A 65,902-nucleotide genomic window follows, 5' to 3' on the forward strand; every position below is an offset into this window, starting at 1 on the left:
TGAAGATTACAGAAATTACTAAAGAGAATTGGTCAAACTTTATTCTTTAGTGAATTACTGCTGTGTATTTTGAATACCTCGTTGGTTGTTGGTTTCTAACCCCTTCAGTGTGCTTGAGAGTGCTATAACATAATGATGGTACAGGGTATATGCTGTATAAATTAAGCTGCAATATAAGCATATGTTATATGCCTATGGTTCTTTTGAAGTGTGGTAAATATAATTAAGTTTCTCTATAATTATTTTTTAAGCTTTAAAAGTTTTCCAAGTTTAGACTGAGACATCATTCTTAAATTCCCCCAAATTTTTCTAAATAATAAAAAGTATATATATGCCCTAACCCCTGGCTACAGGGGTATTTTTTTATGTCTATGGCGTAGTGGGATATGGTATTGAGAGGTGGTGACGTTATGTTATAGCATAATTATTTTTTAAATAATAAAAAGTATAATTATGCCCTAACCCTCTATTATTTTTTTAAAATTCGTCTTTTAAAAAGTAATTGCCAATAACTTTATTTGGTTATCATGGTCGTGCACTCGCGCATTCATTTGACTGGATGAATTTGTTGTACTATTTATCTTAAATGTGAGGTACTAGCCGGTATTTCTTTGATAATATATACTCTAGGTTTTGGGCTTAGGGTTTGTTGCAATTGGATGATTATTTACAATGACTTTGGTATATATTGCTGCAAGACCCTTCCGAATCAGACGTCAACATATACGTATATGACCTTTCCATCATCACAGGCACACATATCAGACATATGTCTGTTGGTCGAACTTCAGGGTATTGAAGTGTCTAAGTGGCACTTTTAGTGCTGGATGTTCGGTGAAATACTTAAGTAACATGGTTCTATGATTCTGTTGTATATTTAAGATATTTCAAAGGATTAATTATTCTTGATATATATGAATAACAAAATGAACAATGGATAACTTAATTATAAGAGAGAGTTTTCCGAATAGTTTTCCTTTTATGATAAGCATATAAGGGGTAGATTAATGTGGAGTACAAATCCCATATTCATCAACGGATGGATTTTAAACCAATATAAATTAGGGATTCAAACACCATTGTGTAAGAGGGAGAATCCCTTCATACTTGTAAACAGCTGGTTTATTAAAGTTTTCTAACAGAGAAGTAAATGGAAACAGTATACGACAAAACAACTAAGAAAAGAAAAATATTATAATAAGCCAAGCTAATATTTATCATGCTGCAGAGGAGTTCGGAAGGCAACAAAGATAATTATCATGCATGCAGAGGAGTACATTAGGCGCAGTGAAAACGTACGTATATGATTAATCACTATAATAGGGAGTTAGTGAAGAAGGAGGGCCAGTGACGGTGGGACTGAAAAACTAAGAGAAATAATCTTCTATAAGGTTTGATAGGTGGTCATTCAATCTCTTGTCATTATTAGGATACGTAATATGTAAACCTAAAAAAATAATTGAGAAAAAATTTCACTCAATCATAAACAAACCATTTCCACCACAAACATGTATACAAAGGACTGTTGTTTATGTAATAGGAAAAAGTTATTAAAGTCAATTCTATATATATGAAAGAAAGAAAAAAAAAACTTCTATGTAATTCTTTAAGATGTTTAAGATGTTTAGGGTTTAGGATTTAAGTATGAAAAAGAAAAACTTTATGAAATATGAAAAAAAATTATTAAAGTGTATTTTATATATATGAAAAAAAAAATTCTAAGCAATTTTTTAGATAATTTTTATGTTGTTTTTTAATTAAGATTAGAGTTTCATCCTGATGACATATTGGTTTTTAATGTAAACTTTTATCATACAAATTACAAAGACAAAACTTTAATTTAATAATCAAAGAACAAAACTAAAATATACCTAATAAATTATATCTAAATTTTGTTCCTTATATTTAACTTTCATATGGGTAAAATAAAAAATTTAATAATATATAAGGAAATAATTTTTAGAAAGTAACGACCTACAAGATGTACACAAGGGAAGACCATACCAAAAGTCATGTTTAACATTTATAATGTTGTTAAAGAGTGATTTTTATAATTCAAACATGTTAAAAAATAATGAATCATTAGATCAATTTTTTTTATAAATTATATAAAACTTTATATATTTAGGCATATTTGATAAATAAAAAAATAGGGGGAATGCAATTGTGCAGTGTGTTGTTTTAAATTAATCAATAATTTTGAAGTTCATAAAAAAATACAATTGTGTTAAATTAAATTTGATCAGGAAAACTTTTATTATCTGGTAATCTTATTCAATCAAACTTAAACAGTGAACTGATCCTAAAAATAAAACTAATATATGATAATAAATTTAGGGGTCTAAGGGGAGTGGATTGGGGTAAGTCTGAATAAACCTGTTACCGATCTAATCAAAATTTAACAGATTGAATTTGGTTGAATTTGTGTAATTTTTTTTAAAAATCCAATCCAACCCAACCCAATCACGAACGGATTAGGTCACTACTAGAAAATTGCAAAATAGCGACCGAAATTAGCTACCGAAATTTATCAGTCGCTATTTAGCGACAGATTTAGCGACCGATTATGAAAAATCAAAATAGCGACCGCTTTAGCGACCAAAATAAGTCGTCGCTAGAAAATCGGTCGCTGTTTCGGTCGCTAAATAAGAAATTCTAATTTTTGTGACGGAATTAAATTTGGTTGCTATTTCGGTCGCTAAATTATAAATTTTGAATTTTTATAGCGACGGAACTAAATTCGGTCTCTATTTCGGTCGCTAAATTATAAATTTTGAACTTTTTTAGCGACAGAATTTAATTCGGTCGCTAAATAATACTTAAAATTAGCGACGGAATTGAATTCGGTCGCTAAATAGTAGTTAAATTTAGCGACCCAATTTAATTCGGTCGCTATTTCGGTCGCTAAATTATAATTTTTGATTTTTTTAGCGACGAAATTAAATTCGGTCTCTATTTCGGTCGCTAAATTATAAATTTTGAACTTTTTTAGCGACGAAATTTAATTCAGTCGCTAAATATTAGTTAAAATTAGCGACGGAATTTAAATCGGTCGCTAAATAATAGTCAAATTTAGCAACAAAATTGAATTCGGTCGCTAACTTATAAATTTTTTATTTTTTTTAGCGACAGAATTTAATTCAGTCGCTAAATAATAGTTAAAATTAGAGACGGAATTGAATTCGGGTTGCTAAATAGAAGTTAAATTTAGCGACGAAATTGAATTCGGTCGCTATTTCAGTCGCTAAATTATAAATTTTGATTTTTTTTAGCGACGAAATTTAATTCGGTCGCTAAATAGTAGTGAAATTTAGCGATGGAATTGAATTCGGTCGCTAAATAGTAGTTAAATTTAGCGACGAAATTGAATTCGGTCGCTAAATAGTAGTTAAATTTAGCGATGGAATTGAATTCGGTCTCTAAGTATTAGTTAAAATTAGCGACGGAATTGAATTCGGTCGCTAACTATTAGTTAAAATTAGCGACTGAATTAGTTAAAATTAGCGACGGAATTGAATTCGGTCGCTATTTCGGTCGCTAAATTATAAATTTTGATTTTTTTAGCGACAAAATTTAATTCGGTCGCTAAATAATAGTTAAAATTAGCAACGGAATTGAATTCGGTCGTTATTTTGATCTCTAAATTAGAAATTTTGATTTTTTAGCGACGAAATTGAATTCGGTCGCTAAATATTAGTTAAAATTAGCGACAGAATTGAACTCGGTCGCTAAATAGTAGTTAAATTTAGCGACAGAATTTAATTCGGTCGCTAAACCAAAAATTTTGATTTTTTTAGCAACGAAATTAAATTCGGTCACTAAATATTAGTTAAAATTAGTGACGGAATTGAATTCGGTCTCTAAATCAGAGATTTTATTTTTTTAGTGATAGAATTAAATTCAATCGCTAAATATTAGTTACAATTAGTGATGTAATTCTATTCGATTGCTAATTTTAGATCATATATATAGAATCTTATATGAATTCAAGATGATTTGATACTTTATTCTAGTAAAACAAAATTGACGTAATATATTCATTTCAAATAAAATATGAGCACTTTGATTACTTTTAAGTTATTGATTAATTTTAACAAAAATTGATATAAACATATAAAGTGATATGAACTTTCAATCTATCAGTTAGATTTACAAAATTCACATTTAATATAAATTTATTGAACAGTGTAATACTTAGTATAAAAGTTATACCAATGTTATTATAACCCTTCTCATTTTAAAATATATAAATTATTACTTAAACTTTTAAATTTATAATAAATAATTTAAATTGTATCATAAAATTAATTTTAAATAGAAATAAGTAGATTGTTAATTATAAAAGTAAGTATATATATAAATAAAGATTAATTAAATATAATATAATTATTATTATTAGTAATATAATTATTATATATATTATTATATATTTATAACAGTCCGGATATACCAAAATGATAAGGATCCAAAAATAATATAAGTATGAGATTGAATAGTTGAGGATAACTTAAATGAATTAATTTGTACTACTTATACTAACAACATGCATTAGCTTTTCGGTAGCTTATCTCATAAGAACTTCACAGTTAAGCGTGCTTGACTTGGAGTAATGTAGGGATGGGTGACCTTCTGGGAAGTGTCCAAAAATTGTGTAATTAAGGACATAACATGCTACAAACTTAACTATTGTGAAATAAAATCCTTAAGAGGCCAAATATGAGTGGTTCATAGATACCAAATTTGCGACGTCTATAAAATTTAATAAAATAAAAAATAAATATTTAGCGACCGATTTATTCGGTCACTAATTTGGTCCCATATACTTCAGCGACCAAAATCATCTCAACCATTTAGCAACCGAATTAGCGCCCGAAATTTTTGGTCGCTATTTAGCGACCGAATTAGCGACCAAAAATTTCGGTCTCTAAATAGCGACAAAAAATTTTTCAGTCGCTAAATAACTTAGCGACCAGGGTTTTAGCGACTGATTAAATTCGGTCGCTAAGGTAAATAGCGACCGATTTTTGCAATTTAGCGACCGATTTTGGTGGTCGCAAAATTGTATATTTTTTGTAGTGGGTTGAGTTAATCGAACCAATATAATTATATTTATTTATTTTTTGTAAAAATTTAAATATTTCAAAATAGATGTAAATCATTTGATATTTTGTTGCAAATTCAATGTTATCAACTTATAAAACAAATGATGATACAAATTAAATTCTAAAATAAATTTATTAAATTGTTACATTATTATCAACTAAAAAAATAACATTAATTAATACAAAATAAAATTTAAAATAATATATTATATTATTACATTATTATCAACCTAAAATACAAAACTTGTTACTAAATAAGAGTGATAATGAGTATTGTCCGGAGTAAATGATCATTCAAACATTATTATTATTATTATTATTATTATTGGGTTGGCCGGGTCGAATTGGTAGTTGGTCCCGACCTATAAAGTATTAGATTTTGATTGAGTTGGGTTGAATCTGATCCAAATACTGAAAAAATTTGATCTGAACTTATTGGGTTGATCAAGCTCAGTGTAAATTTGTAGGTTACCCGTACCCGCTTACATCTCTAAATAAACTGGTTTACCCATTAACTTTAGCCCCCACACTAAGCAATGTCAATCAATCGATGCTAAATCATTTTTTTATTGTTTCATTTTGTTCCTACCTTTTGAAGTTGCTAGAAAGCAGGAAGGCTATGAAGTCAAGGTTATAATATTGTGAAATTTTCTTTTTAAGGATAATGATGTCTCTTAATTATCAAAGGTTGACCAGTATAGTAATTTTTTAGTGTATGAATGTGTATGAGCATACGTAAATATGTAATTATCAAAAGTTGATCAATTTAGTAGATATCAAAGGGTAATCAATTTGGTAATTTTTTGTGTTTACGTCGATTAGGTATGAGTTTCGTCACAAGCGGAATGATATTTACTGTTTGCGGGTAAAGATACTTCAAATTTCATTGTAAAGAAACAAAGAGAAGAAAAGATGTAGTAGTGGTGGGTAAGAGATGAGAGAAAAAAGATGAAAAAGGGAAAGTAACTGAGGAAAATCACCTCAGTGATAAGTATGATGATTCACTATATCTTTTAATTAATAGAAATTACAATAATAAGAATAAAATTTATATATATATATATATATATATATTATTTAAATTTAGTATATATATAAAAGCATGACATAAGTACAAATTTTAAATGATAGATTATAATAAGATAAAGGATACATCTCTTTCATAACATAGGATTACATGAACGTGGCTAATATTTATAGGAATAAAGAATAATATAGAAACAAGAGATGTGATAGGTGACACATGGAACCTCTTGACCATGGCCTCACAGTAATTTTTTTATTATAAGAGAAAAGGTTCATTAAATATAAAGGAAACTAGATCTTAATTAAACACATGGAATGCTCAACACTGGCATCAAAACACGAGAAAATTATACTGAAGACAATTCAGCACCTGTCATATAGACTATAGTTCAAGACACACTGAAAGACGTAACATCAAAAGATAAGCAGTGGAATCGTTAAAGTTAACCAATTTTTGCAAGAGAAGGTGAGACACTCAACCCAATATGCAAGTAGCACTTTCCATTTCCATACTCTTCTACAAATCTCTATCAAAAAAAGTTATTATATTACCATGGAAGTGGACCCGTTAAACAACTCTTCAATACTCTCACATCTTGCTGTTCTGAATGCTTCCACAGCCACCATAATGTCATCATCATCTTTCAAGTCTGACACATAATTTTTCATTTCTTTTTGAATTTGACTATTAATTTCTATGACATTACCGCGTGAGCTTTCCGCGTCCGTGAATTGTCCAATGTTGGTAGTAAGGGTGGGAAACTTAGGGATACCCAAAGTGGATACTGATGACTTAATTTCATGATTTATTGCAAGAACTAGGGCATGCATGTTATACATTATCCCGTGCTGGGTTGAAAGAGGTTGATGAGTTGGAATTTTGCTTAGGAATAGTCGAGGGAGTAGTGAGGATCCAGATCCTACTTGCAACATAGATCCTCTTGCTTCAGCTTCGACTCGAGCACTCTCCCATTGTGCCACGTGGCCCATATTGATGCTGTCCTTGGAGTGATCATGACTATCACCATAGCCTTCAAACGTGTTGGGTTTCATTGGTTTGTGGGTTTTAGGATCTAAGCCCATTCTGATGAGTCTTTTCTTGATGTTGGTGTTCCAATAGTTCTTTATCTCATTGTCTGTTCTCTTGGGCAAATGTGCTGCTATGATTGACCATCTGTACGTCAATATAAACATGCATATAAATACAATACAATGGTTATTCGATCTATAACAATAGAAAATTCTCAAAACCAAAACAAATGAAACTTCACTTGTTTCCTAGAAGAGCATGGAGTTGAAGAATGGTGTGATCTTCCTCCAAGCTGAAGTCTCCTCGTTTTATATCTGGCTTCAGGTAGTTAATCCACCTCAGTCTGCAACTCTTCCCACACCTTTGAAGATCTATATATAAATGTTTGTCGGATATATAAATAAAATTAGGAATTAAATTAAAGTTGGTTCCTCGATGGTTCAAGAACATTTAGACTCACAAGAGATTAAAACTAAGGTATGGAGATGTTGTATTACCCGCTTTGGCAGGAACTGAACGCCAGTTTCCGTGACCATGTTTTTCAACATAAGAAATAAGCTTCTTGTCTTCTTCGGGTGTCCATGGTCCTTTCTTCAACCCTACCTTCTCACAGCATGCCATCCTTCCCATTTTTAAACGAAAAACTAATAAGAAAACACCTTGTGCTTGTTCTTGTGCAGCAGCGGTCCAAAAGTTAACCTATATATAGAGAGGCTATCTGTAGTATATATGGTAGGTCATTGATTCAGTAAGAATAAATATCGATACCCTGTATGAAAACTTTAATATATGTATCTGTCATCTTTAAGAAGATGGGTTCTGGATCAAAGTGGTAGGTCCCTCACCCATGCCCTTCTCAGCTTTTGGTTTTAATTAAAAGAAACTGAGCAAACCAATATTTTGGTCCTGAAAGTTTGAATTAGTTCATGAAAGAATTAAAATTTCAAATTAATCTATCAAAGTGCATTTCATCCATCAATTTAGTCCAAATGTTAGTGCTCGTTACTAACAGGGTTAATTGATAATAACGGACTCGGCCTTTTGACTAAAGTAAGATTTTTCTTAAAACATATTAATGAGTTTGTTTTGAAACAAATGTCTACTCTAAGATAGTTAATAGGGATGTTGCGCGCTAGTCAGCATAACAATACCTCTGTCACGTATTTATTACCTTTTTTTTTTTTTTAATTCTTTTACCAAAAAATAGGTTGCAGCATGTCATGTGGTACCAATGTGCGGAAGTCGCTATAACCTATAGTAACAAATGGTGATAGTAGTAGTGGTTACGTTGATGACAGTGATGACAATAAAGATAATGGTGATAGTATAAAGTCTTAATAGTAATAGTGACAACGATAATATGGAGATGGTTATATATAGTATTTTTTTTAATCTTTTAATTTAAGTCATTAAATTTAATCTAGTAGTTAAATTTAATTCCTCTCACTCTCACATAAAAACTCCATCTCATAGGAAATTTTCTCTATGTATATCAAGATTTGTGGATCGGTTGACACTATGGTGTCAAATTAGTAAAATGACATCTTTATAATTTTTTATAGAATAAAAATTAAACTAATCCAACTGTTATATTATATATAATATTACTAATTAGATCAATTATACAAAATTGCATACAATTCTAAAGTTAGATCAACCACTAAAGATTTGTAAAATGTTGACCCCCATAGGAATGGGGTAGGCTGTGATTACTAAGTAGCACGAGCCTCAACCACCAGAGATGATTCTTGACATGATGCTTGAACGGAGTCTAGTGGTGTGTGGTGGAAATCAAGATGTTGATGGAGGTTCCATGGATATATATAATGATGAGGATGAGGCTTTGGATGATGAGAATGAAGATACGTTAGTGGAAGCGACCCCATAGTTTAGGGCTTGGTACAATACTCATTTTGATGGATGACCATCCACTAGGAGCTCACACTTGAAGATCATTGGGTCTTAGACTGGGTCCATGGTTAGGAGACTAGAAGAGGCTTCTTCAAAGGAGGTGCTTCTTAGACGACTTATGCTTTGTTTGAGTATTGAATATGATTTTTCTTTGTAGTCTCATAGTCTCTATTATACATACCTTGTATATAGTAGATACTTGTATAAACTTATTGTTGTCTTTGTATTTGTAAGGCACCTTTATCTTTCTTTATAGGTCATACCCTTATGATTTTAGGGTATGTTACTTTGAGACTTTTACTCCATTTGACCTTGTATTAAGGGTTATAGATTTTCATATTTTTAGTATTAGTTGTGGGGTAGCAAATATAGCAAGTGTGTAGGTGAAACTAGTAATTGGGCTCTTAATGGGCCTAGGCCAAATTTTACATATTAAGTTTGTTTTTCTTCATTTAATATAAGGAATTGATTTAGCTGGGTCTCACCATAATTTGGTGAACCTAACTAAACCAATTTCAAGATTTTTGGATTGGATTAGATGAAGGAAATCAAGCTAGGCTGCCTATCCTTCTCATTTGGCCAAAATTGTGAAGCTTCTCCAACACACTTTCCACTTGGCTTGCCAGGGGGACAAGGTGACGCTTGGCACCCTATGATTGACTCTTCTAGATCTATGTGTCCCTTCCCTGTCTCCTAGGAGACAAGGTGACACTTGGAATTCTATGATTGACTAATCTAGATCTAAATGTTCCTACCTTGTCTAGCATGCTCTACAAGCTTCTCCACCACTATATATAGGTTGTTGTAAAACTCACTTTTGGATGCATTTATGAGATTGCCGAGTAATTCTCTCTGAATTCTCTCTTTCAAAAGTCTAAATTCTCTGTTTGATTGCTTTCAATTATCTTGTCCTCTTCCTAAAAGTGTGGTGAAAGTTGAAGTGGTTTATCTTCTACCTTGAAGTGACACCACTTGAAGAGAGTTATCCACCTTCTAAGGTGAAATCAGAGGTCTCTACCTCCATTAGAGACCTTGAAGAAGTTTGATGAGTGTAAAGAAGCCAAAGATCTAGGGAGGAACTTGAAGGGGAAGCCAAATCAATCTAGTTGCTCCATTATGTTTCCATCATTTGGCATCAAGAATAAGGTCTTTTTGGTAAACACTTTCCTTAAGCTTCCTTGTATGTTTTGGTTTGGTTTAATCACTTTTTTTAGTGTCTTAATTCGTGTTATATATGTTGTTCTTGATTGTATAAGTGTTTGTATGGTTTAGAATTATTTTTGTGTCACAACTATAAATCTATAGAACAATTCAATTTTTCTTGCATTTTTTTAATTCATGCATCAATCTTTGTGAACCAATCTTGTTGTGTACTTTTAGGAGATTCTTGTATTTGCATTTTATTTTTTTAGGTTTTCTTATATCTTGTTTGAAACTCTAAAAGATTCAGTCAAAAGAAAATTCCAAAGAGAAACAAGTAATTGAATGCATTTTTCATATCTTAATCTCCTAATCTTGCCTTAGAAGTCTTGTGTAGTTGTTTTACTTGTCATTATTTCTCTTGTGTCCCTTTTTCTTTTGAAATCTATAAACATTAGTATCTATTTTGGTATGGTTATATTGTTGGTTGCACATGTAATTACTCTTAGAAGTGCTCATTGAGTGATTCCTATGCATGTTATTATACGTAACATGTTCTAGTGTCAATTTTTGTGAACTTCACTTGTAAACTCTTACTTAGAAATTTAAGGCCAATAATTCCTTGAGTCTTTTGTGCTTTGTTTGAGAAATATAATCAGATTAGGAAGTGTAAAATGAAAATTAAAGAAAGTGTACAAAAGATAGAACAAACTAGAAGCAAAACTAGTTACTAGTAACATAGAAACTTGTCTACTACACTTACACTTCCTATTCCTCTTTTCCACCACTTGTAAACCTTTTTAATTCACTTTTAGGCCTCTTTTTTTGTGCTCATATTCAGTGTAAAAACCAAAAAAAAAAACAAGAGCCAAGAAGACAATAAAAGAAAAAGAAAACAAAAGCAAAAAGCTAGAAAATCAAACAAGGTTTAGAGTATTTAGCCTTGTAATTTTTGGGCATTTTTCCTTTGGTTTACTCTGTCCAGTGGCTGGAAATACACTTAAAAACTCTCAAAATATTAGCACAAATTTTTGTTTCATTTTGCAATGAACTCTAGTGTCATTTCTAGGACTATTCATTTGAAAGCTAGTGTTAAAATTGTACTTTTATTTGTTGCTTTGTGTCTTTTCATATTCTTTGATTGTCATATTAATTCTTATCCGAGTTTAGCCTCTTCTAATTGTACTTTTTAGTTTTTGATTTTATTGACTCCTACTCTCTCCTGTTGGTTGTTATCTCTTGGTGTAGTGGTAGGTTCATTTTCAAGTCTCATCACACTTGGAAAGAAATTGATAATTGAGACACATTGAACCACTTCAAAGGAGGCTGAAACTTTTGGGAGATTGAGGTACCTTAAATTTTGAGGAAAACACATTGGTGAGACTAACTTGTTTGCTCATTTTGTAGGGAAAAGATTGCACAAATCGGAATTGTGGCAGAATTAGAGACATATTTTTCCATTACAACCAGAATCTGTCACAAAATCTGTCTAAAAAATTTGTTTCTATTTTGTTGAACTACATTTCATTTACGTTTCATTTGTGATTGATTTGTATTTCAGTTGTAATCTTTTTGGTTGTTGGACTCTTCATTTTCCTTGCTAATATTGTAATTGTATTATTTTATATTGATTTACAAATAAATAATAATAATAATATATTATTTATTATGTGAGTTTTATAACAATCATATTTTAAATTTAACGTACAAGAAATAACTATAAGTGCAAATATTTGAGTTTTATCTACATTAAATATTTATAAATTGAAGTAATTTTTGGTTTTATCCAAATCTATTATGGCTATAAGAACAAAACATATGTAAATATAAGCATCATTTTTCTTTCAGTGACAACGATAATGTAAATAATTTTTAGGTTTAAATAGGTTTTTAGTCTCTTAAATTAAAGATAAATTTATTTTTGGCCCCTCAAATTTAAAATTATTATTTTTAATTCCTATAATTTTTAAAAATGTTGTTTTAATTTCTCAAGTGACTAATAAATATATGAAAATGATAGATTAAGATATTTATACAGTATTAGGATTTAATATGATGTTTTCACTAAAAGTAACTCAAATTAAATATGTATATTTTTATACAATAATATTTGACAATTTATTTTAATAAAATTTGAGTATAAAGACTAAAGTAAGGTTTTTTTTTAAAATTATTTTCCAAAAAATTAATTTTAAATTTAAGGAACTAAAAAATAAATTTATTTTAAATTTAAAGAACTAAATATATATATATATATATATATATATATATATAATTGAATTTTTATAATGTTATTTAATAACAAACGGTCAAGTTGTGAAGAGTTGATAACAATAGGCAATGTTATCCGAATTAACAACAGGGAGAGAAGAAGTGACAACAATTTCACGTTGGGCTTCATCTTGAAGAACAAGAAAGAAAACATTTCCAATGGAGGGTAAGGGGTCTGAAAGGAGATTTTGACCCCGAATTTGAGAAAAGGAGTCATTTAAACCCATCAAGAATGACATTACATATTTAGATTCAGTAAATGATTGAAGATGCTGATGAAGTCCTCCACAGGTGCATTGGAAGGGTTTGTAGCCAGATAATTCTTCCTAGATTGACTTGAGCTTGGTATAATATGTGTTGATATCATCCATGCCTTGGTGGAGAGACATCAAATGGCACTGTAGTTGAAAGATGCGAGGACCATTCTTTCTTGAGATCTTGTTTTTAAATCTTCCCAAATTTCTTGGGCAGTAGACGCAAACAAGATGCTAGTAATAATGTCTTTGGAGACAGAATTGTGTAGAACCAACAGATGACAACGTTATTTTCACTTCCAAGCATCAAAGGTGGAATGAATACTCGTAGATTTCGAGAGGGTACCATCAATGAAGGCCAATTTGTTTTTCACAGAAAGGAAAACTTACATTGCTCTGCTCCAGGTGGTGTAATTTTTATGATCAAGAGGCTAAGATGTGAGAACAAGGCCAGGCCCATCCGAATGATGTAGAATGGAGACATCTTGGCTTGGATCTTTTGTTTGATCAACCATGAGTGGATAAGGAAATCAATTAGAATGGCAGTTTGGGTGTTGGGGAATGGATCTTTGATCGTGTTGAATAGTCTTTCCTAATACCATATTAGAACTGTTGCACGATCAACACCATGATGAGAGGAGGAAGAGAAAAGGAAAACAAATTGATTGAAAATACATGTTATTATTTTAGAATAGCAAAACAATATATATACTAGGGAAGTAAAACGGAAAATAAACAAAAATAACTAATTATATAAGTCATATAAATCCAATAGTGTGAACAAAAGGTAATGAAAATCAACCATCGCAACTAACTTTATTTTTATTCTTTATTTTTGAATTTTTTAAAGAGCGCACTGCAAATTATGAGATCACCAATATTTGCTTTGGTGAATTTGAAAGTTTAGAGTAATTTGGAATCTTCCATACTTCCCTTTTAGTTTATCATTTTAAAAGATTTAATTTTTTTATTTTTATTTATTTATCATTTTACTACAAAAAATATTACATAAATGACATATAAAACATATTACTGTAAATATGATATACGTAAACATAAATCTATTTGATATATATATCTATACACAATTTTAATATTAATTTTGAGTAAAATTTAATAATATATTTTTATGTCATTATAATTTATATTTATATTTTTTCAATAATATATCAATACATATTGTATTTATAGTATCGATAAAAATAATTTTTAATAATAAATATAATGTCATTATAGATTGTGTCATTACATGACATTTTCTTTTAGTATTTTAAAAGTATAAAATTACTATTTTATATTATATTTTATTTTTATCCTTTTAATAGGTTTTGTGTACATTTATCAAGAATAAAAAGTAAACACCAGTGTAGGAAATTAATGTTAGAGTAATAAATAAAAGAAATGAGCTACAAAATAAAAAAATATATAAATTGCCTATAACGTACGTGTTCAGAAATACATTGTACATAGTATTGAATGTACCTTATTAGATACTTTAAATCATTACATCAAAGTTCAGCAAAAAAAAAAAAAAAATTGTATGAAATATGTAATTTTGACACAGAAAATACTTTTATCTAATAAAAAATATTGTATATTGGACCTCTAATCATATATTTACAATTATCGAGGTATGAATCAAGACATAGCTACCAAGCATTCTTTATTTTGAATGAGTGGTTCTTGGTTTTTTACTAGTTATGTTAAATATTCAAATAAAAGATTTTGTTATTTATAGTGATATTATATACTTGAACAATATTTTATCTGGTAGAGTATGACTACAAAAAATTAAGTAATTAGTAGGGGTTTTTTCTGGCAGTTTAGAAAAACTGCCACAAAAACCGTCCAAATCTTTAAATACCTGCGTGGCCACCTTAATTACAATATATTTTTTAATTATGTTTAAAAGAATAAAAATCAAAAACTTATTATTGCGACACGCACACTTCTCTTTTTCTCAAAAGTCTGCTTCTCTAATCAAATTCATAAATTCATCGATAGGGAGAGGTAGATTCGAGGATTTCAGTTCGAGGAAGTCACGCGTTTGAGCTTGGACGAATTCGAAGGCCAACATTTCCAACAATCGTGATAATTTAGCGTTTGGATGTCTCAACAGGTATTTTGGATGAAATAATTTGAAATGGAATTAAATTTAACGGTTGCTTTGTTTAATTTGTGAGTGATTTCATAAGGATTGTGAATGATTCCAAAGGCACAGAATCTGCCTTTGGCACTCACATGGGAATCTGCCTTTAATTTAGCAGTTGTCCAATTATCATTTTTTATAGATTTTGAAAAAGCATGATGCCATTTCATAGCCTTGCCTTCAAAATGCACAACTGCTAACCGCACCTTGAATTCCTCAGGAGTTAATTGTTAGATAGCTGTTTGTAATAGTCAATTTTATAACTGAATTAGTTAGCTGATGACAATTGTAATTCTTTCTCTATGTATTCTCTCAAGTAATAAAGTCTCGAGGTTCTTTTTTTTTTTTTTTCCTTATCACAATCCTTGCTTGTTAATTCTCAGTCTTAATTGGCGGATGGCTTTCTCTTATTTGATTTTGTTATGTTCTATGTTGATTTTTCTACTTTGAATGGCATGGCTTTTGATGCAAAATGTGGAATTTTGCATGCAGATTCTATTTTCAATAGAATTAGGAACCTTTTCCTCGTTTATATTCTTCACTGTTGAGTGTTCAAGTCTATGCACCACTAGTGGAAAATTAGTATACCACGTCACTTATTTTACGTCGAACATACAAATACCCGACGTAATAAAAACGCGGTGGCATGTTTCGTAATTTTTGTTAAATTATTTACGTCGGACCCTACTAGGGCCGACGTAAATAATTCACCCCTGTCCTTTTATGTTAGACAACACCACAATTTCAGAGCCTTCCTCCTATTCTCGTTGGGTTAGTGGTTAGGGTTTCCTCCTTCCTACTACTTCTCCCTTCATCCCTCTCTTTACTTTGAGTATGTGAATGGATTTCAACAATTTATCTAACTGGAAGGGTTCTTTCATATTTCCTTCTTCTTGCTTCCCTTCTGCGTTTGCCTCTGCCTTCTAATTTTTTAGACTTACTTTTTTTGTTTTTATTACTTTTGGTGTCTTGATAGTTGATCTAGATGCTACGTCTTCAAGAGGTGTGGGTTTGGAATTCGAAAAACAATGATCCAATTGAGCTCATTTTTCTGTTTGTGATTTTAGATGCTGGAAATGATGATGTCAAGTTGAGTTCTAGGGACCAAAGATTGGCTCTGCCAGGTGAGCCCAAGTGTGTTATATGTGGCCGCTACGGTGAATACATATGTGATGAAACTGATGATGATGTTTGCAGTTTGGAATGCAAACAAGCACTGCTCTGCAGAATGGCCAAATCGTCGTCTTCTATTGGAGGTCTTCCACCGCCTAGAAACCCTAAACCTTCTTATTTTGAGTAGGAACAACCAGTGGCTAAAGTCAAGCTTGAGGAGAACAGAGAAGAGAAGCCAGAGGAAAAACCAGCAGAGGAAAATAAGGAAGAGGAAAAGCCAGAAGAAAAGCCAAGTCCGGGTTGCAGAACGGGTCGTTCTGCTTGGAGAACGGGCCGTTCTCCATGCAGAACGGGCCGTTCTCCATGCAGAACGGGCCGTTCTCCATGCAGAACGGGCCGTTCTCCACGCAAAACGGGCCGTTCTCCACGCAAAACGGGTCGTTCTGCTTGGACAACGACCCGTTCTGCGTGGAGAACGGCCCGTTTTGCGTGGAGAACGGCCCGTTCTGCATGGAGAACGGGCCGTTCTGCTTGGAGAACGGGCCGTTCTCCATGCAGAACGGGCCGTTCTCCATGCAGAACGGGCCGTTCTCCATGCAGAACGGGCCGTTCTCCACGCAAAACGGGCCGTTCTCCACGCAAAACGGGCCGTTCTGCTTGGACAACGACCCGTTCTGCTTGCAGTCATTTTTCTTTTTTTTTTTTAATTTTTTTTATAACTTTTACGTCGGACTTGTTATGTCCGACGTAAATTTACGTCGGTTTTTTACAACCGATGTAAATTTACGTCTTCCGCTTCCACATTGGCGGTTTTTCCGACGTAAAATCCCTAAAGTAACTGACGTAGAATGTATATTCTGTACTAGTGCATGTAGCCTTCTTCTCAATGGCCTCTCGATTGGCCTGAGTTAGGATGAGCCTATATAAGTGTTGTTGGATGCCAATGTTTTTGGCGAATCCAGGACGATCCCATTGTATATAAATCTAGGAAACAATATCGAGAAATCAAATTTTGAAAATCTCAATTCCTCCAATATTATGACATATATTAAAAGAGAAACAGTCAAAAAAATATAAAATATACACATAAAAAAAAATAATTGGAGAGCATTCGCCTACCTAATTAACCAAATGGCCTAAGGTAAATGAAGACAAAATATCTAATAGTTCTATAGGATTTAACTCAATATTCTAGAATAATAGCTAATGATGAAGAGTAGAAACAAAAATCTTTTATATTGTGTTGTTGAAATTTGAAAATGAGAAGAGAGGGTTGATTGTGTTGTCTACGTAGGATTGATGCCAAGAGTGGTTTGTTTGTTTGCTTGGAGTTGAGTGGTTCAAGTTTGGAAGCAGTTGGGCATTTCTGGTGTTTTGCATCTCCTTGTGTAATTTAGATGTGATGAATGGGAGGATGGCTGATGTGGATGAGTCAAATAGTGGCTCTGTTGAGCAGGAGATGGGAACAAAAGTTTTGGCGTTGCTAGGCTTATAAGTAACAGAATGAGGAAGCCAAACAGAACTCTTAGAGGACTATGTTGGTTATTGAGGGAAAGAAATAATATAGTGGAGGGGAAGGAGCAAGAAAAGGGGCATTGAGTATTATGTAATTTCTCCTTCTGGACTTATCCTTTTTCTCTTCTGTTTTTTCTTATTATGTTAAGGCTATAGTTTAATGGTCTCTTGTACCGATATGCTGAAAATACGACGAATTGAATTTCTATTTTTCTCTGCTATGCTTTAATTCCCTTATTAGATTGACTGTTGTCATTATATTAAATAACAGTTACATTTCTTTGTCGCAGGAGCCTTGCCTATTGTCGCATATGCGTATTTATAACAAGTCTGTACTTGAGTGGGAAATTGCAGTTGGCTTACGTTACAAGGTTAGTGGCTAAAAGTTGCCAAACAATGATTATTGGTCATTCAAGATGATAACACGATGTTCTGTGCTTTATTGATTCTTTTTTGCTTCCCAGCCAGAGACATTTCAGAAAGTTCATCCACGTCATCCGTGAAGCACATCTGGATCTGGTATGAGTTAAAACAGGTTTGCATTTTACTCTTGTATTTGTTAGTAAGTATCTTTCTCCATGTATGGAATGTAACTATTTTGAAGTGACACCAGAGAGATGTAATCATATGTAATTTAAAAGAATTTCATATTTTTTTATCTTTCCTATAGAGTCTGTCTAACATCATGGATAAGTAAGTTTTAAGATGAAGCGGTATTAGGATTTTCAATAAAATGGTAGTGCTATAAGTACTCCCTGGACTAAATGTGGCTTCTTGTCATGTTCTTTTATCAGGACAAGTGCACAGATTGTGAAATCCTAGTGCAAAATACGTGGCAAAATTGTTATGAAACTTAAATTAGGAGTTTTATTTTGTTTTAATAATATTAATGGTGTGAATTATGAGAGGCATTTAAAGATGTAAACGTTGTGTTTTTCTTTCAATTACAAATAAGTGTAATTTCATTTGCAACATGAATGAGAATATAGAGAGTTTGTTTTGCTCCCAAATTTATGCCTTTTATCATTAACAAAAATATCAACTTATGATTCTTCCAATCCAACACAACATTGGGATTTTTCCCAGTTATCATCAAGTAGAAAAATCACTCGGCTCTCCAAATCCGGTGAAAGCTCTGCTTCAGCTTCAGATGAAATCCTAATGGAGAAACATTTGTCTGTGTTGCCAAGTCAGCTCTATGCCTCTAAGGTGTGTGGTCTGATTTAGAAATCAAATAAGTAGCTCATTTTCTTCTTTTATAATAAATAATGGCTGTTCAACTTCCTTGAGAAGCACATAGCATGATAGGAGTAGTAGACATATAACAAAGTGACTATTAAGACTCGTAAAATTTTCCTTAATCATAAGATAATGGCTGTTCAACTTCCTTGAGAAAGCACATAGCATGATAGGAGTAGTAGACATATAACAAAGTGACTATTAAGAGCGTAAAATTTTCCTTAATCATAAGTCATAACTGCGTGGAAAGTGATTACTTCCATAAGAGTTGTGGGTTAGGGAAGCTAAAGGGATCAAAAGAGGGAAGAGAGATTACAACATCATAGAGAAAGGGTTCTAAGCTTGTATTTATCTTCTCCTATGGTCACCCTTATTATAGAATAATTGAGACTACATATAAGGATATCTCCAGAATTTGTTAGCCTTCAACTCATATTCTGTTTGCTTGGCAGCAAATAAAACATCAATACAAAGATAAGGCAATTGAAAGAAGAATATTGCTGGTTGTCCACAAGAAGCCGCATCAGAGGCCTTGGAGATGTTATTTGAAGCATGTAGTTATGCTCCACTAATCTCTCAAAGTGTTGGTTTTTTAAGTGACTTCTGACTCTTATGCTTCACACTCTCTCTCCACTTAATTAAGTGAGACATCAAGTGGGCTTCTCAATTTTGGGTCTTTTCTCTACATAGAATGGGAGTCCAATACCCAACAAATCTCTCCCTCACAACTATGTGGAGATAACCGCCAAACTGGCGATCTCACAACAAATTTCAAATTTTTCTCTTGGCAATGCTTTAGTCATCATATCAACTCCATTATCATCGATATGAATTTTAGCCAACTCCAACAGCTTAGCATCCAAAGCATCACGTATCCAATGATACCTTACATCGATATGTTTGGACCTAGAATGGAAAGTTAGATTCTTGCCAAGATGGATAACACTCTGACTATCAACAAATAAAGGATATTTTTCCTGTACAAAACCAAGCTCCTGCAAGAATTTCTTCAACCATAGCAACTCCTTGCATGCTTCAATAATGGCAACGAACTCTGCCTCTGTATTGGACAATGCTACACACCTTTGCAACCTTTGAAATTCATTCAAGTGATCTGAAATGGAAGAACTTTCCCTGTACCTCAAATTCATCAGACAATTCAACAAATACAATTTATTATTTCCTGATTTAGAAGCATACAAGGACTCAATCTTCTCCCATAAAGTTCTAGCATGTGTCTCATTTGCAATGTGATTATAAACATTATCTTCTACAAATTGCCGAATAAAACCACACACATGTTGGTGTTCAAAATCCCAATCTTCATCAGACATAGAATCCGGCTTTTGAGTAGTAAAGACAGGAAGATGCATTTTCTTCACAAATAGCAAGTCTTTCATCTTTCCCTTCCACAAGTGATAATTAGTGCCATTCAAAGCAATCATTTTAGTATTTGCCTATATCATTCAAGCAAGTCAAATAGCCCCAAACCAGAGCCAACAAGAGCTTTGATGCCACTCTGATGGGAAACAGCAACACAATAACAATACAGAGCAAACTCAAACAGTTATCGCAACAGAAATAAATTCCCCAAACTTGCAAGAATCTGTGAAGAGCAACAACCAATGAACAACAATAATAAATCACCAAAAATCAAACACAAACACTACAAGAAAAATCAGCATTATCTACGGAAGAAATCCGTAGATAATGCTGAAAATCTGTAGGTAACTGTTAATTACCTACGGAAAAAAATCCGTAGGTAATAAGCTCGTAAGTAACGTTACCTACGAAAATTTTCCGTAGGTAATGTTACTTACGGAAAATTCCGTAGGTAACGTTACCTACAGAATTTTTTGTAGGTAAAGTTACCTACGGAATTTTCCGCAGGTAACATTACCTACGGAAAAATTCCGTAGGTAACATTACCTACGGAAAAATTCCGTAGGTAACGTTACCTACGAAATTTAATTTTTTTTTTAATTTTAATAAATTTATTAATGTAACAACCTTCATATTTAGCCAACTCAAGCACGCTTAACTGTGGAGTTCTGATGAAATGGGCTACAGAAAAGCTAATGCATGTTATCAGTATAAGTAGTACAAATTAATTCATTTAAGTCATTCTCATCTATACAATCTCATACTTATACTATTTTTAGATCCCTCTCATTTTGGTATGTCTAGACTGCTATAAAAATATAAAAATATATATAATAATTATATTATATTTAATTAATCTGTATATATATATATATATATATACTTACTTGTATAATTAACAATCTACTTATTTATATTTAAAATTAATATTATGATACAATTTAAATTATTTATTATAAATTTAAAAGTTTAAATAATAATTTATATATTTTAAAATGATAAGGGCTATAATAACACCGGTGTAATTTTTCTAAGTATTACACCGCTCAATAACTTTATATTAAATATGAATTTTGTAAATCCAACCGTTAGATCAAAAGTTCATATCACTTTATATGTTTATATCAAATTTTGTTAAAATTGAACAACAACTTAAAGGTAATCAAAGTGTTATTTTAGTATATTTTGAAATGTATATATTACGTCAATTTTGTTTTACAAGAATGAAGTATCAAATAATCTTGAACTAATATAAAATTTTGTATATATCAGCTAAGAGTACAAAACTTTCAATCTAACGGTTGAAGTTATAAAATTCACATTTAAAATATTATTTTTATAAATTAAATTTTAACATTATAATAAATAACCCTTATTATTACACTGGTGTTATTATAACCCTTCTCTTTTAAAATATTATTTTTATAAATTAAAATATTAAAAGAAAAATAATGTACGCATTTCGTTTCTACATTGTATTAAAAGAAAAAATATATATATAATAAAAATTGTGAGAAAAAGAAAATCTTAAATAATACCTACAGAAAAAATTCCATAGGTAATATTCCGTAGATAACTAAACATTATCTACCGAAAAAATTCCGTAGGTAACTAAAAGTTACCTATGGAAAAAATTCTATAGGTAACTAAAAATTACCTACGGATAAAATTTCGTAGGTAACTAAAATCTAACATTTTAAATAAATTATTAATTAATTAACTTAATATATTTATTCATCTTGAATTTAAGATATAAAATTCAAAAAATATATTTATTCTTGTTTTATTTTCTAATTATCAACCATTAATAAAATACTTTTAAAATCTTATCTAATTATATTATAATATTTTCATATCAAATTTAAAACCAAATATTAGTATGTTATTTTTTATCATCATTAATTTATAAAAATAAAAAATTTAAAAATAATAATTTTTATTAATATTTATTTTTTACTATAATCTATTTAATTTAAAAGCATACGCTACAAGTTATTTCAAAAAAAACATATATTACACTTAAAAATTGATCTATTTGAAGAAAAATGAATAAAAATAAAAATAATAATAATTATTATTATTATTATATTAAATTTATATAATATATTAAAATTATATATACTTTTGTTTATCTTTTTAAATATTAAACTTGTTGATTTATATAATAAAGTAAAATTTATAAGTTTATTGAAAGATAAATTCGTATTCTATTTACATACTTTATTACAATTTTTAAAAAATAAAATAAATTATTACTAATATTAAACTTTAAAATATTAAAAGAAAAATAATATACGCATTTCGTTTGTACATTGTATTAAAAGAAAAAATATATATAATAAAAATTGTGAGAAAAAGAAAATCTTAAATATTACCTACGGAAAAAATTTCGTAGGTAACTAAAAATTCCGTAGGTATCTAAAAATTACCTACGGAAAAAATTCCGTAGGTAACTAAAAATTACCTATGGAAAAAATTCCGTAGGTAATATTTCGTAGATAACTAATTGCGTAGGTAATATTCTGTAGATAACCAAACATTACCTATGGAAAAAATTCCGTAGGTAATATTCCGTAGATAACTAAAAATTACCTACGGAAAAAATTCTGTAGATAATATTCCGTAGATAATTAAATATTACCTACGGAAAAAATTCCGTAGATAATATTCCGTAGATAATAACAATTTTTCTTGTAGTGAAAGACACCAAGATTTTTAACGTGAAAAACCCCTCAAAGCAAGGATAAAAACCACAAGTCGTCCAGACCAAAGAAATAGTTCCACTATGATCAATAAAAAATACAAAAGAGTCTTAATCAACTGCACAAAATAGTGCTAACACCCAGCCAAATAACAAAGCAATAAAGCTTACAAATAGAGAACAATGAAGATGAAAAACCCCAAATATATAGCTATAGTGCGAACTGAATATCTCCCTACTCAGACCTCGTTTCAACGATACAACCAGTCAGAATGAAGAACTGGATGTCATGAACCTGCTGTCCAATTTTTAGCTCAATCCAACGATGAACGAATCTGCGATATCGATTTTACTGTCGCAGCCCTTTGTAAAAACGAGAATGACTTTCACTCTACCTCTCCCTCAAAGTGCTGGTGTTCTAAGTGACTTCTGACTTTCCCTCTTTCTCACTCTTATACTTCACACTCTCTCTCCACTTAATTAAGTGAGACATCAAGTGGGCTTCTCAATTTTGGGTCTTTTCTCCACATAGGATGGGGGTCCAATACCCAACACTATGGTCACCCTTATTATAGAATAACTGAGACTACATATAAGGATATCTCCAGAATTTGTTAGCCTTCAACTCATATTCTGTTTGCTTGGCAGCAAATAAAATGTCAATACAAAGATAAGGCATCTGAAAGAAGAATATTGCTGGTTGTCCACAAGAAGCCGCATCAGAGGCCTTGGAGATGTTATTTGGAGCATGTAGTTATGCCAGAAAACTTTTAAAAAGCATGGGGGTTGAAAGGAGGTATCTTCTTAGTTCTTATCAGAATGAAGAACCGGACGTCGCGAACCTGCTATCCAATTTTTAGCTCGATCCAACGGTGAACAAATCTGCAGTATCGATTTTACTGTCGCAACCCTATGTAAAAACGAGAATGACTTTCACTCTACCTCTCCCTCAAAATGCTGGTGTTCTAAGTGACTTCTGACTTTCCCTCTTTCTCACTCTTATACTTCACACTATCTCTGCACTTAATTAAGTGAGACATCAAGTGGACTTCTCAATTTTGGGTCTTTTATCCACATAGGATGGGAGTCCAATACCCAACACTATGGTCACCCTTATTATAGAATAATCGAGACTACATATAAGGATATCTCCAGAATTTGTTAGCCTTCAACTCATATTTTGTTTGCTTGGCAGAAAATAAAATATCAATACAAAGATAAGGCAACTGAAAGAAGAATATTGCTGGTTGTCCACAAGAAGCCGCATCAGAGGCCTTGGAGATATTATTTGGAGCATGTAGTTATGCCAGAAAACTTTTAAAAAGTATGGGGGTTGAAAGGAAGTATCTTCTTAGTTCTTATCAAAATCTTTCTTTTTACTTTATTTAAATTTCTTAAGAATTTTTGGTATAATTTCTCCTTGAAAACTACACCACTGCCACAAGTTTATGGAGTAAATAATGTACGTATTAACTGTATGAAGGAATTTTACATTACCATCCAATTATGCAAAATAAAATTATTCACTTTTATAATAACCATTCCAATGATAATTTCTTATTGGTGATTCAAACTCTATAATTAGATGATGTAAAAAAAAGTATTGGAGTTGACATAGTGGTGGTAGTTAGAGTAATATACATAATCTTAAGTTTAAATATGAGTATTGTTATTGTAATTGTTATAGATAAAAAAAATGATGTAAAAAGAAAAATTATAGTTAATAAATTATAATACTAAATTCATAGAATAATTACATGCATGTACTTTTAGCATCTTTTCTCTTCACACCTCACAACTTTCTTGTTTGATGCACATTTAATATTATATGAAATATAATTATAACCGTTTTGTACTATTGTGCAGGGGGAAGGGCTTGGGAGTTCTACCAAGGGCTTGGTGGAACCTATTCAACCAAATGGAAACATTAATGTTAAATAAAAATGCATTTTTTGACAATTTAAAATTGTAAAAAGAAATGTTAAAAATATGCATTTTTTGTCGGTTTAAAACTACCATAAAATGTGAAGCAAGTTAAATAGAAATGCATTTTTCGACGGTTTAAATCTGCAAGAAAATGTTAAACAATTCAAACAAATAAAATTCAAATACATTTAGTGGCCGTTTATTTTGTGGCGGTTTAAAACCGCCACAAACTAAAAATGCAATTTGTGGTGGTTTTTAGCCGCCAAAAATTAAAAAATAATCATCACCAACCACACATTTTTTTTATATATACGATTAGCGTAAGACTTTCTATATCTGTTAATTATTGTAGACATTTTATATCAATCGTAAAATCAATATTGTTCCCACCAATAATAAAAGGTGAACATTTCTACATCATTTGTAAGAACAACCAATGCAAAAAGTGTTTATTTAATTTTTTTTTTAACATTCAGAATTCTGCACACAAATCTCAAACAAATAGTTAATTTATCATCATTTAGGGGTGGGTATACGGACCGATCCGGCCCGTTTAAAGTCTGGTCTGTAAAGCTCGCGTTTTATACGGGTCGAATAAGTCTGGTTCGTAAAATAAATGGTCTTATTTTTTAAGTCCGTATCCGGCCTGCTGTTAAGTCTCAATTTTACCTCTTTTTTGGATGAGACTTATACAAGATTTAATGATCAAATTCTTCCATTCTTTGTATCATTGCATATAATTGTTCTCATTTTGGTTTTTTTTGTATATGCAGGTATTCAAGTAGAGAATTGAGGAAAAAAAGGGTTAAAGGAGTGGAAAACAAAAGAATTAAGGAGCAGAGCAGGCAACCGCGCCAGGCGCCGTATTAATCTCGCCGGGCGGGCATAAAATAGAGTACTCTCAGCCTTTGGGAACCTCGCGCCGGGCGCAATTTATAATTGCGCCGGGCTCAATTCAAGGCCGAGAGCACATTGAGCATCAGGGGAAGCCCGCGCCGGGCGCGAAGTGTAACGCGCCGGGCGCAATAACCCTAATTTGTCTCCTCGGGCTGCATAAAAGGAAAATGTCGAGGGTTTTCTCCCTCATTCGCCCAGGGGCGCCTCCAGGAGCTCTGCAGGAGGGATTCTCAGGCTTCGGAAGCCTCCCACGGTGGATCATTCCTTCGGTTCTTCCTTTCCTCTTCCATCTCTATTTTAGTTTTCCCCTCTTTGTTTTGAGAGGTTCTATCCATTGTATTGGGGTTTTGATGTAACCAACAAACTCTATTGTAATCCCTTTGTGTTTAATGTTATATATGTTTTGTTTCATTCCTTGTTGTGTATGATTCTATGCTTAATGCTTGCTTTGGCTTGATCACCCTTTGCATGATTTAAGGTTTCATTGAGTATTGGGAAATATCCTTGAAACTAGTTCTGAACATATGCCTAGTGGGAATTGTACCTAGGGATAGGGCTTGACTCATTAGTAGTCTTAAAACCCTAACCGGTAATGCGGGTGGAGGTATTGAGTACTCAAGGGATTGATATTCAATATTTTGCACCTAGGCTCTTTCTCTAAGGAATTAGGTCTGAGTAAATTTATGGTTGACTGAACAATGGTTGTAACAAGAGACATAGGATTCACTAGTGTTTGTTTGGTGAAATCAAACCCCCACAACTTCAAGTGTCCATTTTACCATTTCTCACCCCAATTCATTTCTAATTCATTTATTTGTGTTTTAACAATTCCAGTAGTTTTGTTCTTAAATTCATATTCATATTTATTGGGATTGTTCTCAAGTCACAAGTAGCCAATGAATGCTTAGTTTACCTTCTAATCCCTGTGGATACGATATTTTTACTACTTGTACGGCCGGTATACTTGCCGTGTTTGAGTCCGTTGAGGGAAGTAACCTAATCTATAATTATAAATAAAAGTACTTCAACGGAAATCTCAACAAGTTTTTGGCGCCGTTGCCGGGGATTAGAATGGCAAATTGAGTATTTATAGCTATTTGTGACTTGTTTGTTTATATGTAAATATGTTTTGTGTTATATGTTGTTTGTGTTATGTATTGTTTGTGTTATTTGTTAAGTGTGTGAATCATGTTTGAAATGAGTAAATATAGGTTATACTTTGTTTGGAGTGTGAGATATGAGGTAATTCTGGTTCTGGTTGGTTACAAGGTTCCCTTCAAAGCAAATTTAGGCAAAATGTAACCATTTCAGAGTACCACGCCCGGCGCGAGTTTGTGCTGCGCCCGGCGCGGTATCAGAATTTGAACCTCGTTGGCCTTTTACTGAGATGGCGCCTGGCGCGAGTTTGTGCTGCGCCCGGCGCGAGCACTCTCCTGAACCTATATTTCTCTGTTTTCAAGCATGTTTCTTTGTGGTTAATTTTGGTCTAAGGTTGTTCTTCATTTTTGATATAATTGTATGGTCATCATTGTATACTATGCTCACCATGTTCTTCATGATTATACTCTTTCACAACTTCTGGTTACTAGGACTTGCAGGCATATACTGGTTGGCCTGGGGACCAGGCTTCTAAATGTGGGGGAGTGGAGCTGCTGATGCAGATGCGGTTGAGCACTTACTGAGGAAGATGACCAAATTTGATGGAAATAGATGAAGCTCACCTTAGTTCACCTCTGTTTGCAATTTATTTTTCTGTTGTTATTTTCAGTATTTTAATTGTTTTTGGATTACTCTGGTTGGTACATCTTTTTGAATATCCTGCTAGAGCATGGTTTTTAATCTTGTTGAATACTTGTTTTGTATGTGATCAATTTTGGATTGAGGTTTGCTTGATGTTTATGGTGTGTGTACTTTAGACATTTTCAAGTCATATTAGAGCTTTAGTTCATGATTAGTTGCATACGGGTTTCAATGTTGATCATAGACTGAGCTGAGCGTGATAATTTGTGGATGCCAACCGAGTGAGGTCTGAGCCTAAATACTGATGAGAGAAACTACACTTATGTTGCATGATAGACTTTGCTTGAGTTTCCCGGGTGGTTTGCTAGTGTAGTGTATTTACATGATCAAGGCATTTCTATATTTTGATAACCATCTAAGCCAAAAAGCCATATTTATTTTTTCTTTTGACCCATATCTTCCTAAGCTTAAACACTCAACCTTCCACTTATCCCAACTTTGAAAAATTAACCATAAATCCTTGTTTTGGTTAAGAGAGTATATTGATGACATCAAATAAGTTTGGGGGAGTTGAAGAATGAAGAAATTTGAGAAAGAAGAAGTATGTGGTCAGTAAAAAAAAAAAAAAAAAAAAAAAAAAAAAAAAAAAAAAAGAAATAAGATGCAAAAGTGTACAGATGCATCATATAAAGGCTAATGGCTGGAATTGGTTGAGGGCCTGTGCTAAAATGATACATTGGGGTATGGAGAAAGAAATTATTGAAGAAATTTCAAGTACTCTCTTAAGCTATAGCACCCTTATTCCTTGAAAAACCATGAAACCGCTATGCTTGACCCTAATTACCTTAAATTGCCCTAATAAAGCCCTTGTGATAAGTGCCTGCATGTGTATTACCATTGGTTTCATTTGGAAACGAAGAGCAAAGTTGAATCCTGTGGCGTGAGTAGTAGATATGAGAGAAACACTCACCCCTATACACTAGTGTGCATATGAGAGAAACACTTTCCTAGTGAGGATGCATTCATAGATAGTCATTAGCTTTTCTCAGTTCTTTGATCTCTTTTGAAACTTTTGTTTGCACATTGTCATGTTCCATTGCAATAGTTGTGGCTGAAAATTCGTTTAAGGTTCATGCTTGTGAAATGAAATTGTAAGTGAACCAAGAATAAGGAATTTGACACACATGCATTGCTTGTTATCTGCTTGATTAATTACCTTTTGCTTGAGGACAAGCAAGGTTCTAAGTTTGGGGGAGTTGTTAAGTCTCAATTTTACCTCTTTTTTGGATGAGACTTATACAAGATTTAATGATCAAATTCTTCCATTCTTTGTATCATTGCATATAATTGTTCTCATTTTGGTTTTTTTTTGTATATGCAGGTATTCAAGTAGAGAATTGAGGAAAAAAAGGGTTAAAGGAGTGGAAAACAAAAGAATTAAGGAGCAGAGCAGGCAACCGCGCCAGGCGCCGTATTAATCTCGCCGGGCGGGCATAAAATAGAGTACTCTCAGCCTTTGGGAACCTCGCGCCGGGCGCAATTTATAATTGCGCCGGGCTCAATTCAAGGCCGAGAGCACATTGAGCATCAGGGGAAGCCCGCGCCGGGCGCGAAGTGTAACGCGCCGGGCGCAATAACCCTAATTTGTCTCCTCGGGCTGCATAAAAGGAAAATGTCGAGGGTTTTCTCCCTCATTCGCCCAGGGGCGCCTCCAGGAGCTCTGCAGGAGGGATTCTCAGGCTTCGGAAGCCTCCCACGGTGGATCATTCCTTCGGTTCTTCCTTTCCTCTTCCATCTCTATTTTAGTTTTCCCCTCTTTGTTTTGAGAGGTTCTATCCATTGTATTGGGGTTTTGATGTAACCAACAAACTCTATTGTAATCCCTTTGTGTTTAATGTTATATATGTTTTGTTTCATTCCTTGTTGTGTATGATTCTATGCTTAATGCTTGCTTTGGCTTGATCACCCTTTGCATGATTTAAGGTTTCATTGAGTATTGGGAAATATCCTTGAAACTAGTTCTGAACATATGCCTAGTGGGAATTGTACCTAGGGATAGGGCTTGACTCATTAGTAGTCTTAAAACCCTAACCGGTAATGCGGGTGGAGGTATTGAGTACTCAAGGGATTGATATTCAATATTTTGCACCTAGGCTCTTTCTCTAAGGAATTAGGTCTGAGTAAATTTATGGTTGACTGAACAATGGTTGTAACAAGAGACATAGGATTCACTAGTGTTTGTTTGGTGAAATCAAACCCCCACAACTTCAAGTGTCCATTTTACCATTTCTCACCCCAATTCATTTCTAATTCATTTATTTGTGTTTTAACAATTCCAGTAGTTTTGTTCTTAAATTCATATTCATATTTATTGGGATTGTTCTCAAGTCACAAGTAGCCAATGAATGCTTAGTTTACCTTCTAATCCCTGTGGATACGATATTTTTACTACTTGTACGGCCGGTATACTTGCCGTGTTTGAGTCCGTTGAGGGAAGTAACCTAATCTATAATTATAAATAAAAGTACTTCAACGGAAATCTCAACACCTGCCAAAATCCGCGAATAACGGACCAGTCCGCGGACCTAAATAATGATTCAAAAAAATAAATTTTTAAAAAATAAAAATACATAAAATTAGAAGAAAAAAATATTTTTTTTATTTATAAGCTAAATTTTATCATACCAAAATTTATCAATAGTTAAAATGATTTAAAATACTAAATATTAAAATAAAAATAATTACAAATATTTAAATAATAGTACCAAACTTTCAATAATAAGAGCATCAAAATGTCATAAAAATAATTTAAATGATAAATACATACCAACTAAACATAATTTTAATGTCATAATAATTTAAAAAATTAAATACATAACTTAATATTAAAATTATAATATTTAAAAATATTAATCAGTGAAGTCTGCAGACTAGCCCGCGAGCTTGCGGATTAAATCTGCCAAGTCCGCGGACTTCATGAGCTAGGCTAAAATATTAAACATAGTCATACGGATTTAAAAAAAACGAGTCTGTTATCTACGGACCCAGGTCCATCTACCCAAACATAATCATCAATAATGACAGAAAACAAAAATGAAAGTTAAATTATACTTGGAGAACAAAAACAAAAGTTAATAATAAATGAAAATAAAAAATGAAACCAACAATGACAGAAATGAAGGTTAAGGATGATAAAGTATAACTAGACTCTAAGAGAACTCGCAAACATATATTAGCACACAGCCCCCAATTTAAGGTATGATACGAATATGTTACATGTGTATATCAAATTTTATTAAAATTGAAAAACAACTTGAAATTAATTAAAGTGTTCATATTTTAGTGTATATTTTGAAATGAATATGTTACATCAATTTTATTTTATAAAATTAAAGTATCAAATCATCTTTGATTAATACAAAATTTTGTATATATAATGTAAGAGATATGAACTTTTAATTTAACGGTTAAATTTACAAAATTCATATTTAATATAAAATTATTAAGCAGTATAATACTTAGTAAAAGTTACACCAGTATTATTATAATCATATATATATATATATATATATATATATATATATATATATGTGTGTGTGTGTGTGCGCTAAATTTATGCATACAAAATAATTGGTCCCAAACGTCAAATTAAGCATTTGGCCATGCACAATAATGAAAAAAACGTAATAGCAAAGTTTCATGAAGAGAAAGATCAAAGATTGCAAAAGTAGGTGAAACAGCCTTTTTAATTTTTTTTTTTACAGTTATTAAATTCTTTTTTTATATCCCAATATGTTTAACTTCTTTCTCTAAATTACTGACAACGTTAAATGTGTTATTGGATGCTTCGATACGCAATTCAATTGTGTGAACAAAAGGAAATGAAAATCAACCATCGCAACTAACTTTATTTTAATTCTTTATTTTTGAATTTTTTAAAGAGTGCGCTGCAAATTATGAGATCACCAATATTTGCTTTGGTGAATTTGAAAGTTTAGAGTAATTTGGAATCTTCCATACTTCCCTTTTAGCTTATCATTTTAAAAGATTTATTTTTATTTGTTTGTCATTTTACTACAAAAAAATATTACATAAATAACTTATAAAAAATTTATTGTAAATATAATATACGTAAACATAAATTTATTTGATATATATATATATATATAATTTTAATATTAATTTTGAGTGAAACTTTACAATATATTTTATATGTTATTATAATTTATATCTATTTTTTTAACAATATATATCAATACATATTATATTTATAATATAAATAAAAATAATTTTTAGTAATAATATAAATAATGTTATTACATGACATTTTCTTTTAATGTTTTAAAAGTATAAAGTTATTATTTTAAGCCATATTTTATTTTTATCCTTTTAATAGGTATTGTGTACACTTATCAAGAATAAAAAGTAAACACTAGTATAGGAAATGTTAGAGTAATAAAAAAAAAAGAAATGAGCTACAAATTAAAAAATATATAAATTGCCTAAAACGTACGTGTTCAGAAATACATTGTGCATAAGTATTGAATGTACCTTATTAGATACTTTAAATCATTACATCAAAGTTCAGCAAAAAAAAATTATTATATAAAAAAATTGTATGAAATATGTAATTTTGACACAACAAATACTTTTATCTAATAAAAAATTGTATATTTGACCTCTAATCATATATTTACAATTATCGAGGTATGAATCAAGACATAGCTAGCAAGCATTCTTTAATTATTTTCAATGAGTGGTTCTTGGATTTACTAGTTATGTTAAATATTCAAATAAAAGATTTTTTCATTTATAGTGATTTTATATACTTGAACAATATTGTATCTGGTAGAGTATACGATTACCGTAAGACTTTTCTATATCTGTTAATTATTTTTTTAATATTTTATTTTCAATAATATAAGAGATTATTTAAAAAGAAATAAATTTTGAGAATTAATTAAGATGAATTATAATCATGGTATTGTTTGTAAAAAAATAATAAACTTTAAGGATCAATTATATTAAAATCAAAGTTCATGTTGTCGATTTGCTATGAAGATAAAAATTTAAGGATCAATTTAGATAAAATTAAAATTTATAGTGTTTATCTGAAAAAGAGGTAAAGTTTAGGGCAGTTAAATGTTTTTTCTCCAAATATTATTAACCATGTATCTAAATATAGTGTGAATTGTAGATGTGAATATGAGTATCTAACTAAACAGTAGCCAATAGATACGAGGATAGAAATTGAACTTATTATCCGTGCCGATTTGGAACATATTACAAGTATTATTTTTAAATATAGATATAGGGATGGATATTATAAAATCGTATCTAAGTTTTATAATTTTCTAATAATATCTATTATAGAAAATTAAAAGAATCTTTGAAATTTATGATTCTCATATAATAATAAAGAATTAATATTATATACCTTTTTTTATAATAAAAGTTTCTTTTAATTCTTAGAGCACTTTGATTTTTTTGAGAAGAGAACCAAGATTTCATTTTTTTTAACTATTTTTTCTACTTCATCTTTCATGATGATTAGGATTTGAGAGAATACTTTTTGTAAGAAGATGTGAATCTTACTTCACATTAGTGGATATTTATAATCTTAAAAATCGTTATTCCCATCAAATAATGATTATTTTCAAAATTGTTCAATTAAGTCTATTTATAATTTAATCCCTAATTATGTAATTATTTATTTATTAGTCTTTTTATACATCACATATTTCTCACATGAGATATAATTGTCTTACATTGTCATCTTTATTGATAGTGATAAGTGCAAGACTTCGAAAACAAATGGATGGTCACATGGTGATTGAGGGCAATGCAAGGAAAGCATTAAGAAATGAGATACTACAAAATGAGGAACACAATAAAGGAAAAAGGAAACTAAAAATGATACAAAATCGAAGATGATGTAGTTGGTAGCTTTCGTTGGAGGTCGTAGATGATGACAAAATCGCAAAGAAAAAAAAAAGTTTGTTGGAGATGCTTGGAGTATTGTTTAGGGTTTGGAGTATTTTTCAAGATGCTTTTGGCATTGAAAAAGAAGTTTTGCAATAGAGTTTGTGGAAAAAAGAAATAGTGCACACGAGAGTCAAATGAGGTTTAGAGGATTTCTTTTAAAGACCTTTTTACTTTGGTTATAGATTGGGCTAACATAAAATGGTTTTTTTTATTATTATTATTAAATAGGTTAAACATATAATCGATGTAAAAGAGAACATTCTACAACAGATTATTTTTAACTGATGTAGGAAAGTTGTTTAAAATTTTAATTATGTTGTCGCAATTTTTATTAAATTGATTATTTAATAATTAATGTAAAATATAATTTTGTATTAGTGTATATTTGGTCTCTATAGAAAAAAAAAATGGTTTATGGGTGTTGTATATAAGTCCTTGAAAATATAATTAATATCTCTTTTGTCATTAATGCAATATATATCTACTAATTTCAAGAGTAAATTTTAGTAGATTTATCCTATTTAATAATTCTTATTTTATATTAAATTTTAACGATGTAACTGTTAAATTAAAAGGTTTTAATATAAAAATTAAATTTACAAAATTTTTAAAAACTTGGATATTATTTGATACTTTGATTCCTTAATTCAAGTTAACGTATAAAATATTTTTATTAATATTCATTAACTTGAATTAATTTAATGAAGTATCAACTAATTTTTAAATTTTTTAAAAATTTGTAAACTTGATTTATGCATTAAAAACTATAAATTTAATGGTTAGATTGTTAAAATTTAATTTTTGAGTGGAATAATTTCATCAAAATTTAATCTTAAAGTATGTAGATCCTTAATTTGTTATATATATATATATATATATATATATATATATATATATATATATATATATATATATATATATATATATATAATCTCTATTGTTCTAATGATTAGTAGAAAAATAAAAAATCTAGTTGTGTAGAATTATAGCATAACTTAATTGAATCAAACTTGTACGTTTATGCCCACAAATTAGGTATATTTAAGACAAAACACTGTAACTTTTTTATGAAAACAAATAAGTTATAATAAGCAGGTTAAAATTTAATAGTGTGACAGTAACAGAATATTACATTTACGATAGATGTATAAAATCTAAGTTGTAATTTGTAATTGAACTTTTTGTTGTATATAAAGAAAAACTCACTATTGATCATATAAAAGAAAGAAAAAGATAACGAAGAAATGAAAAGAAGATGAAAAACACTGCGACTGGGGAACAAAATTGACAAATTTTAATTGAAAAATAAAAGAAACTTAAAAGAAGAAAAAATGGGACTTCATAATCACATCGATGATAAAGAAATTATTATAGTCTAATAGTATTAAGTCAGTCTCTCTGGTCCTAATAAAGGTTTATAAAATACATATTTTATTGGAACAGAATTTGTCAGCACTCAACACGTAAAGTTTTTCTCAGGAATACATTTAAATCTGCACTAAGCAAAAATGGGATAGGAAATAGATTGATTGAAAACAATGGATAGTGATACTTCATTACATGGCTTACGTACCATGAATGAAATTAAGTGGATAAGGACAGCTACCTAGCTAGGAGTGGTGATAGGCGACATGCATAAATATATTAAATAATTAAATTCCATTAGCAAGGAAGGAACGCATACTGTTGCACTTTCTATTTCCCTACGCAGTGTTTTAAAACCCGGACCGACCCGGCCGGTCGGACCGGTTGGACCGGGAACCGGTGGTCTGAAGTTGGATCGGTTATGCAGTCGACCCGTTTCAAACCGGATTGAACTGGTCAATTTTCCGGTTCAACCAGTGAACCGGTGGGTCAAACCGGTTCAACCACTTTTTTTTCTTTTTTTTTTAAATTTTTTTTAAGGGACCATAAATCATAAAAATAATAATGAAAATTGAATCTCTTAATGAAAAAGCAAGGAGTCTTATTAAATATAACAATGACTACTTGTTCTAATATATTTGTTTGTAATATATACAACTTAAATAACTTTTATTGTATATTATTAATTTTAAATTATATATTTAATAATGCAATATCTATGTAAATATTACATATATTATTTTGTGATATTAATTGCAAGTATATTATATATGTACATATTATTTATATTTTTAATTTGTATTAATATACCGTTTAACATGTAATTTTTTTATGTATTTTTTTACAAAATAAAAATAAAAATAATTTTAAATAAGATAGAAAAATTGAAATTTAAAATAAGATATGAATTTATTAAAATTTATAAGTATAAAATATATTTAATATGAATATTTTTTTAATAAAAATAAATAAAAATCGAGTCATGCGGTTCAACTAGTGACCCACCAGTTCAACCTTTGACCCACTGACCCAGTACCTTAACCGGTTCGATGACCGGTCCGGTTTTTAAAATTATGTGCCTACGCTTCTATCACTTTCAATTGAATCATTAATTAGACCTTCCATGGTAGTGGACCCGTTTAACAACTCTTCAATACTCTCACATCTTTCTGTTCTAAGTATTGCATCCACAACCACCATAATGTCGTCATCTTGCATGCTTGACACACAGTCTTCTGTTATTATCTTTTGATTATGATTACTAGTTTCTATGACATGATCATCACCACCCTTACATGATGAGAGTGAGCTTTTGGAGTTGGTGAATTGTGTCACATTTGTAGGGATAGGTAACTTTGGAAAGGTCAACGTAGATATTGGTGATGGAAGGCAAGGATCTGTGGCAAGCATGAGGGCATACATGCTATGCATTGTGTTTGTGGTGTTATATTTGGTTGATAGGGAATCTGGTGAACTTTGAGGTTGAGTGGGAAATTTGCTTAATATTAGCTGTGGAGAATGGAAGAAGCTAGATCCAACATGCAATGTAGATTCTCTGGCTTCAGCTTCAAGTCTAACACTCTCCCATTGTGTAATGTGATTCATATTGATAGCTTCCTTAGATTGTTCACCACCACAGTTTTCAAAGGTGTTGGCTTTTGGTTTGTGAGTAATGGGATCCAAGCCCATTCTATTAAGCCTTTTCTTGATGTTGGTGTTCCAATAATTCTTGATCTCATTGTCTGTTCTTTTGGGCAAGTGAGATGCTATGGTTGACCATCTACATATGCAAAATATATAATTAAAAGTTACTTTCTCATATAACTTAAGAAAACATCAAATAATCGGATAATTAAATATATATTTTTTCTAGTAGACACATCGTATTAATGAAGTAACATTTTGAATAAATTTTTTTAATAGAATGTCTATCGATATATTTACTGATATTATTAATTAAATTAAATATATATAGGGTAAAGTTTGAAGTTGTTGGTTTTTGGGGAATTCTGAATATGAGTGGCGAGAGTTCGGGTACGGAAAAGCAATCCCGGCCACTGGATGGAGCGACAACACGCGACCCACAATTGTCTTTTCGGGATAAATTAATGGATGATAAGGTTGCTGCCCCACGACCTGCACGAGTTGATTTGATCCAAGAAAATCTCTTCAAGATAGAATTAGAGGAGGGCAATAGATTGAAACCCAAGTGCTTCATAGATGAGAGGGTTTTACTGACGCTCAGGGAGCCTTGGTCGGAAGCAGTAATTATTAAGTTGCTAGAAAAGACAGTAGGGTATTTCACTATGAAAGAAAGGCTTCGAACGACCTGGAAGTTGGTGGGCGGATATGATGTTATGGATATTGGGCATGGTTTCTTCATGGTTAAATTTGATCTTCCTGATGATAGGGAGAAAGTCATCATTGGAGGGCCATGGATGATGTTTGACCATTATTTGGCAGTTCGGGAATGGGTTCCGGATTTTGTTGCAACTAATGTCAAGATTCACAAAACTTTGGTTTGGATTCGATTTCCTAGCTTGGGCATGGAGTACTATGACGAGACCGTTTTGCTAGCCTTGGCTACGGCTGTTGGTCGTCCTATAAAGGTGGACATGATGACATTACAAGCATCACGGGGGAAGTTTGCTAGGGTGTGTGTTGAGATCTATCTTAACAACCCGGTGGTTGCTAGGGTCTTCATCTCCTTTGTGCAACTTGTGGACGTTACGGACATGTGGCACGTAGCTGCAAGGAAGGAGTACCGCCAAGGAGTGAGGACTGAGGATGAAAGGCAGCAATGGCAAGAGGTTGACGGGGATGTGCAGCCATCTATGGCGGCGGCAGTTCCCAACCCTGCTATGGCCGTTAACGGTGAGGGAGAGGCGGTACATGGGGAGTGGTTAGTTGTTTCAAAATCACAGAAAGAGAGTAAATCACGGGGTGTAACAGAAGGCGGAAACAAAGGAGGCAACAAAAAAGATTTGGCACGAGTTAAGTCTCAAAAAAATCCCTTCCGGATTTTACGGGAAGAATCTTTACTTGATGGTGATATGCAAAAGAAACAATACATGCAACAGAATGAGGCTGATTTGGTGGGATTGAAGAATAGTCAATTTGATGCTGAGAAAGTGGAAGTGGATCGAGCTCCAAAGACATGGGTCAAAAATAGGAGTAAACGATTAAGACAAGAAAAGGAAGTGCATGGGGATTCCATGAAGTTTCGAACAGATATGGCAGGAGGAAACCATCACGCATCGTTTGGTGTGGGGCACGCAACAAGTATAATTATGGGGTCCAGTACACGCGAGGGGCAATTTGACCATAATAAGTCTAGGCACATGGGTCCCGTTGAGGAGAGACATTCATGTGCGGATTTGCATGACCACGTGGGGGGTGATAAGTTGCAGACTAGTTCTCATGATGTGGTAAGGGATGCATGTGTGGCTACGTTCCATGCGCCACGTCCACCTGATTCTTCGATGGGTACAAGCTTGGTGGGAAAAAGTGTTGTTGAGGTGGAAACACTTGATGGGAGTATCTCAGAAGGTGATATGGATTTAGAGGAGAAAGCGCTAGTCATGCCTTAACTGCGCGGGGAGTGGACGTGTCACCCCTCTGTATTTGGTTGGATTATGATGAATGTTAATATATTCGCCTGGAATGTTAGAGGGGCAGCAGGAAGGATGAACAAAATTCATCTTGAAGAAACACTGCGTAAGGTTAAGCCAGATATGGTGTTTTTGTTTGAAGTCCATACTTTATTTGCAAAGGTTGAATCATTTTGGGAACGACTGCGCTACTATCCTATAGATATCCAAGAAGCTCGTGGTCATGCTGGCGGTGTTTGGGCTTTGGTTAAGGTTACTTCGACCTTACAATGTCAGGTAGTTGGCTCCCACCCACAAGCTATTTCAGTGCAGGTCTCTATGTCTGGGAAGGTGTGGTGTTGCACGGAGGTGTATGCCAATCCTGTCCCAGCTGAACGTGATCGATTATGGCAATATTTAAAGGAGCTTCGGCAGGTGATGGTCCTTCCATGGTTCCTTATAGGTGACTTCAATGATATACTCTCTCCTACCGAACAGAGGGGTGGTATATTTCAACTATCTAGAGCTACTGTGTTTGCACAGCATCTAGATGATTGTTGTTTGGTGAATTGGAAGCTACTTGGAAAAAAATTTACTTGGCATAGGAAACAAAATGGCATGATTCAAATTCATAAACAACTAGATCGGGGATTAAGTGATATGCAATGGATTTTGGATTTTCCTAATGCTATGATTGAAGTACTTCCAAGAGGGCATTTTGATCATAATCCCCTCCTCAGATGTGGGGGATTCCTTCCACCAGTCAAGAACCGGCCATTCCAGTTCGAAGCAGCCTGGTGTACACATAGGGAGTATAAAACGATGGTGGCTAATGCATGGCACCAGCATTCATATAATATTTTAGAAGCCCTTGAGAAGGTTCGCGAAGATTCCTTAGTCTTTAACCATGAAGTGTTTAGCAATATTTTTTGTTCGAAAAAGAAGTTTAGGAGCTCGTTTACGAGAGGATTGGAACGATATCTTGAGAGAGTTGATTCTGTTAGACATACACAACTCTACAAGTGTTTGTTTGAGGAATATGAAGACACACTTCGGTTAGAGGAAATACTTTGGTATCAAAAGTCCAGAGAGAGATGGATTGAACTTGGGAATCGAAGCAATGCATTTTTTCATGCAAAAACTATGATTCACCGAAAACATAACAAAATTATAGGACTTAATCTTCTTAGGGGTTGTTGTACTGATGCAGAGGTTTTGAAACATGAAGTTGTGGTGTTCTATAGTAACTTGTTGGGTCGGTCAGAAGTAACCCATGTGGAAATGCCACCTTGCCCCATCTCTTTATCAGGGGAGGAATGCACATCACTAGAAACACCTGTATTAAAGGAGGAGGTTTTTCGGGTATTGCAAAGTATGAAATCTTATAAAGCTCAAGGCCCTGATGGCTTTCAACTAATATTTTTTAAAAATTATTGGAATGAGGTGGGGGAGGATGTTTGGAGGTTTGTAGCTATGGCATTTGAGACGGGAAGGATTAACCCTAAGGCCACTGAAACTCTACTAGTCCTTATTCCTAAGATTGATCACCCAACGACCTTTAAAGACTTTTGCCCGATTAGCTTGTGTAACGTTGTGTATAAATTAGTTTCTAAAATCTTGGTGAATCGTCTACGACCTATTCTAATGAGGCTAGTGAGCCCCCTTCAAAATAATTTTATATTAGGTCACTACTAGAAATATACTATTTTATATCACCATATCTACATCGGTTTCAATAAAACTGATGTAAAATAAAATTGCAGTGACACTTTTGTAATTAAATGAAAAATATAAATTTATTTACATCGGTTTTACGTAGAAACGATATAAATATAAATTATTTTAAATCAGTTTACAAAAAAAACGATGTAGAAATGATGCGCGAACACATTTCTCTTTCAAACCCTCGACCCCAAATCCTTGACAAACATCGCGGTACCCAAACGCTCGTGAGGGATGAAAATCCTTTTCCTCATGCTCTCCTCAACAATCATTGCGTCCCTTTCTCAGGTATTCTTAACATTCCCCCTTCCTCCCTCTCTCTAGGGTTTCGCCTCATGTTTTTCCTTTTCCCCTTTCTCAAATTAGGGTTCCGGCGAGCATGGCGGAGGGTCCTGCGAGCCCCGGCTGCGGCAGCCACGACAGCGGCGACCACAGCCCTCGCTCCAACATACGCGAGCAAGACAGGTACCTTCCCATCGCCAACATAAGCTGCATCATGAAGAAGGCTCTTCCAGCCAACAGTAAAATCGCCAAGGACACCAAAGAGACCGTCCAGGAATGCGTCTCCGAGTTCATCAGTTTCATCACCAGCGAGTCCAGCAAAAGCGGCACACGAGGAATCCTCACACATGTTTGAGAATCATGGTGTCCAAATGCTAGGGCAAATAAGGCATGGTTTATGCCGTCCTCGTGCTATCTTGTTTAAAGTATTAGCAGATACTGTAGGTCTTGAAAGTAGGCTTATGATGGTAAGCTTTGATTTCTTTGGTTGTTTCCAATTGCAGTTATACTCTGCCCTACACATGACTACTTTACCAGTTATTCTCTATCATGTCTAGTTACGAAGGATGTCTTGTTTTGCCATTCTGTTATCTTATCAGGGTTTTCCAAATGATGGGGCTGCTGAATGTGTTGACTCGTACAAGCATATGTCAGTGATTGTTGTATTAAACTCTGTGGAACTGCTGGTTGATCTTATGCGTTTTCCTGGCCAACTATTACCACGATCAACCAAATCAATTCTCATGACACACATTTCTGCTGCAGGAGAGAGTGATTCCGCAGAAAATGATTCCTGTGATTCACCTTTAGAACCAAATAGCCCTTTATATGGGGTTTCAGAGAGGTTAGATCCTGAGCTGTTTGGGAAATAGTTATTTTTTGTTTTGGCTTAATTACATTTTTATAACTTTTGATTCTCTTAAATTTGATTGTCCTATAATTTTAATTGCAAAATATATCTGTCAAGTTCTCATAGTTTTCTTAAATCAGCCAATTAAGTCCTTGGATTGGTGATGTTGATATGGCACTTTGTTTCTTAGTGACATGTTGCCATATAGCCAAGTCAGCAAAGTCTATAAAACAGTTCCTCGCAATCAAGTTTTATGCCATGCTGGAAAAATGCCATCATTGCATCAGCAAAATGGTGCTATATTAGCATCAAACTGACAGGGTGTGGCTTTTATTTTGTAAGTTTGAATTTTGAAAAATTTGAGAACATTTCTGTGGCGCGGGGGTGCAGGTTGGGGGGAGGGGTGGGAGCTCAACCAAAACTGGACTTTAATAGAATTGGGAGGACCAAAATTGCTTTTTGCATTTATAGTTTTGATTGCAAATTCTAACTCTGCATTTCTCCAATAACTTTATGCTATCTGTTTGCAAATTCTGACACTGCAAATTCTGATTACAAATTTTTCAGTTACAAGAGTTGTCAACTGACCACTGTTAATTCTCTTGGTCCTCTTTGACAGTGTTGAAAAGGAGGAAAACCTCCAATTCTGTAGAAGATTTGAAGTGTCTTCAAATGTATCAGGCCTTTTATTTTAAGGATAAAACTATGTGGATAAAACTTCTCACTCATCGGCATAACAGAACAACGAGTAACACTACTCACTCACATGATGAAATACATGCATGAAGGTAAACAAGTATCATTAATTAGTATAATACACTAAGTGGATAAAACTATGGCCATACAAGTCAAAATAGTCAAAACAGTTAATATAGTCATGTTTCAAGATTTAAGTATTAAAGTCTACTGGAGTGTGGGGATAGCTAGAAACCAAAACTAGCTAGAACCGACTACCATAATTAGCTGCTGCATTGGACGTGGCTGAAGTATACATGGTGCATGCTGCTCAACCATTACTATAGATAATAGCGAAGCCAAGGTATATTTCATACATCTATATATACAAATAAAAAATATTTTACTTACGTGTTATTGTAGTATAGTGCTTTAAAAGAAATCAATTCATTATAATTGGTAGAATGAGGAGAAATATGAGAAAGAATATGTTATTTTAGAAAAATGAGTAATTATTATTTGAAATGAATAGTTATTTTAGATGAGTTGAAGGATAAAAATGATATGTATAGTAAAAACATAAAAAGAATAATTTTATTAAAAATTAATAATATATTTTAAGGATAAAATAGAAAAATAAATGTCAAAACTTAAAAATTTAAAATCTCTTTTATCTATTATAGGAATAATGTCCGTTGCAAATGGATGGTTATATGTAGCTGCATGGCAATCACTGCCAGAAAAATAACAGTTATTCATATATATATATATGTATGAATTTTGTTGGTTAGAGTTGACTTGGATATGAGGGAACTAAATATCTTTCAAGGATGCAATTACATCAACTGTTGAATCTCACCAGGTTAATTTAAAATTTTTCTTTGTAAAATTGCCTTTGGATATGCATATACTCGGTACCTTGGGTGCTGAGTGCACTAAGCTTATATGATTCACATTGACATGTTAAATATATCTAATAACATAGTTGAATAAGATTTTAGTTTTAGTGCATTTCAACATACAATTAAATTGAATTTGCAGATTAGATTTTTGTATGTGTTTTGGTCTTAATATTTCTTTCATTTGTTTCAAAGCAGGTAGTTCTCATATCTGGTGAGACTGGTTGCGAAAAGACTACGCAGGTTACCAATTATTTGCTTTGTCTTTATTATGGTACAGCTACATTTACATATAATTTGTTTGTGACTGTTTCAAGATGATAACTTTTCTGGTCGTTGTGTTTATGTTTTTATAATTGGTCCATTTAGTATGTATGCTTGTGATATCTTTTAATTTTTGTATTAATGCACTTGCTCTTTTTATCCTCAATTTAAAATAAGTGGCTCAAGCTTTGATAATTGCAGATAAACTGATAATTTCTTGATGCTTTGTGAATTTGTTATTTTGGGTTTCACTAATCTGTACTTCCATCATTGTATATGGACCAAGGTATTTTAATAATCTTTCTATGCTATTCAAAACATTTATCTTTTAGAGAAGTTAAAATTAACTTATATATAAGTTAAAATCAACTTTTAGAGAAGTTAAATAAGATAAATTTTACAAATTAATTTATACATGTGTCAATATGAACATATGGAAGAAGCTTGATTGATTATTTTAGTCATAATTAGCTCCTTAAGTGTTTCTTTTTCTATTGTACTTGTCGATAATTCTTCTATAAAATAACTATATGTATGTATCTATGCCTAGATTTATGCCACTGTAAGGAGTGGGTCAATAGCTATTGCAGCATCAACTTTGGATTCTCTGCTTGATCTCATGGCTGGTGGCATACTTTGGTTCACTCACCTTGCAATGAAAAACATAAATATCTATAAATATCCAATTGGAAAGCTAAGAGTGCAACCAGTTGGCATTATTATCTTTGCAGCAGTCATGGCAACTCTTGGTGAGTCACACTGACTTAAACTATTCCTGGCTTTGACACCGTTCATTCTGTTGTGACTTGTATGTCCATGTCAAAGTTTTTATACTTTACATACATTGTTTTTTGCCTCAAAGAATTGACAACAGGTAGCTTTTTGTCATTGGAATCAGAGAACTTCAACTTAATTTTGTTAATGAAAAGATGGATAAAAAGTGAACTTCAACATATTGATTTATATGGTCAAGCGTCAATAATTAGAATCCTACTGCTTTTAAAATAGCATATTTTGATAATTTACGGTTTTCACTTTTCGCAAACTCGTTCTCTTAAAAGCACTAAAGAGTATTGGTACATTTACGTGCAAGGCAATAGATTACATGATGCATTGGATTAATCCATTTCGCTACAGGCTTTCAGGTCAACCATGAAAGATTTTATACACTATTCTTTTTCAGTTTTACTTAACCAAATGAACCTTTTTTTAGTTGTCTTGTATTAGAAATTGATGCAGAATTATTTGCCAAACTAGGATTTAGCATCAACTTTACTGTATTATTTGCAATTGGCCTATGTCTTATTGCTGTTATTTGATTTCAGGTACTGCCAAACACTATTGAAATCCTTGAAAACTGGTCATGCTCCAGAAGTAATCAGAAATAATCCAAAAATAAGCATGATTTTTTTTAAAAAAAATAATACAATCTACATCGGTTCTCAAGAAAACCGATGTAGATTTAAGCATAAATCTACATCGGTTCTCTTGAGAACCGATGTAGATTTAATCTACATCGGTTCTGAAAAACCGATGTAAAAATGTACACATTTTCTACGTCGCTTTATTCTACATCAGTTTTAGAACCGATGTAGATGCCTTTAGAGAACCGATGTAGAATATGCATCTTGTAGTAGTGGGTAGAGGTATACTATGGACAATACCATTGTTTTACAGGAGATTATCCATAGTATGTCTAAATCTAGACGGAAAAAAGGAGATGTGGTGTTTAAACTTGACTTAGAGAAGGCCTATGACCAAGTTGACAGACATTTTTTAGAGGAGGTGTTGGTAACCTTTGGATTTCCGGTAACCGTGATCCGTCTGATTATGTCAGGCATAAAGTCTTCGATTATTTCCCTTCTTTGGAATGGGGAGCGTATGGAGGGTTTTCAGCCACAACAGGGGTTATGACAAGGTGATCCTTTAACTCCATACTTATTTGTGTTATGCATGGAGAGGCTTGGGCATATGATCCAAGCGGAAGTATCAGCAGGAATTTGGGAGCCTTACCAGATTAATTCTGACGGACCTCCCATCTCTCATTTATTCTTTGCCAATGATGTGCTTATTTTTGCCAAAGCTAAACCCGCACAAATTCGGAGGGTTGCGATTGTTTTGGAGAAATTTTGTACTACCTCAGGTCTTAAAGTTAATATTTAGAAGTCTAAAGTTTTAACATCTTGCGAGGTGCCTACTCGCCGTAAAAATAAAATCACTTCCATTACTCATATCAACTTTACAAATAAGTTGGGGAAGTACTTGGGTTTCCAAATGGTGCAAGGTCGAGTTTCTAATCGCACTTTTGTAGAAGTTATGTCAAAGGTGCAACAACGTCTTGCTGCGTGGAAGGGTCGTCTATTGGCTCGTCCAGGACGCGTTACATTAGTGAACTCTGTGTTATCCTCTATTCCTGCATATACTATGCAAACTCAGTGGCTACCATCAGGTACATGTGAGAAGCTGGATGCTATTAGCCAGAAATTTATCTGGAGTGGGTCTGACCCTCATAGGATGCACTTGGTTAAATGGGACAAAATTACGCAACGAAGGAAAGATGGAGGGATGGGAGTACATGTGGCTCGTTTTCAGAATACCTCATTATTAGGAAAGTTGATTTGGGACCTTCTTGCCCACCCTACCAAGCTTTGGGTACAGGTTATCTTCTCTAAATATTGTGTCGATAATGTCACCTCACTCCTGCAACTTTCGGGTTCATATTTTTTGAGGTCCTTGCGAAAGGCATATGATAGTTTACAACCTGGATTTCAGTTGCAGCTTGGCAATGGACATAGTATTTTCTGGTTTACAAATTGGTCTTATGGCACATACCTTGCTCCTTCCGTTTCTTTTGTTCATCTATAGGATATTAATATTCGTGTGTGTGACGTTTGGGATGATGGACATTGGGCTCTTGGGAAACTTTACTCGTGGCTGTCAGATGAGACCAAGGCACGCCTTCAGGCTCTTACATTATGCCTCCATCCTAATGCGGAGGATGTTATTTTGTGGAGCAGTTCTGTTAATAGAGAGTACACTGTCAGAGCCGGTTATAGGTGGTTATGTGATGTTGGAGTTGCAACAAGGAGTACTTGGCAATGGATTTGGATATTACCTGTGTCGGAATCCATTCGCTTCTTTGTTTGGCATGTCGGACAACAGGCTTTACCTATGCATAGCTGGCTAGTCAATCATCATGTGGGGCAGGACACGACGTGTCCACGGTGTGGTGACGCCGATGAAGACATGCAACATATACTCTTTAAGTGTGGTGGTGCTGATCGGGTTTGGCAAGTTTTTGGCTTGACAGAGGTGCTCCGATGGAATGATAATGTGTCTTGGATGGATTGGATGCTTAGATGTTTCAAAAAATTTCACATTTTACCAGCAATCATTTGTTGGCAGCTCTAGAAAGATCGCAATAGGCATGTGTTTAACGGGCTCGTTGGGAAGCCGTGGAGTCAAATTCGACAGATTCGTGAGCTATATACAATCATGAAAACTAGCTTTGCACCTTGTAAGGAGGCGACACCAACCTACAAAGTCCCCGAGTGGGTTTCATGTGTGCTGGCAGAAGGTCCTCAAGTGAGTGTTCATGTTGACGGAAGCTCTCTTGGGAATCCAGGACCTGCAGGTTTTGGAGGTTTAGTTCGAAATTCTGATGGCAAGTGGTTGTGGGGATTTAAGGGAGATATTGGAATGGCTACTATCCTTAAAGCTGAATTGTTAGCTATTTTACATGGTCTTTAATTATGTTAGACTAGAAGGTATATGTCTGTTCTCTTGGTTTCAGACTCAAAAATGGCTTTGGAGTTAGTCAAGCAACCAATTCAACATACTCATAGGTATGCGGGGGTCCTCTGTCACATTAAAGAGTTAATGGCCAAACCATGGACTTAGTCTGATCCATTCTTGGAGGGAAGGAAATGTGTGCGGACATGCTTGCTAAAATAAGGCCTAATTCTGGAATTGCGCTTTTGGAGCTTGAAGATCCTCCGACTGGGTTAGAAGCTCAGCTCTTTGCTGATGCCATGGGTCTTCCCGTGTTACGGGATTAGTGTGGCTTTCCTTTTATCTTTATCTTTTTTTTCTCTTCTCTTGTTGACATTCAGTATCAAAAAAAAAATTAAATATATATAAAAATTATATATTAATGTATAAAATGATATTATAAATACATTTAAATATTATTGGTGGATAACAAATATAGAAGAGGGTAAATCATTTAAAATTTGATATATATATATATATGTATGTATATATATAACGACGGATTCATGTACATGCTTGTAGGGGCAACTACCCCCACTAACTTTTCAGTTTTTGCTTTTTAATATATATAATATTATATTATCTTTATTTAAAATATAAAAATAGAAACAAAAAATTAAAAAAAATTAAAAAGTTATAAAATTATAGCTGAATTTGAGTCTTGTTACAATTATCTTTGTATGAGAAGAAAGATTTAAAAAAATATTTTAATATGTTATAAAAATTAACAACAAATTTCATGTTTCAAAAGAAAAAAAAAGTTGTTATGCATTTAAATTATAAATCAAGATAAAAAAAATTATAAATTAATAATATATGTATTTTAAGTATAAAAAAAAATCATAAGTTATTATTAACCTCTTTTTGGATATTTTATATCTTTTTTCTATTTTATTTTTACTTTTTTTAATTCTATCCATATTTTGAAATTCTCTTCTACCTCTAACATATTTTAAAGTGTAGAAGAGTGAAATTAAAAAAAAAAACTTCTTCTTCCATCTCTACTCCTTCATGTTTCAATAGTTAAACTATACATTTAAAGTGATCTTTGAGGTTAGTGTATTTAAAGTTATTATTTTTATATTATTTTATTTGAATTATTTTTTATTTTCAATGAAAAATTCAGTATTTTAATTTTTATTTACTCATTCTATTTTTATGTTTAGAAGAAACATTGTATGTTATGAACATTACATTAATTAAAATTATATTTTCAAGTTGAATTATTTTGTCAAGTGATTAATCAACAACTTCAAGAGTTAAACAACCGTTTCACTGAAGCAAATACTGAGTTGCTTCTTTGTGTAGCATGTTTAAATCCAAGAGATTCATTTTCTGCATTTGTCAAAGAAAATTTGATTCATTTTGCTCAATTTTATTCTTCTGAATTTTCTCCGGTTGAATTTTTGGCATTAAATAACCAACTTGAAAATTATTTCACAGATGTATGTTTTGACAATGTTTTTTTAAAATTAGAAGGGACACTACTAGAAAAGTGTCTTTTTCTTGCAAATTTATTTGCAAAAAATAATTTACAGATATTTCTTACAAATTTTACTATAATTTTAATAATGATAGAAATTTTTTTCCATGATAAAAATTTGCAAAAAATATTGTAAGAATTTTATTTTGTTTCTTACAGATTTTATACTTGATGTGGTACTATTGTATGTGTAACTTGAATTTATACTTGATTAATGTGTAGCTATGTTTGTGTTTGTTATGATTTATGTGTGTTGCTTAACCGTTATTTCTACACCTTAACCCGAGTGAGATGTTTCTCACTCCCCTGTTTGCTCTATGTATATCTTTTATTGTGTTGTAGGTAATTATCAACATAAGGATGTTGGTGACAATGTTTAGGCTTCAGTTGGGCGTGCTCTAATAGAATATGTGACATCAGGGTGTAATTAGAACTAGCCTAGGATGTTGTTTCCATTAAACTGCTTTGAAAACCTTAATTTCTTTTCTTTTGTAATTTCTACGTTGGAGTTATGGTTTATGAGTTATGAATGTGAATCTTTTACCTTATGATATTTGAGACAATTGTTTTTATTCATGAAAGATGTTATCAACTATGAAAGATTTTATTTACTCAGAAAATTATAGTTTACATTTATTGTGTATTAATGTTGGAATAGAGGATGTCACATTTAGTGGTATCAAGGTGTCACATGTGGAACTCGAGTTTTTTTGATACCAAATTAAAATAATCAATTATGAGTCTAACTCAACCCTACAAAGGTAAGAGTTATCATCCACTTATATACTATTTAATTATCTTATTTCTAGTCAATGTGAGATTTAAACATTTTTAATAAAGAATTGTTGCTAATGATAAATTTTGATATAATGTAAATACATTTTTAGTGGCTATTATACATTAGTTATTAATATTTTTTATTAGATAATAAAATAGGGACAATTACTTTATTATTGTGATAAGTGTGCGGAATATATGGTTTTCACATCTTTATTAACACTTGTTATGCTTCAATTTAGCAATTCTTTGCAAATTTTCCCTCAAATTGTCCTAAAATTTGAAATAGAAGCATGATAGGATTTGTGAATAATTGGTAAGTGAACCTTTTCATTTTCATGCAGAAAAACACAAGCCAAGGATGAAGAAAATTGAGGAACCAGAGAGTTGGAGTTGCAGCGCTCAACACAGCGCTGGAAATCAAGTTTTGACAAGAAAAACTAGAAGAACCAGAGATCTAGCATTGCAGCGGTGAAGCTGGAGCTGAAACATTGAGTTTCTGGAAAAAAAAAAAAAAAACAGCCCAGCGCCCCAACACCCAACCTAGTGCCCCAGCTCAGGAGGATTCTTCAGGGTGACGGACTTACCAGCGTTGCAGCGCTGAACGCTGCAGTGCCAAAACCATAAAATTCTGATTTTTCCCTTGTTTTACACAGAACATATAAATAGGGAAGAATGAAAGAAAAAGAGGGATACAAAGATACAAAAATCAAGAAAGAAGAAACAGAACAAGGAAGGAAGCTTGCAAGGTGGTCACTCTTTGGGAACAAAGGTCTTGTTGTTCCATCTTCTTCTTCTTCTTTTACTTTTTTTTTTTTTTTTTTTTGCTTTTTGTATTTTCATTATGCATCTCTAAGTGCCCTTACCATGAGTGGTTGATTTCATCCTGTGGGATTGGATGTAATCACTAGTACTTATGTGATCTTTTGAATCTTTTATATATATATATATATATATATATATATATATTCAATTTATTACATTTGTGTTTGATTTTGATCTTAATGCATAAGCCAACCTAATCACTCATCTTAAGATCTTTAGTTTTGAAGCTTGTTGGGAAAACATGTTTGGGTTGAATTATTTCACTTAACAATATCTTGTTTTAAGAATAGACTTAAACTTGTTAGCCAATTACATCCTTATACTTAATGCAAGGATTAACTCTTGATCATTAAGGAATCATGTTCAAGATTTAATTCTTAAAACTTCAAGCTTGACAAATCAGTTTGAATGACTACAAGAATCTGAGAATATGAAAACACGATCTTGTATAGACAACATAAGCCTTGTGAATTTACATTCAATCCCAATCTTCATTATATAAGTTTCAATCCTTGAATCAAGAGTGTTAACATTTTATTTACAATGCAATCTATTCGCATCTTTATTCAATACAGTTGTATATGAACTACGTCTAGATTGAATAAAAAGGGAAATTACAAAATATCTCTGGGACCTTGAGGATGACATCCTAAAATACTACACGAAGCTTGATTTGTCAAGAGTGAAAAATTTTCAACATATTGTTAAATAATTGTTGTTATAATAATAAATTTTGTTACAGTGATAGGGAGGGACCCCAATTTACCCCCTTTCTCTTGAATTTCTTTGCATATTTTTAAGTGGGAAAAAATGTAGAGAATATGAGTGGGAAAATAATTATCCATTTCAGAAAAGCGTACGTAAAAGTGACTCTTGAAAAAAAAAAAAAAAAAAAGACATGAAATAATATGCTTTCATATTGTTAACCATATATAGAAAATTTCAAAGCAGAAACCTCACTTGTTTCCAAGAAGAGCATGGAGTCGAATAATGGTACAATCTTCTTCAAATGTGAAGTTTCCTCGTTTTATATCAGGTTTGAGGTAGTTAATCCACCTCAATCTGCAACTCTTCCCACATCTTAGAAGACCTATATATAAATGTTTGTAGCATATATAAATAAAATTAGGAATTAAATTAAGTTTGGTTCCTCGATGGTTCAAGAACATGTAGACTCACAAGAGATTAAAACTAAGGTATGGAGACGTTGTATTACCCGCTTTGGCAGGAACTGAACGCCAGTTTCCGTGACCATGTTTTTCAACATAAGACATAAGCTTCTTGTCTTCTTCAGGTGTCCATGGTCCTTTCTTCAACCCTACCTTCTCACAGCATGCCATCCTTCCCATTTTTAAAAGAAAAACTAATAAGAAAACAGCAATCAGACCTTGTGCTTGTTCTTGTGCAGCACCTAGCAGTCCAACAGTTAAACCTATATATAAAACTTATAAATGGGAAGGGTACGGTGGTAGTAGGGCATTGATACCTGAATATTAATCATAAAGGGTAGGGTGGTAGTAGGGCATTGATACCTTAATATTAATCATAAATATTTTCCTTATGAAATATAAGAACGGTACGGTGGTATAGTACACTAGTAGGTCATTTTAGTTTGATACCAATAATTATAAATATTTTTTCTATGAAAACCTTGCTTTATACATTTATTTATTTATCTGTCACCCGCTCTTTCATCAAGACCACCATCATACGTTTTCCTAAGCACAGGTGATATTTCTGTCACCAAAACAATTATTATTTCCAAATAAATGAATGAAATGAAAAATTAAGAGATATATTTTATGAGGTGGTGAATGACTATCATGTAAGTGAAGAAGTATGACATTTATGAAAATAATATTGAATCTCTATTATGGTTTTTTAGATGAAAATAGTCTTGAATCTCTACTATAAAATGAGAGATATTGTGATAGGAAAGAATAGACACCACTCACCCCCCAATAGAGAGAGAGAATGAGAGAGGTCACCGCATCCTATATATATGAGATATAGTTTTTTTTTTTTAATGAAAAAAAAAAGACAAGTAGTAGAAACTATACCATAAATCTAATATATATTTCCACTGCACATAAGCAAAATTTGGAAGATTCCTTCATCTAACATTATTTACATTATTTTTATAGTCTCATCCTGTCAAAATATGGACAACTTAATCTATATCACGAGGAATAACAATAAAGGAAGCATGTCAATCACAACATTCATATCTTTAAATTTTGCAAATCACATCACTATGTTTTGTAAAGGATATGGAGTTTTGTAATGGAGAGAATTTTTCAACATGCATGTAATGAGAGGTTTCTCAAGATTGTCCACAAAACTTAGAGCACCTATGATGTATGTTGCTTAATTATGTATCTCATTTTACTTTATTAGGTCTTACGTTGTCAAATCATATTTAAGCAACTGGCTACATTTTAACTCAAATGGTAAAAATTTATGCAATCCTTATTGATCTTTTTCCTGGATATGATTTACTAGTTTTCCCCTTTTACTCAATTTAATGTTGTATAAATAATTTTTTATTCATAAGTTATGTACCTTTTATAAGATACAAAGCTTAATGTAAGATATACTTTGTGTCATGTAAGTCAACTCCAATGAAAAAATGTATATAAGACTCAGGTTGATTAAACACAAGATACTTTTAAGATATTAATGTTGTTGATGCTCTTAAAATATATAATTCATTACAAGAATGTTCTAGCCGACTCTAAATCATAAAACCGACGTAATATACGCTAAATAAGTCGACACAATTTTTTTTGTGTCGACTAAGCTGTCATTAACAAATTTATTTATTTTAATTTTTTATTGTCTGTTAAGACGATACTATGTTGACACAAAATTTATTTTATTTTTTTCTTTATCTCCTTTTTCTAGTTTATCATTTATTCGTTCGTATTTTTAACATTTTCGAGACTTGATCCGTGAACTTTGAGGTCTTAAGTGAACTTGATAACCAAGTGTACCAGAACACATTATGTGTATAACATTGAAAAAATTATCTTTATCTCTCTCAAAGCACGTATACTGTCGGAAAAGCCGACGTTATTAAGATGTAGACTCACAAGAGATTAAAACTAAGGTATGGAGACGTTGTATTACCCTCTTTGGCAGGAACTGAACACCAGTTTCCGTCACAATGTTTTTCAACATAAGAAATAAGCTTCTTGTCTTCTTCGGGTGTCCATGGTCCTTTCTTTAACCCTACCTTCTCACAGCATGCCATCCTTCCCATTTTTAAACGAAAAGCTAATAAGAAAACAACAATCAGACCTTGTGCTTGTTCTTGTCATTACTAGAATTTCTCTTATTACATGTGATTTTTCTTGCGAATTTTTATGAAAAATTCGTAGGAAACGTTGTTCTTACAAATTTTTCTGTGAAATTTTATCTACAGGTAATACCTTCGTGGATAATATATTTTTGCAAATTTTAAAATTCGTAGGAAATTTTCCTGCAAAATTTCTTGCGAAAAAAATTTGCAAGAAAGTTTCTTGCAAAAAAAAATTGTAGGAAAGTTTCCTGCAAAAAAAAATTCACAAGAAAGTTTCTTGCGAATTTTTTTGCAAGAAATTCTGCAAAAATATTTTTTACGAAAAAAATTAAAGAAATTACTATAAATTCTATCCATAATTCTTCAACTTTCAAATGCTCACAATGAATTCATCCGAAGCATTTGTTTCTATGCTCCCAACATGTGATACATAATTTTTTAAATTCTACGATTGTAGATTATAAGTCTAACACTCAACCATACAAATCAACTTGTAAGGTAAGTGTTGTCCTAACTTATATACTCTTTAATTGTTTTATTTTCAATCGATGTGGGACTTGAAGTGTTTTTAAAATATTAAACTTATAAATTTAAATATTTTTTTAATTTTCTTGCAGATTAAAATTTGCAGGAAAATCCGCAGGAAAAGTTACCTGCAAATTTTTTCTACCATTTAGTAAACATTACTTGCGAATTTATTTTTGCAAGAAAATCTACAAGAAACAAAATAAAATTCTTACAATATTTTTTGCAAATTTTTACCATGGAAATTTTTTTTTTTATGATTATTAAAATTGTAGCAAAATTTGTAAGAAATATCTGTAAATTATTTTTCGCAAAAAAATTCTCAAAATATTTCTGCAAATATTTTTTTGCAGAAAAATTCGTAAGAAAATGACACTTTTCAAGTAGTGTGTGAAGCGCCTAGGAGTCCAACAGTTAAACCTATATATAAAACCTATAAAATATGGGAAGGTTACGGTGGTACGTAGAAGGGCATTGATACCTTAATATTAATTATAAATATCTTCCTTATGAAACATGCATGAGAATGGTATGCGGGTATAGTACACTAGTAGGTCATTGATAGTTTGATACCATTAATAGTATATAGTTTTTTCTGTCCCGGCCCGCTCGTCAAGACCACCATCATACGTTTTCCTAAGCACAGGTGATATTTCTGTCAGGAAAACAATTATTACTTCCAAATAAATGAAGAAAATGAAAAATTAAGAGATATATTTTATATGAGGTGGTGAATGACTATCATGTAAGTGAAGAAGAATGACATTTATGAATGTAATCTTGAATCTCTATTACTGTTTTTTAGATGTGAGAAGATGAACCCAAGCAAAAAGCATATTTTGATTATTATTGAATTCTATTCTCCTGGTGCATCAGTAATACAAAGTAGTATATATTTACAAATAGTAGATAATCATCCCAGTAACAAATCTGTAACTGCCTATTTATGGTTAATGACTAACAATATTGCAATTATCTAATTATGGTTATAAAGATAAAAAAATATTGATCCTTAATACCCCTTCTCAAGTTGGGTTGTATATATCAATGAGACACAACTTGGAGACAGCTTCTGTAAAATTCCTTGGATACAAAGCTTTGGTGAAGACATCTGCTAGTTGAGATTTTGATGGCACATGAAACAAATGAATCAAGCCTTGCTGAATCTTTAATCTTGTGAGATGACAGTCCACTTCAATGTGTTTTGTTCGTTCATGAAAAGTGGGATTTTTTGCTATATAAATTGCAGACTGACTATCACAGAAAATAGAAAATGGAGTAGGAATGTTGATAGATAAGTCATGACATAAAAACAGCAGCCATTGGAGCTCACAAGTAACAGAGGCCAAGGCTCTATACTCAGCCTCAGAAGAGGATCTAGAAATAGTGGATTGTTTCTTAGATTTCCAAGAGATTAAGGCTGAACCATAAAATATGCAAAAACCAGTAACAGAGCGTCTAGTATTGGGACAAGAAGCCCAGTCAGAATCAGAGAAGGCTTGAATACGATGCTCAGTTTGAGAAGGATAAAATAGACCAAGTGCTGGAGAAGACTTCAGATATCTTAGAATGCGAAGAGCAGCCTGGAAGTGAGTGGCCCTTGGAGAGTCAACAAACTGACTTAGTTGCTGGACAACAAAACTAATATCAGGTCTAGTATTTGTTAAATAAAGAAGGCGACCAATAAGCCTTCGAAAAATAGTAGGATCATCCAAAGGAAGACCTTCAGAAGCATAAAGCTTAACAGAAGCATCAATAGGAGTGCTCACAGGTTTGCAATCTGTTAAACCATGTTCAGAGAGAAGCTCCAAACAATATTTTCGTTGATTAAGGATAAGACCAGATTGAGATCGAGCAATTTTAAGACCTAAAAAGAATTTGAGAGGACCGAGATCCTTGATGTGAAATTGAGCATGCAAATATGCTTTGACAGCAGAAATTTCAGCCATATCATTACCAGTTAATACCACATCATCAACATAAACCAGAAGAGCTGTGATAGAAGAATGAGACTTTTTGATAAAAAGGGAGTGATCTGTGGAGCTCTGAATGAAATTAAGGGAAATAAGAGCCTCAGTTAATTTTTGGTTCCACTGTCTGCTGGCTTGTTTAAGGCCGTAGAGAGATTTGTGTAGCTTACAAACAAGGCGTGGATGGGAGAGCTTGAAACCTGGTGGAGGCTTCATATATACTTCCTCAAAGAGATCTCCATGCAAAAAGGCATTGTCAACATCTAATTGGTGAAGAAACCAATTATGAGCAGCTGCTAAAGAAAGTAGAAATCGAACAGTACTAAGCTTGACCACAGGAGAAAAAGTCTCAAAATAGTCCACCCCTTCTGTTTGAGTGAATCCCTTAGCCACTAACCTGGCCTTATAACGTTCCACACTGCCATCAACCTTATATTTGACACGGTAAACCCATTTACAACCCACAGGGCGCTTTCCTTCAGGAAGTCTAACTAGTGACCAAGTTTGATTCTTCTCCAGAGCTTGAAGTTCTGCTTCCATGGCTCTTCTCCAACATTCCTCTGAGTTGGCTTCCTTAAAAGAAGTAGGCTCATGTTGTGCAGAAATAGAAAGACAAAAAGAAGTGTGAGAAGGAGAACAATTATTATAAGTAACAAAAGAAGATAGGGGATAAAGACAGTTAGATGCAGCCGAAGAAGAAGCAAGATTTTCACAGTAATATTCTTGTAAATATCTTGGGGGTTTTCTAATTCTGGTTGAGACCCTAGTCTGAGGCATAACGACTTGACTTGCATCATTAGTTGTGTTTGAAGAGGGTAATTCAGGTGTAGATAAAGTAGCAGTTGGAATAGGACAAGTGTTTATAGGAGAAAAAGGAGGTCTATCTGTAGAAATAGTTGTCTCAGAAGAAGGTAAAGGTGTGTCAAGTGGTATGGAAGGAGACCCATGTGAAAAAGTAGTTGTTGGAAAAGGATCAGAATAAATAGTGGTGTCATTGTCTTTGACAACATCTAATAAGAGAGAATCAGAGGCTGACATAGAAGGAACATGTGCAGAATAAGGAAATATTTTTTCATAAAATAGCACATCTCTGGATATTAAAAAAGATTTATTATGTAAATTGAAAAGAAGAAAACCTTTAGTACCATTTTTGTAGCCCAGAAAAATGCATTTAGATGCACGGCGATCAAGTTTGGTTCTCTTGGAAGACAAGGTGGTTGCAAAAGCCAAGCAACCAAAGACCTTGAGCTCAGTGAGATCAGGTTTGCAATTATAAATCATCTCAAAGGGTGATTTTTGGGATAATAAGGGAGTTGGCAATCGATTAATAATGTGAGTAGCTTGTTTAACAGCAAATGACCAAAATTGTTTTGGAAGTTTAGCTTGAAAAAGTAACGCACGACATACATTTAGAATGTGTTGATGCTTACGTTCAACAATTCCATTTTGTTGTGGGCGTTCAACACATGAAGTTTCATGTAAAATACCTTTATTTTGAAAAAAATCATTAAGATAAAATTCTTTGCCATTGTCAGAACGCAACCGTTTTAAATGAACATCAAACTGTTTTTCAATTAGAGTAATAAAAGAGGGAAGTATGGCTTTTACTTCAGATTTAGTTTTTAATAAATGAGTCCAAGTGAAACGACTGTAATCATCAACAACAGTTAAAAAATATTTGTATCCTTGAAAAGAGCTAACATTTAAATGACCCCAGATATCAACATGTATTAGTTCAAAAAATCTAGAAGATGTAGTATGACTGTTTGAAAAGGATAAATTCTTTTGTTTAGAGTAATGACAGACATCACAAACTTCAAATTTATGAAAAGGAATTGCAGAATTTTGAGAACAGATTTGTTGCATTACTTTGTTGGGAACATGACCAAGCTTGGAATGCCACAACATAGAATCATTCAACGTATTATTATTAATAGCATTTTTGTACAATGTGTCATGAACAGTGTTATTAATAGTGGAAAAACATTGATTGAAAAAAGGATGGATATCAAGTAAAGTAGATGCAGTCAAGTCATGTTCAACAGAGTCCAAAAGATAAAAGAGGCCTTGCTTCTTCTTAGCTACACCAATCGTCTTCGACGTGGATTTCTGCACAATGTGACAATTGGTGTCGCAAAAGAGTATCAGACAATCAGAAGAAGTAAGCCTGGGAATAGAAATTAAATGCATTGCAAAATGAGGTACATAAAATGTATTGGGCAAAACCAAGTCACCTAATCTAACAGTACCAGATAATTTTGCTAAAACCGTGGTGTGATTAGGAAGAGAAATAGAGATAGGTTTAATAGGATTAAGAGAATCAAATAGGTGTTGAGAAGGACAGATGTGGTCAGTAGCACCACTATCAAGCACCCATAAAGAAGAAGAAAAGGGTGTACCTGGTGAGGAATTTTTAGGATTTTGTTGAACATGATTCACAGAGTGAGGAACATCCTTATTTTGTTGAATGAGAGCCAAAAAAGCATGATATTGCTCTTTTGAAAGAGTAAACTGAGTTTGATTAGAACTTTCTTCTGGAGTAGCAGACCGAGAGGCTGTATCTGAATCAACCGTAGTCAAATTGGCAAAAGCCTTTGAAGTGGAGTTGCTTTTGTCTCTGTTTCTATACCCAGCAGGATATCCATAAATTTCAAAACAAGAATCAATTGTGTGATTAGTCTTCTTGCATTTTGCACAAAAGCGATTACCCCTGCCATTGCCTCTACCAAAACGACCACCACCACGATTATTTGAAGAACCACCACCACGATTATTTGAAGAACCACCACGCTCAAAGGAAGAAGGTTTCATGGAAGCATCAATTAATGCAGCAAATGATGTAGAGTCAGTAGAGGGGGAGAGTAAGGAAGTTCCACCAATTTCGCGTTCATGCTGTTGAATTAGAGAAAAAGTCTTGGTAATGGAGGGCATAGGATCCATCATTAAGATGTTGGACCAAACCTGAGAGTACTCCTCATTGAGACCACGCAAAAATTTAATCACACAATCATCTTCACGTTCCTTTTTGATTTTCAACAAGATACCACAGGAACATGGATTATCACAAGAACAGATCAAGACAGAGCGATATTGCTCGAGTTGCTTCCAAAGAGTCTTTAAATGAGTATAGTATTGAGAAACGGTGGAATCACCTTGTTTACACTCGTGAACAGAAGCTTAAAGATCGGAGATGCGAAACTTATCACCATGAGAGAAACGCTCACATAGGTCCTTCCAAATCTCCGCTGCAGTATCCATGTAAAGAACGGATTGCGCAATAGAAGGTGTCATAGATCGAATCAGCCAAGACATGACAGTTTTGTTGCAGCGCCGCCACGTACTGCGAAGAGGATCGGAGGTTGGAGGAGAAGGAAGCGAACCATCGATGAACTGCTCCTTGTTCTTTGATTCGAGTGCGGTAAGCATATTCCGCGACCAGGCATGAAAATTATGTTCTGTTAGAAGAGGCGTAACAAGAACAAGAGAGGGATTCTCATTAGAATGAAGAAACAAAGGATTTGATGGATTCACTAGATGATCGGCAAGGGCAGGTGGAGTTGAATTGGAATTTGGGGTTGCCATGGTTGAATCAAAGTCAAGAGACACAATGAATTTCTGAAAGGGGATCTTTGAAAACCTAGGGTTCTTGGACGAATTTCTCACCGCACCATGTGAGAAGATGAACCCAAGCAAAAAGCATATTTTGATTATTATTGAATTCTATTCTCCTGGTGCATCAGTAATACAAAGTAGTATATATTTACAAATAGTAGATAATCATCCCAGTAACAAATCTGTAACTGCCTATTTATGGTTAATGACTAACAATATTGCAATTATCTAATTTTGGTTATAAAGATCAAAAAATATTGATCCTTAATATTAGATGAAAATAGTCTTGAATCTCTACTATAAAATAAGGAGATATTGTGATAGGAAAGAATAGACACTACCCACCTCCCACACAAAGAGAGAGAGGTCATCACCACTAAGGGTGTTCATGGATCGGTTTTTTCAAAAAACTGATCCAAATCGAACCGAACCGTTTTATAAAAGTGGATCGGTTAACCGATCCATTTTTTATAAAGTGGATCAGTTTGATTTTTTTGAAATTGGATCGGTTCGGTGCGGTGCAGTTATCCACTTTTTTACCCATATATGGATCGGTTTTCTTAGAAAACCAAACCAAACCAAGTCAATCCACTTTGTAAAAATGGATCAGATAACTGAACCGGTTTTATAAAGTGGTTCGGTTCGAATTTTTTTTCAAAATAGATCAGATTTTTCAATATGGATTGGATCAGTTATGGATCGGTTTGGATCAATTTATATTTTTTGCACACCCCTAATCACCACCTTATATGAGATAGAGTTTTTTTATTTTGGTAATAGAAAAAAATAAAAAAAAGACAAGCAATAGAAACTAAATCATAAATTTAGTATCTACTCCCACAGCACAAACAAAATTTGAAAGACTCCTCTATTTGACATTATTTACGTTATTATTAGTCTCACCTTGCCAAAATATGGACAACTTATTTATATCATGAGGAATAACAATAAAGGAAGCATGTCAATCATGAGATACATATCCTTAAATCTTTCAAATCGCATCACTATGTTTTGTAAAGGAGATGGAGTTTTGTAATGGAGAGAATTTTTCAACATGTAATGAGAGGTTTTTCAAATAATATTTAAGCTACTCGCTATATTTATACTCAAATGGTAAAATTTTACGCAATCCTTATTGATCTTTTTTCTCGGATATAATTTACCAATTTTTCTCCTCTTTAACTCAATTTAATAATTTAATGATGTATAAATAATTTTTTATTCATAAGTTAAGTATCTTTTATAAGATACAAAGCTTAATGTAAGATACACTTTCAGTAATGTAAGTCAACTCCAATGAAAAAAATATATATAAGACACAAGTTGCTTAAACCCAATATACTCTAAGATATTAATGTTGTTGATGCTCTTATAATGTGATTCGAGATAATGAATATTTATTGAGATCATGTTTTGTTAACATAGCTAGACACGAGGTGCACTTACATGTTTCACTATAAAAAAATTACATATAATGATATATAAAAAATTTCATTATAAATATAATATATGTAAGAATAAAACTATTTGATATATATATCCATACACAATTTTAATATAGATTTTAAATAAAATTCAATAACATATATTATATATATCTCAGTATTATAGTTTATACTTACACTTTTAACAATTATGATAATATATTTATTAATACATATCAACATATATTATAGGTAAAAGTAATTTTTAATAACAAATATTACATTATTTAAAATATGTGTCATTACATGATAAATTTTTTTTTAATGTCTTTGTTATTTATGTTTGTGTTAGTTATCTGTGTGTCCATACTCTTTTATTTTCATTATGCATGATGGATATTTTTTTTTCAACAATTTCTTCACACGTTATTGATTTGATATGAAGGAAATAAGAATATAAACAGTACGAGGAAAGGAACTTCATATTAAAGAAAATCCCTGAATTGGCCGTAAACAATCACACTAATTAATTGGAATTTATAACTCAGGTGCTTGATGTGGTATACTTTGGGAAGTTTAGAAACAAACAAATTGAATCATATAACAATCAATTTCTATATATTAACAACGAGAGATTTGCTAATATTAGAGCTAAAACATTTTATAAAAAAAAGAGCTAAAACAAAAGTTTTATTCACACTGCAAATAAAAAAGAAGGGTTTTAAAAATAAAAAAAATAAAAATAAAAATAAAAAACAGATGAGTTTTGATTTTTTTTAATAGTATTTCACTCATGTTCTCCCAACACTCTGTTGAAGGTAAAGAAAAACATATGCGATAAAGTACATTAGAGATTATACATAGACTATGATATGACTATATCAGTATATAAGTTTGAGAAAATCTAACATATATTTTAAAATAATATCAAAATCCATTTTAATAATTGTTATCATATTCTTTTTAGAGAGAAAAAAAAAAGGTAGCTAAATTTTAATTTCAAAACATCACTGTGTTCTTAAACATGAGATGCCACTTAAGTTACTAGACGTACATATCAACAATTGAGGTGGGGGGCATTATATAGGGACATTACACAACTATTTTGCGGATTTTTTTATTCTTAAACAAATACGAAATAGAAATTAGCATGGGATTATAGTCTTACTAGACGGGTAAATATTTATTTATCTTAAATTATAAGAAAAAATGTTATTCTTCGATAACACTAACTGTTGCTTGTATACTAATACTGTGAATCTGCATTTATTTTAGGTATGGATGGCTGGATACTCTAAGATTTCAATAGATTCCCATAATGAGTTTCTTTTCTTTTTTTTTTTTTAGTAGAAATTACAATAACATCAAAATTCAAATATAAAACGTGGGTATTTGTAAGTCGGTAAGCATTTATACATCTGTAAGACAGCACAATGGTTTGTTTCAAAATTTTATTATCTTAGATGATGTAAATTATTCGTAGATGAGAAACAGGTAGAGCTATTCCTTCTAGTTATCTGTATCCATTTGATCCAAGTTTGTTCTTATTTGATGACAAAAATGTTGTCCAACAACTCTCTAAGAGAAAAAGTGAAAAATTTGTCCTCTACATTAGTTAAACAATAACTACTCTTCTCTGCTATTCATTATTGTTTACCGTATTGAAAATGAAACATGCTTTTTCATGGGGATTAGGACCCAAGGTCGGGGCATTTTTAGAAAAGTAGGGTATTTGTTTTAAAAAAAAAAAAAAAGAATACCCAATATATTTATTAAAATTTATCAAAATCAGTAAATTGCATTCTTGATACATGACTTCAAAAGTGAAAGTCGTGTTTCAAAACCAAAATCGAAAATTAAATATTACAAGAGAATAAAATAAATTAGTCAAAACAAAATACACAGAAGACTTGTTTAAAAATATGATTTTTTTTTTAATTTTACATAAAAAATATTTTAACATAGAAAATAACCATAGGCAAGTTGTGCTACAAAATACGACTTTTATTTTTTTTTTTTAAGAAAAAGTCCTATATTATATCATGACTTTTGATTCTTAAAAAAATTAAATTAATTAATACGTCTCTAATTTTTTTTCCAAGTTTTTATTAGCTTGTAATTAAAAACACTCTAAAATAAATTATTCTTATATTGTTTAAAAATCTGATAATCAAATCTTTCACTCATTAACGTCATTATTATCCTATTAGTTTATGCTAACTAGATATTGTAACATGACAATTATTTTTCATTACGCTAGCATTTATAATATTCAAATGAAATAATTACTTTTTAATCTTTTTTATTTGTTAAATGTGACATATTTCTACTCCCAAAACCTTTACTATGAAATTATTAAAAAAAATTATGTTTTTTTTATAGAAAAAATGATATAAAACAAATTTTTTCTTTATATTATAAAAAGGTTCACACGTCTTAAATAAAAATCTCATAACATAAAAAGAAAAAGAAATAAAATATAAGTTCATAAAAAAGGCATAATTGGGCCTTTACAAACTTTAAAATAACATAATAAAAACCAATCTAAGTCCAAGTCATAAAGAACATAACATAACACCCTCGCTTCGATGTCAGACTATTAGAATAAGACTCAAATAAAAAGAAACATCAAGCTTCTTCTTCCTCATGGTCACTCTCATATACTTAATCAACTCTTACATAGCGTTTAGCTCAAACAAGAAAAACAACAAAACAAATACAATAGGAGTGCGAATATATCTCAAACATATATAGCACATATAAAATATATGGATAGCATACTAACACATTTGACAACCACAACTTATATTAATACAAGTCATTTAATCTTGAATATTCATAACACTTCATTCAACTCAGTTAAACTCAAAATCATCCACACATCAGTATTTAATGACTCATACAGCTCATGATCCTAATCCTATATGCATGTGGTACCAATCTCCAACATCGCCAGCATGCGTTCTGTAACATCCTAAATTTTGAAACTATTTATCTATGTGTTTCTGTAAATTATTATATATAATAAATACTACGTAAGTTATTGTCAATGAAATTTATGTAGCATTATTTAACCAGATTTTCTAAATTCAATAACATGTATTTTATTATCTAATTTGACTGTTTCTCAGGCAGCGTTGAGAGCACGCTGTAAAATATGAGAAACTCAATTTAAGAAAATTTAAGTAATTTGTAACTTAAATAATAATTTATTGAGTGTAGATTAAAAATAAATACAGTTAACAGAGAAAATCTATAATTAAAATTTATAAAAAATTCTCTAAGGATTTAACTAGAAGAAAAAAAATTATTCTGCTAAAACCTTAAGCTAGAAAATTATGAAAAAAAAATGTTCAAAAGGTTATAAATAATTTTATCATCAATATAGTATGCTTGGAATAATTAATAAAAATGTATAGTTAGGAGAAATTAAAATACAAGTCTCAACCAATCAAATTATGACAAATAAGAAAATTATAATTTATTTAATATTAATTAACATAATTAGGAGAGGATCAAGAGACAAAAATTTATATTTTTAATGGTCAGGATTCTAATTATGATATTAGTTTCTCAAAATTATAATTAATTTGTAAGATATTTTAATAATTCTACAATATTCTAGAAAGTTCTACAAAACTCTTCAAGGTAGATATCTAATTACCAAATAATTAAATGGGCTGGAAGCTTAACTATTAAGATATTCAAATAATTCAAGAAAGTTCTACAAAATTCTACATAATAGAAATCTAGAATTGATTAGATACTTAACCATTAAGATATTTAAATAATTCTACAAAATTCTAGGATGTTCTATAAATTTCTACAAAAAAAAAGGGACACATAATCACCATGTGATTAAAATGAATTGAAAACTTAATCATTAAGATAACTAAATAACTCTACAAAATTCTAGAAAGTGGACATCTCATCACCAAATTATTTAAGATTGCTTGAATTTGTTTAAGTTTCTTATTGAATTGTTTAAAATTGTTTAAGATTGCTTGAATTTGTTTAAATTTTGTTGATTTTTCTTAATATTGCATGATTAGAAAATATTATTAGTTTTTAATTTAATAGGATAAACTGTAGGTAGAAAAATGCCACCTAGATGTGACCCCATGGTTGATGTGGCATAAGCTATGCAGGAAATAGCTGCTGCCATAACTCAGCAAGCTATGGCCCAACAACAGGCCTCTGTGGATAGAACCACCCTAGCTGATTTTAAGAAAAATGAACCACCATATTTTAGAGGTGAATACGACCCAGAAAAAGCAGAAGAATGGATTCAGACATTAGAGGATATTTTTGTAGCCATGGAGTGTCCAGATGAGAGGAGGGTTTCACATGCTAGTTGTAACAGCCCATTTTTCGTGAGCCAAAGGCCCAATTCGTGGCCCAGAACGGGCCGTTTCAATTTTGAAACGGACCGTTCTGGAATAGTGAGTATGGCCAAAATTGTAGAAGCAGAACGGGCCGTTCTGATGGGAGAACAGGCCGTTCTGGTTTGGAGAACGGGCTGTTCTGGAATTAGAACGGGCCGTTCTGCTGGGTTTGAGAACGGGCCGTTCCAGTTGAAAAATTTACGTAAGTTTGAAGGGTCCAGAACGGGCCGTTCCGATTTTGGAACGGGCCATAGTGGTAGGTGGGCGAAAAATCCTATAAATAGGCCTTAAATCCTCTCATTTCTAGACACCTCTCATTCTCACTCTCTCTTCTCTTCTGTTCTCTCTTTCGTTCCTCTTCTTCTCTCTGAAGACCAAGGGGAACTCAGAGGATGAGGTTCTGCTCCAGTTTTAGTTCCGATCCTTATTTAAGAAAAAAGAGGAGGAGGTTCTGCCCGAGTTCCTATTTATCCAGGTACGGGGGAAAAGGAGATTATTTATATGTAGAGTTACATGAGGAAATTGGGTAGAGGAAGAGCCCTTAGGGTTATGAATAATTTTATAATTATTTATGTTTGGAGAATTAATTATCTTATGTGATTCTATATATATTTAGGATTACGAATATATGTTTAACTTGTAAAAATGATGCTCTGGGAGAGAGAATGAAATTATAGAAAAGTGCCTGTAAGTTAGGTTGTGAAAAATTGGATTATTTCTGTTTGAGAAATTGAGGATCCCATTAGATTCTGTATGTGTTGAGGATTATAGATATGCTAATAATTTGTAAGAATGGTGAT

General features: G+C 32.2%; 3 protein-coding genes and 1 long non-coding RNA gene across 6 annotated transcripts; 1 reads left to right on the forward strand and 3 right to left on the reverse strand.

The window, feature by feature from the left end:
- Nucleotides 1–6,312: 6,312 nt before the first annotated feature.
- On the reverse strand, nucleotides 6,313–7,851 carry LOC109802656 (transcription factor MYB16). Its single transcript, XM_020364072.3, has 3 exons — nucleotides 7,656–7,851; nucleotides 7,400–7,529; nucleotides 6,313–7,302 (listed from the first exon to the last, which is right to left on the reverse strand). The coding sequence occupies exons 1-3, from the start codon at nucleotides 7,786–7,788 to the stop codon at nucleotides 6,672–6,674; spliced, it is 894 nt and encodes a 297-aa protein (XP_020219661.1). The 5' UTR covers nucleotides 7,789–7,851; the 3' UTR covers nucleotides 6,313–6,671.
- Nucleotides 7,852–14,528: 6,677 nt separating this feature from the next.
- On the forward strand, nucleotides 14,529–29,313 carry LOC114916073 (uncharacterized). Of its 3 annotated transcripts, none has more exons than XR_014430634.1 (5): nucleotides 14,529–14,853; nucleotides 17,802–17,882; nucleotides 17,976–18,046; nucleotides 18,598–18,720; nucleotides 25,534–29,313. It is a non-coding gene; the product is annotated as an uncharacterized LOC114916073 (long non-coding RNA). The 3 variants fall into 3 exon arrangements; XR_014430636.1 differs by having other exon boundaries at nucleotides 17,976–18,030; XR_014430635.1 differs by lacking the exon at nucleotides 18,598–18,720 and having other exon boundaries at nucleotides 14,533–14,853.
- Nucleotides 29,314–35,436: 6,123 nt separating this feature from the next.
- Nucleotides 35,437–51,326, reverse strand: LOC109802657 (transcription factor MYB106). Its single transcript, XM_020364074.3, has 3 exons — nucleotides 51,102–51,326; nucleotides 50,846–50,975; nucleotides 35,437–36,527 (listed from the first exon to the last, which is right to left on the reverse strand). Exons 1-3 carry the CDS (start codon nucleotides 51,232–51,234, stop codon nucleotides 35,819–35,821), a joined length of 972 nt encoding a protein of 323 aa, XP_020219663.1. The 5' UTR covers nucleotides 51,235–51,326; the 3' UTR covers nucleotides 35,437–35,818.
- A 6,404-nt stretch (nucleotides 51,327–57,730) lies between these two features.
- LOC145953239 (uncharacterized) lies at nucleotides 57,731–59,676 on the reverse strand. The gene is made up of 2 exons (XM_083067118.1): nucleotides 58,081–59,676; nucleotides 57,731–57,790 (listed from the first exon to the last, which is right to left on the reverse strand). Exons 1-2 carry the CDS (start codon nucleotides 58,622–58,624, stop codon nucleotides 57,759–57,761), a joined length of 576 nt encoding a protein of 191 aa, XP_082923244.1. The 5' UTR covers nucleotides 58,625–59,676; the 3' UTR covers nucleotides 57,731–57,758.
- Between the last annotated feature and the right edge of the window lie 6,226 nt (nucleotides 59,677–65,902).

Source organism: Cajanus cajan, chromosome 11, assembly GCF_000230855.2.
Source record: "Cajanus cajan strain Asha chromosome 11, NIPB_CcT2T_4, whole genome shotgun sequence".
Taxonomy (NCBI): domain Eukaryota; kingdom Viridiplantae; phylum Streptophyta; class Magnoliopsida; order Fabales; family Fabaceae; genus Cajanus; species Cajanus cajan.

What these genes read in the sequence shown, in the direction of transcription:
- LOC145953239 (XM_083067118.1), bottom strand. Translation starts at nt 58,624, where the DNA reads ATGATGGATCCTATGCCCTCCATTACCAAGACTTTTTCTCTAATTCAA. An exon ending in TCCTAAAAATTCCTCACCAG is followed by an intron (nt 57,791 to 58,080) that starts GTACACCCTTTT and finishes CACATTGTGCAG; the next exon opens with AAATCCACGTCGAAGACGAT.
- LOC109802656 (XM_020364072.3), bottom strand. Translation starts at nt 7,788, where the DNA reads ATGGGAAGGATGGCATGCTGTGAGAAGGTAGGGTTGAAGAAAGGACCA. An exon ending in TTCAGTTCCTGCCAAAGCGG is followed by an intron (nt 7,530 to 7,655) that starts GTAATACAACAT and finishes ATTTATATATAG; the next exon opens with ATCTTCAAAGGTGTGGGAAG. An exon ending in CATGCTCTTCTAGGAAACAA is followed by an intron (nt 7,303 to 7,399) that starts GTGAAGTTTCAT and finishes ATTGACGTACAG; the next exon opens with ATGGTCAATCATAGCAGCAC.
- LOC109802657 (XM_020364074.3), bottom strand. Translation starts at nt 51,234, where the DNA reads ATGGGAAGGATGGCATGCTGTGAGAAGGTAGGGTTGAAGAAAGGACCA. An exon ending in TTCAGTTCCTGCCAAAGCGG is followed by an intron (nt 50,976 to 51,101) that starts GTAATACAACGT and finishes ATTTATATATAG; the next exon opens with GTCTTCTAAGATGTGGGAAG. An exon ending in CATGCTCTTCTTGGAAACAA is followed by an intron (nt 36,528 to 50,845) that starts GTGAGGTTTCTG and finishes TTGCATATGTAG; the next exon opens with ATGGTCAACCATAGCATCTC.